Raw genomic sequence first — 67,824 nt, forward strand, 5'->3', positions numbered from 1 at the left:
TAAACCACCATCTTGACCAGAAGTCTCAAATCATGCTTTTTTTTCATTTTTAAAAATTTATTTACTAATTTTTCAAGTACAGTTTTCTGTCTATTACTCCCATCCCATCCCACCCGCCTCGCTCCCTGCCTCCCTCCCATTTCCACCCTTCTTAGATGTTGTCCATGTATCCTTTGTATTTGTTCCTCTAAATTCCTCCCCTATTTCCCCTGAAATTCCCTCCCCTCTCCCCTCTGGTCACTGTCAGCCTGTTCTCTATTTCAGTGTCTTTGGTTATATTTTGCTTGCTTGTTTGTTTTGTTGTTTAGCTTCCTGTTAAAGGTGAGATCATATGGTATTTGTTCTTCACCACCTGGCTTATTTCACTCAGCATAATGCTTTCCAGTCCCATACATGCTGTTGCAAAAGGTAGGAGCTCCTTCTTTCTTTCTGCTGCATAGAATTCCATTGTGTATATGTACCATAGTTTTTTGATCCATTCATTTACTGATGAGCACCTAGGTTGCTTCCAACTCTTGGCTATTGTAAATTGTGCTGCTATGAACATTGGGGTGCTTGGTTCTTTGGGACTGGTGTTTTAGGGTTCTTAGAATACAATCCTAGCAGTGGAATTGCTGGGTCAAAAGACAGGTCCAATTTTAGTTTTCTGAGAAAATTCCATACTGTTTTCCATAATGGTTGTACCAGTAGGTTCTACCACAATTTGAATACGATTATAATTAAAATCCTAGAACCAGAACAGAATAATTATTTAGCTACAGAGAAGACAAATTATATATGACATTAAAATTTACCCTGTGACCAGCAGGTACAATAACTAATAATTTGATTTATACCAAATTGATTGCTCAGCAGAAAACTATTTCACTTAACGTAATTAAAACTTATAGTCAAAACTAATCTATTTCAATGTGAGCAACTGAAAAATTATAAATGTAGTAAAACCTCAAAACTACTGAGGTGACATTTTTAAGAGAAGATAAGAGCAAGTCTCAGGTCTTCTGAATAGAACTGACTTGCATTAGTTTAGTCCCTATGACATTAAATGTTTTGTAGTAGAAAATAGGTATACAGATAAATATGTAACAATAATAACTTAATACATGTTTGGTTTACATAAATCTTATTTAAAAATTTGTGATAAAAATTGGTGCTTTAATAAATGTTAAAATATAACATAAACAAATAAATTTTCACAAGAGTCTTAGAAACAAATGGGTTTCAGTCTTGGTATTTCAATATTGTTAGATTTGGTGATTTCAATTTACACAGCTCAAAATTTATTTTGTGATATACATAATTTTTTTGCCTCTCCAAACTATGTTTTGTACACAACACATGCCGATCTTGAAAACGCATGTTGTTGGTACTCTAGAAACTTGAAATTTATATTCTTTATTAACTTCTTTGACAAGTATATATTGATTTTTCTACCATGTGTCCTGTCTTGAGGTAGATTCTGGGTAAATTAAACAGGGTAAATTCCCTCAAGGAATTTGGAGTACAAAGGAGAGACACACAAGTTAACTAAACATTAACGTAGAATATTTTAAGAGTATTCACATTTAATATGGAGATATACATGTGGAAAGAGAATTTGTGGATGTATAGCCCAGCTTTTTGGTTTAGGGTGACAACTCTGAGTTCTGTCCCACAAGATTTCTAAGGTGATCTCCAGTAGCCTGGAGCATTAGTTGCCCACAACAATAGCCTGCTCATTAAACCACTCCCTTCCCTGTATTATTCCTTACTCCCTTGCATGAATTCCTGGGATTACCTCTCAAATAAACTACTTGTTTGCAAATTATTACCCAAGACTTTTCTCTTGAGAACTCAAGCTAAAACACATAACAAACACATCCATCAGGCAATTATGATTGACTGATCATAATCAGTTGATCAGTTATGATCTGGGCATGTGACTGGAATATTACCATTTAAATCTCTTCCTTAGACTTGACACTAGGAGAAGCTTTCCCTTTGTCAATTTTCAGTTGTTGAAGCCAAGACCCCACCACGTTCCTTTCACATGGAGATGTATGTGCAGTAGAACAAATGCTTGAGAAAGAACTTGTCCTGGCAGTTCCTATAGTTCCTTGTTAAATTCTCCAAACTACTAGGCTACCAATAAATTCCATTCCTTGTCTAAGATTTTTGTTTGTTTGTTTATATTACATGTGATCAAAAAGTTATGTCCACTGTGTTTAGTAAGAGTGGTGCAAGCAGCCTGGCTGGTGTAGCTCAGTGGATTGAGTGTGGGCCTGCAAACCAAAGGGTCACAGTTCTATTTCCAGTCAGGGCACATGTGTGGGTTGCAGAGCAGTTTCCAGCAGGGGATGCATAAGAGGCAACCATAAATCAATATTTCTCTTCTTCTCTCCTTACTTTCCCTTCCAAAGATAAACAAATAAAATCTTTAAAATAAAAAGTGGTGAAAGCAAACACCCTTGTCTTGTTCCTGATCTTAAGGGAAATACTTTTAGTTTTTGCCCACTGAATATGATGCTGGCTGTAGGTGTCTCATATATGGCCTTTATTATGTTGAGGTATATTCTCTCTATTCCCACTTTGCTGACCTTTTTTTTTATCATAAATGGGTGCTGTATTTTTTCAAATGCTTTTTCTGCATTTATTGATATGATCATACAATTTTTTGTCTTTCATTTTGTTTATGTGATGTATCATATTTGTGGATTTGTGAATATTGCATCATCCTGGCATCTCTGGAATTAATCCCATGGTCACAATGTATGATCTTTTTAATCTATTGTTGGATCCATTTTGCTACCATTTGGGGGGGGATTTTAGCGTCTATGATCATCAGAGATATTCGCCTGTAATTTTCATTCTTTGTTGTGTCTATACCTAGTTTTGGAATTAGGATAATACTAGCCTAGTAAAAAAATCTTAGGAAATCTTCTGTCTTCTTGTATTTTTTAGAATAGTTTGAGAAAGAGAGATATTAGTTCTTCTTTGAAGGTTTACTAAAATTTACCTGTAAAGCCACATGGTTCTAGTCTTTTTTGTGTGTCAGTAGCTTTTGCTTATTGCTTTAATTTCACTAGTTGTTAATCAGTCTATAGTAAACCCTATAAGCTCCACTGAAAAACTACTTGACCAAATAAGTGAATTAGGCAAAGTAGCAGGATACAAAGTCAACATTCAGAAATAGACGGTATATTGTACATCAACAATGAACTATCAGAAAGAGAAACTAAGAAAACAGTCCCATTTACTACAGGAACAAAAAATAATAAAAAAATAAAGTACGTAGGAATAAATTTAACCAAGGAAGTAAAACACCTATACTCAGAAAACTATGGAACAGTGAAGAAAGAAATTGAGAAAGATACAAATAAATGAAAGCACGTACCCTGTTCATGGATTGGAAGAATTAACATCATCTAAATGTCCATACTAGCCAAAGAAATCTATAGATTAAATGCAATTCCTATTAAAATACCAATGGCATATTTCACAGACCTAGAAAAGATACTTCAAAAATTTATATGGAGCCAAAAAAGATGTGAAATAACCACAGCAATCTTTAGAAAGAAGAATGAAGTTGGAAGGATCATAATACTTAATATCAAACTATACTACAAGGCCACTGTAATCAAAACATCTTGATACCGAGATAAGATCAGACAAATAGATCAATGGAACAGAGTAAAGAGCCCAAAAATAAACTCATGTCTCTATGGCCAATTAATATTTGACAAAGGGAGCATGTCTGACAAAGGTACAATGTAGTAAAAATAGTCTTTTTAACAAATGGTGTTGGGAGAACTCGACTGGTACATGCCAAAAAATGAAACTGGACCAATAACTTACACCATACACCACAATAAACTTAAATGAATAAAAGACAAATATAAGTCATGACACTATAAGAGTCTTAGAGGAAAACATAGGCAGTGAAATTTAGATATCCCAAGCAATATTTTCGCCAATGTATCTTCTAGGGCAAGGGAAATAAAAGGAAATATGAACAAATGGGACTACATTAAATAAGCTGCTGCATGACTAAAGAACTGTATATTGTGAAGGTAATAATTGTATGGGAGAACATATTTGCCAATGATATGACAGACAAGGGTTCAATCTCCAAAATATATTAAAAACTCATATGACCCAACACCAGGAAGACAATACAATTAAAAAATAGTCAAAGGATCTGAATAGGTACTTTTCCAAGGAGGTCATATGGATGGCCCACAGACATATGAGAAGATGCTCAGCATCACTAGCCATAAGAGAGATGCAAATCAAAACCACAATGAGATGTTACCTCACACCTGTCAGAATGGCTATCATTAATAAATCAGCAGACAACACAGGCTGGAAAGGATGTGGAGAAAAGGGAACCCTAGTGCACTGTTGGTTGGAATGAAAAATGGTACAGCCACTACAGAAAACAGTATGAAATTCACTCAAAAAATTAAAAATGAAACTTCCTTTTGAACCAGTGATTTCATTGCTAGGAATATACCCTAAGAATTCTGAAACTCCAATTCAAAAATCTTATGCACCCCTTTGTTCATAGCAGCACTATTTATATTGCCAAATGTTGGAAACAGTCTAAGTGCCCATCAGTAGATAAAAGGATTAAAAAATGGTGATATACTATGGTGTATATCAATGGTGATATACATAGTGGAATACTATGCAGCACAAAGAAAAAAAGAAGGAATTCTACCTTTTCAACAGCATAGATGGGACTGGAGACTATTATGCTAATTGAAATGAGCCAGTTGGTGAAAGACAAATACCATATAGTCTCATTTATAAGAGAAATCTAATGAACAAAAATAAACTAATGAGAAAGTGGAACCAGAGTCATGGAAGCATGGAACAAACTGATAGAGCTGTAAGAGGGGAGGAGGTAGAAGAGGTATGATGAAAACAAGGGGAAGGGATTAGTCGAAGAACATGTATGAATGACCCACGGACATGGACAATGGTATGGGAATGAACTGTGTGAGCTGAGGTGGGAGCTGGTTGGAGGGAGGCAGAAGGTGAAAAATTGGGAAAACTGTATAATCTAATAAACAAGAATAAAAAATAATGCACTTTCTTGTAAAAGAAGCAATGTCTACTGCATACAGAGAAGGGAAAGAACTAATTAAGTAGGAGAGGCTCAGTAAACTGAATTAAATTTCAGGCTGGTAACAGTGGTATATAAAAATGACTTGCGTGTTACAGAGGTAAAGATGACTTTAGATGAAATACACACGAACCTATGTAGATTATGTATTTTATCATGTGTGTGAATATAGTGAGAAATCTAAAATCATTTTATTCTTAAATATATTTTTTCTCTTCCACTATTCTATTTGATGAGATGACTAGCTGCATTTCTAATTTGGCTGTGTTATTTGATTTAACATAATCATAAAACAAGATGCTTGGGCTTTTTTAATGAATTAGAACTATTTCTTTTTTAAACATTTTTATTGCTGTTCAAGTACAGTTGTCCCCATTTTCCCCCCATCCCAGGCATACCCACTTCCTACCCATGATCCTATCCCACTTTGGCTTTGGCCATGGGTCCTTCATAGTTGTTCCTGAAAATCCTTCCCCCCTTTTCCCTCATTATCACTTCCTTCCTCTCCTCTGGTTACTCTGTTTGTTCTTAATTTCAATGTCTTTCATTGTATTTTGCTTGCCTGTTCATTTTGTTGACTAGGTTCCTGTTAATGGTGAGATCGTATGGTATTTATCTTTCACTGCCTGGCCTATTTCACTGAGTATAATGCTCTCCAGTTCCATTCATGCTGTCACGAAGAGTAGGAGCTCCTTCCTTCTTTCTACTGTGTAGTATTCCATCATGTCAATGTACCATAGTTTTTTGATGCATTCACTTACTGATGGGCACTTAGGCTGCTTCCAGTGCTTGGTATTGTGCATTGTGCTGCTATGAACACTAGGGCCCATAGGTTCTTTTGAATTGGTGTATCAGGATTCTTGGTGTATAGTCCCAGCAGAGGAATTGTTCAGTAAAAAGGCAGTTCCATTTTTAGTTTTCTGAGAAAATTCCATAGTGTTTTCCACAGTGATTGTACCAGTTCATTTTTTCCACGTCCTCTCCAACACTTGTTGTTTGTTAATTTGTTTATGATGGCCATGCTTCATAAACAAATTAACTGGTGTGAAGTGATATCTCATTGTGGTTTTAATTTTCATCTCTCCAATGGCTAGCAAGACTGAGCATCCTTTCATACGTCTCTAGGTCCTCTGTATGTCCTCCTTGCAGAAGTGTCTTTCCAAGTCCTTTGCCCATTTTAAAATAAGGTTGTTTATCTTTCTGGAGTGGAGTTGTGTAAGTTCTTTATATATTTTGTAGATCAAACCCTTGTCTGAGGTATCATTGGCAAATATGTTTTCCTGTATGGTTGGTTCTGTTTTCATTTTTATTTATTTTTTAAAGATTTTATTTATTTTTAGAGGGTAAGGGAAGGAGAGAGGGAGAGAAATATCAATGTATGGTTGCCTCTCATGCATCCCATGCTGGGAACTGGCCTGCAACCCAGGCATGTGCCCTGACTGGCAATCAAACCTCGATCCATTGGTTCCCAGGCCTGCACTCAATCCACTGAGCTACACCAGCCAGGGCTGTTTTCATTTTAATGCTGTTTTCTGTAGCTGTGCAGAAGCTTTTTATTTTGATGAGATTCTGTTTGTTTCTCTTTCCTTTATTCTTAAATATATGTATTTTCTAATATTGTCTTTAGGGAAGATTCTACTTAAAATAATGCCTCAGTTTATAAGCAAAAGCATCAGCCTATTAAATACTTTTAATTTAACTTAAAGAGATTAGGTTTCTAATGTAGAGACTTCATCCATATGTCTCTAAGGTGAAAAGATCAAAAGTTTTCTATGAATGACACTTTACAAAGCATTAAATTGTGGAAAAGACTCTTTGTAAGATGCAGTGAATGGCAGAATCAGATCATTGATGTGTACCGTTGGTGGCATTCTAAGCTTGATGGGTTTGTACCACCAGAGGAAGCAAGAGTTGCATTTAAATGTACCCATTAGTCTAGTACATATACTATTATTATGATAATGCCACATCAGCCACGATGTGTAATTCCAAGCACCAAGTAAATGTGGCAGTTGACAAAGTAGTTTGTTTAAATTAAAAAATATTATTTTGACAGTTAAAGACAGGTGCTCATGTAGTAGCACATGTCTACTAAGTTCAAATAGCTTTGGAAATTTACAACAGGTATATTATTAAAAATATATATATATTGTTCTCTATTACCTTTAAAGCATGTCAAATATTTAACAGTAAAATCAAAGGAAAATATTAGCTTTAATTTTTTTAAAGTTGATTTACAGTGTTAAAAATCTTAATAGGACTTATTGAAAATATTAGTTGTATTTTTCAGAGCTTTCAAAGTTAAATCTTCAACAATTTTGTACTATTGGTTAATTTTAAAGAAAATATTAATATTTGTATGATATTGTTTTAAGCAAAAAAACAGAATTTATAAATTTTTTTTAAATATTTTATTTATTTATCTTTAGAGGGGAAGGGAAAGAGAAAGGCAGAGAAACATCAATGTATGGTTGCTTCTTGTGCATCCCCTGCTGGGAACTGGCCCCTGCCGGGAACTGGCCTGCAACCCAGGCATGTGCCCTGACTGGGAATCGAACCGCGATCATCTGGTTCTCAGGCCCGTGCTCAATCCACTGAGCTACACCAGCCAGGGCTAGAATTTATAAATTTTTTGATTTGTGAAGAGAAAAATCTTTTTTATAAAGTTATGAAATACAGTGATATTAATTTTAAATAAGAAGAAATACAAATATACTTTAATGCTTTTTATAATAATTCACTTTTAATAATCCTAGTTTTTATTTTAAAAATGCATGGTTTCGGCACTGCTTTGTTTGAATACTTGAAAGATATACTCTAGGTTTTCTTTATATATTTTCATTTCTAATCACTTCAAGTGATATAACTTCTAATGTGATAGTTTCAAATTATAGCCCTGAATGATAAAATGTTACTAAAATGATTTTATGAAAACTTATATTTGGCATACTTTGTTCTGGGCAATATTATCTAGAGAATCAAGTACAGATAGACTATGTTTGTTGGAAATGAGAAAATATTAACAAATTGATTTTTCTCCATAATTTTAGCAGTAGTATTGCTCTGGCTGGTGTGGCTCGGTAGATTGAGCACTGGCCTGCAAATCAAAGGGTCTCTGGTTCTATTCCTGGTCAGGGCACATGCCTGGGTTGCGGGCCAGGTCCCCAGTAGGGGGTGTGCAAGAGGACATTAAATTTTGTCTCCCTCTCTTTCTCCCTCCTTTCTCCTCTCTAAAAATAAGTAAATAAAGTATTTTTAAAAATTAGCAGTAGGGTTAGTCACTTTTATTTTATGATATGTTTTGGGAGAGTGGAGAAATGTACTATCATTTTTTAACCAGTCATATGCATTTGGTATGACAGTACCCGGGCAAGATACTGAGACAAGGATTAAGAGAACATCAGTTTGAGAGAAACTCATTATTTGTGTGAGAAGGACTCTATTTCAGTTAACAAAGATAGCTGAGTAGTTCTGGATGGGGATAAGTAATAGAAAAACAACACAGAATTAATCCACCGTACTTTAAGTTTTGACAGAGTTTTTTTAGCTGTCACTGCATGTACCTTTTACACAAATAAACATCAACTGCTCACACCAAGGACTATGGAAAATTTAGTTTGGGACTAAGCATACATTTCCCTCCTTTAAATCTCTTAAGTATAAGCTTTCTCAGCAAAGTTTTGTCTTATTCTAAATGCAATCCATATCTACTTTATTTTTTTCTCAAATGTCTACTGCATGTCAGTAATCTAATTTCTGCAGTCCATTGACATCTGCTGCTAGTTGGTAACAAAGCTCCATCTCAGAAATGTCAAACTAAATGAATAAGGTAAAATCACAGAAAATAAGTTTATCCTGTGAGCTGTCTGGGTTCTCAGGTCCTGACTGTTCTTCTGATTCATCAGTCTGGATGAACTCAGGGAGGCACACCTGCATTTCTCTAGCCTGTGTCCCTGAGCTGCAGTGCACCAGAAGAATATTTCTGGGAAACATATTACTGTCAATATGCCCATCCTCCCAGACAAAGCTAGTCATACTAGAAGTGTAAACTGTGGGATACACTGACTCTCTAAATCTTTAACTTGTAAAAAAATTTAATTTGAAGAAAACATGTAAAGAAAAAGCTTGTTATGTTATTTATAACTATATTATGACAGTTGCAGTTTATATAATAGCAATAATGACTGAGGAATGGGAATGTGTGCTGAACAATAACTTGCTCACCTAAAATTAGGAGAACTGTATTAAGTTAGAAATAACTCATTTTATTTTTATTTTTAATGCTGAGGGTATGTCTTTCGTATATGAATTAAAATTATTAGCATCCAACTTCATGTCCCTGATAATTGTGTAGAAAAATAGGACAAATTCATAATGATGCTTGTTCTGAACACTCTCCGGTCTGTCACAGGGGCTGTCCAAGTTTCTTATGATTAGTATTTCATGGTGCATCTTTAGTTTACATTCCTACTTTTAATCTATACTTGTCTCTATATTTAAATTGAATTTTGAATTTCTTTAAAATATCATTCAGTTGGTTCTGTCATTTAGTCTATTTCTGCCTAATCGAAGTGTTTTTAAATATCATATTTAATATATTATAATTATTGATACTGGTGCATTTATTTATTTTTTAAAATTTAACCTAATCCATGATTTATTTATCAAACTACCAATGGTAAGGATTCCATGATTGAAAGCATTTTCAGTATAGTAATATTAGTAGTAATAACAATATTAATGATTCAAACATAGAACATAATGATTAGTTTTCAGATGCTATTTTCTCCCATCATGAAGTAGATAAATATAAGGCAAACATAGTGAAAATTTTTCAGATCGGGTCATGGGAAATCCTCCAAATAGGCAGATGAACTTCTTGTCACCCAAAAGGATAGGGGGGAAAATGATGCTATTATCATACCCATTTTACAGGGGAAAACTGAGGCAAAAAAGAAGTACTGTAATTTGTTTAATGTCATATATCTGGCTAATGACAGATACGGGATTTGAGTTTAGACAGCCTGCACTCAGAATTTAGACTCAAATTCTGCAGTATACTATAAACCATCCTCCTATTTGTTTTCTTCTTGTTGCATATGTGCTTTGATTTTTCTTTTTCTTCTCTTCTGTTGATTAACTAATTTTTTAGATTTACATAGTATTTTCTGGTAAAGAGGCAGACATATTTTACAAGATGTAATACCAACTTCCCAAACCCCAACTAGGGGAGGGTTTGGCTCTTCACCTGATTTCATAGTAGATATCGCAGAGAATGACAATGACTTGTCCCATAGGGTGATGTGAAAAGATAAATTGGACTAGTTGCGTGTTGTCTCAGGATAATCTGAGTGAGGCAATATGGAAAGGATTTTCCCCTGAGCAGTAGATGCTGAAGCCAAAAGGTCATGAGGCAGAGAGATAGCCCAAGGAAAGTGTGTTGTGCCATCCTCATGCCAATATTATATATGTTTTGAAACTTGGAACATCAACAGTCATTTGCAGGAGAGGAAAGACTATATGAGAAGGTACTAGGGAAAGAAGAATTCATTGGTAGTTGAAACACCTTCTCTTTTTAGTGATTCTGAATTCCCATTACAGTCTTTTTATATGTCAGTAATAAATCTAGTTTTCTTAAAGTAACAAAAATCTGTGTAGACACTGATATATGTAATGTCACTACAATTATTTGTTTCTTTGTAATAACACTAAAAATTAAGAGAAAGGAAAATCTTGTTTCTTATATTTTTTAATTAGTATAGAAAAATGTTAGCAAGACAAAATAAATGTAAGTACATAATTTGTTATACCTAGCTAATATATAACCATGGGAATACTTGTTTAAATGTTAATCATAAATATTAAAATGTTTAATGTATTTTAAAAAGTGAAAATTATGGTGATTTTTTCTGACACAAATGCTTTGCAATAATTACAGCTGTATAATTTTTTTTAATGTTCTTCATTATTTTAAAATATAACTGGCATGTGTTTAAATGGATGACTGATTATGTAGCTGTGAATCAAAATAATTTGTTTTCTTTGAGTCACTTGGATATGAAATACAATTAAATAGTTTTCTTCATCGTCTAATTGCCTTGAATAAATTTGGTCATTGAAGCTCAGTTTTTTTATCGCTAATCACATTAATTCATTTGCTTTTCAGATTATTTCAATTCTTTTTGTTCATATGCTTAAATACCTTAAAAAACAGTAACATTAATAATAACTCTACTTTCCCAAGAAAGTCACTAAAGTATTTATTTTTTGATCTTTTATTTAAACTCATTAATTAGAAACTAGTATAGTTTTATTTATACATTCCATAAAATAGAGTTGTGTGAGAAACCAGAGATGAGGTGTTTTCTCTTGTTATTTCTTAACTTCCATTATGAGTAAATTCTCCAGACTCTATTTCACTAATTGTGATTTACACTCTGAAATGACAGTTGCTCATCCATGCCTTTCCCACCTCTGTTTACAGAATGTAAAGGGAAACAGTATGAGATTACCATGAACGCGTGCTTCTCCCTCTCCTGTCAGAGCTGTGGTGACTGTGAAGGCGGCGCCATCAATTGCAGGTAGAGAGAACAAATCAAAACAAAAATCTAGATACATACTTATGCATCTAGATGTATCTAAATGAATGTATGTTTATAATTTCAATAAACAAATTGAATGTTTTTTTACTGTTAACAATTTACCACGCTACAATTATTTGAAGCTTTGACTTTAGACATTTATATCAATGAAATGATTAAATTTCTTGTTTAAAAGGTATGTTTGCAGATATGGTTTTTCTGGACTTCTGTGTGAAATAGAAACTGAGTGTTCTACTAACCCATGCAAAAATAAAGGAACTTATGTGAACTTGACACACAGGTTAGAGACTATATTTTCCTGAATCGATTATTTTATACCTGTAATTTAATACACGTTTAAAGGATTTTATTTATTTATTTTAAATAAATAAATAGGGGGCACATTAGAGGGGAAGAAAGGGAGAAAGAAAGGAAGAGAAACAGCAATGTGTGGTTGTCTCTCACATGCCCCCTACTGGAGATCTGGCCCCTAACCCAGGCATGTGCCCTGACTGGGAATCGAACCAGTGACTCTTTGAGTGGCAGGCTGGCACTCAATCCACTAAGCCACACCAGCCAGGGCACGATAAAAGTTTTAATAACAAAGTGAACATATATGCACCTATTATTCAACTTATAAGCAGAATATTACCAATGTCCTTGCGCTTGTCACCAAGTACTCCTCCATTCTCCCATCCAATTATACTGAATATCCTTATTTTATGCTTACCACCTTTACCCTTAGTATACAGTATTAATTCCATATATACTCAAACAAAACACTCTTTAGTTTTCATATTAATATAACTAATATTGTATATAGTCTTCTGTACATTGTATATTGAATTTATTTTGCTGAACTTGATATTTCTGCATTATCTAATTATGCAGTTTTATCCTTTGTTTAACTATTATAGGATACCCCATTTAAATATATGCCAGCATTTATTTATTATTATTCTGTTCATGGATTTGGGGGTTATCTACCTCTCCTTTCTTAGAAATAATAATACTATTCAAGCTTTCAAATATTTGTCCAAATACATAAGCACCAGTGATACTCTAGGCTTTATACCTTAATGTAGATTAGTTGAGCCACTACATGGACATTTTTACATATACTATATCATGTTTTTTAATTTCATTTCACTTCTTGAAAATGGAACATTCACACTCAGAAAAAAATTGAGTGCAAAAATCTATTTGCATTGTCAAATTATTCCTTTTGAGTTTATCACCTATGTATAAAATTATATAGCCTTGTGGTTTTTCTCTGTATGTTCATGATAACTTATGAAGTTGATTTTTTCAGACATTTTAAGATACTTATTTTTTCTATCCAGAAATGCCTTTTTATGTCACCTGTCCCTTAATGTTTTCCTGCTGTTGATTTGTAAGAATCTTTTTTATATTCTAATTATGAATTCTTTTGTTAGTTGTTATGTGCTGAAAATACCTTCTACTGGTTGTGGCTTATCATTTCACCTTCTTCGTGATGAGTTTTGAGTACTAAACTTAATTTTAATATAATTGAATGAACCAGTTTGTATGTTTACTTTCATATCCTGTTTTAAAAATGCTTACCTTAGAGTGTTTACATTCGCATTAGTCAGAGGTATTGGTCAGTAGTTTTATTGGTATATCATTGCCAGCTTCTGGTATCAGGGTTATTTAGACTTCATAAAATATGCTGGGATGTATATTGCCTCTGTAATTTTTTAGAAGAGTTTGAGGAGGACAGGTACTAAATTTTCTTTGGTAGAATTCACTGGTAAAGCCATTTGGTCCTGAACTTTTAATTTGGGGGAGGTTTTTGATAGTTATTTTAATTTTCTCATGATTGATTGGTCCATTCAGATTTTCCAATTCTTTATGATTCAGTCTAGGAAGGTTATATATTTCTAGGAACTTATATATTTCCTCTAGGCTATTTAATTTGGTGGCATATAGTTTTTTCATAGTATTCTAGTATGATCCTTTATAGTTTTGTAGTAAATTACCTTTCATTTCTGATTTTGTTTGAGTGTTTTCTCTTTTTTTTAGTTAGTGTAGTCAGGGGGTTGGCAGCGTTACTATTTTTTCAAAGATCCAGCTATTTGTTGTATTAATTTTTTTGTATAGTGCTTTTGTTCTCTATTTTATTCAATTCTGTTCTAATTGTTTTCTTTCTTCTGCTGACTTTAGGCTGCTTTCTCCCCCCTTTTCTAGTTCTCTAAGGTATAATGTTAGGTTGTTTATTAAAATTTGTCATGTTTCTTGAGATAGGCCTGTATGAACTTCTTTCATATTACTGCTTTTGCTGTATCCCCAAATTTTTGTCATATCATCATTGTCATTTGTCTCTATACTATCTCCTGATCTCACCTTTTACTTCTCCTTTGACATGGTTATTTTTATAGCTAGTATGGAATATAAAATGGAGCTTCCTCAATAAATTAAAAATGGAGTCACCATATGACCCCACAACCTCTTTTCTGGGTATCTACATGAAAAATTTGATAACATCTATTCATGAAGACATATACACCTCTAAGATCATCATAGCATTATTCGCAATAGCTGAGACATGGGAATAACGAAAGTGTCCTTTGATAGATGGCTGGGTAAAGAAGATGGGGTACATATGCATACAATGTAATACTACTGAGCCACAAGAAAAAATGAAAACCTGCCATTTGCAACAACGTGGATGGACCTTGAGAATACGCTAAGCAAAATAAATCAGACCAAAAAAGAACTAGACGATTCACACATATGTGGGATATAAAATTGGAAGCAACAAATAAATGAACAAGAAAGGCAAACAAACACAAACGCATACACACAATATGGGATGGTTACCAGAGGGAAAGGGAGTGAGAGGGCAGTAAAGGGTAAAGGGAGTCAAATATGTGGTAATAGAAGATGATTTGACTTTGGGTAGTGGACACATAATGCCAGATACAGATCCTGTGTTATAGAAATGTACACTTGAAACCTATATAATCTTAATATCCAATGTCACCCCAATAAATACCATCATGCCTCGGTACTTGTTGGCTTCAGAACTCATCAAGCCCTGTACTTGTCAAATTTTGACTAGAAAACAATTTCAGCACTCGGTGCTTGCTCAGGACTTGCAGTGCTTGCTGGAACCTCTATGAGTCATGACACCTCTCCACAAGAGAAAATTCTTCATTACTCATTTGCTCGCTCAGTACTCACCACTTTCAGCACTTGTCACTAGTTCTGGGATGAATTAACGATGAGTATCAAGGTACCACTGTATAATAAAAAAATATATTTACCTTAGAGGAAAAGGTGTTTTTTCTATTTCCTTCCAAAATATTTATAATTCTTCCACTCTTATTTAAATCTTAGAATATCCTATGTGTGGTATTAGGGAGGAATATAAGTACTTTCTTTTCATATAAATAACCAATTGTGCTTGCTACATGTATTGAGTAAATCAGCCTGATCTGCAATGCTTTCTTTGTTGCAGATTAAGTTCTATACATATTTATTTCTCATCCTCTATTCTGTTTCTTAGTTCAGTTAGCCATCTACATGCCTGTACCATATATTTTAATTACTTACCTTTGAAATATCTCAATACTGGTAGGGCAAGACATCCTATATTTTTAATCTTCTTTAGGAAGCTTTATTTTATTTGACATTTTTTCTGTTACAATCAATTATGTTCTGCATAAATCTATACATCTCTCAAACAAAGACCAAGTAAAATTTTAATTGGAATTCCTTTGTATTGTAGATTAATTTGAGAAGAATTGATATTTCTTTATATTGGCAGTTTGGCCTTTAAAATATCTTTTAAGAAAGAGGGGCAGACTTCCGCCAAGATGGAGGCATAGGTGGAAACACTGTGCCTTCTCCCACAACCAAGTTTGAATACAACAAAGGTTTGGAGAACAAAGACACAGCCAAAGAATAGAAAATTGAATTATATGGAAGTCCTACAACTACTAACCTTTCAACCTGGACGGTAAGAGGGGCGGAGCCAGCAGCGGAGCAGGGTCGCAGGACAGATCCCCCGACCTAGGCGTGCAGGCAGCCCAGAACCAGTCAGGGTGTGGGGCAGACTGACCAAGGTCGCATATTCGCGCACAGTGAGATGGGCCACGCAGGCCCCAGAGGGCAACCCCAGTGGTGGAGGGCTGACGGCAATGGCACACTCAAGTGCAGTGGGACGAAACGCATGGGCCCAGGTGACGGTGGAAGCTGCCGCACCAGCCACTTGTGGGGGCCTCGGGGAGGCAGCAGACAGGACGCCATTGCTCCTCTTTGACCCCGCCCCCACATACAGCATCACAACCCAGCAACTGAGTTGCCCTGCTCTGGTGAACACCTAGGGCTCCGATCCTGCTACATAACAGGCACAAAGAGCCCTAAGATGGCGCAAAAAGAACTCAAAGTCCCAGAGCCGATAACTCTAAGCAACCAAGAGATTACCAGCCTCTCAGATGCATAGTTCAAGACACTGTTTATCAGGATGCTCACAGAACTGGTTGATTATAGTCACAAATTAGAGGAACATATGAAGGCTAAACTAATTGAAATGAAGGGAGATGCACAGGAAACCAATAGTGATGGAAAGGAAACTGGGACTCAAATCAATGGAATGGACCAAAAGGAAGAACGAAACATCCCACCAGAAAGGAATGGAGAAATGAGAATTCAAAAAAATGAGGAGAGGCTTAGGAACCTCCAGGACATCTTTAAATGTTCCAACATCTGGATTATAGGGGTACCAGAAGGGGGAAAGAAGCAGCCATGAGTGGAAAACTTATTTGAACAAATAATAAAGGAGAACTCCCCCAGTCTGGCAAAGGAAATAGACTTCCAGGAAATCCAGGAAGCTCAGAGAGTCCCAAAGAAGTTGGACCCAAGAAGGAACACACCAAGGCACATCATAATTACATTAGCCAAGATGAAAATGAAGGAAAGAATCCTAGAAGCAGCAAGAGATAAGGGGACAGTCACCTACAAAGGAGTGCCCATCAGACTGTCAGCAGATTTCTCAAAAGAGACCTTACAGGCAAGAAGGGGCTGGAAAGAAGTATTCCAAGTCATGAAATCCAAAGACCTACAGCCAAGATTGCTTTATCCAGCAAAACTTTCATTTAGAATGGAAGGACAGATAAAGTGCTTCTCAGATAAGGTCAAGTTCAAGGAGTTCATCATCACCAAGCCCTTATTATATGAAATGCTAAAGGGACTTATATAAGAAAAAGAAGATGAAAAATATGAACAGTGAAAGGACAGCAAACACACAGTTATTAACAACCACACCTAAAACAAAAGCAAACCAAGAGGACAGCTAGATCAGGAGTGGAACCATAGAAATGAAGAAAGCATGGAGGGTTAGCAACAGGGGAGTGGGAGGAGGAGAAGGGGGGAGAAGGCACAGAAAATAGCATAGACAGTAGGTAGAAAATAGATAGGGGGGGCAAGAATAGTAGGGGGAATATAGAATCTAAAGAACTTGAGACACATGGTTATAAACTAAGGGGGGGACTGGTGGGGGGGAGTGTGCGGGTGGAGGGGAATGGGGGGGAATAGAACAACTGTAAAGGTATAATCAACAAAATATATTAAAAAAAGAAAGAGGGGGAAATGGTAGACATCTGTGATAGTATCAACCACAAAAAAACAAACAGTTGGAAAATTCACCTGTGCATTCACTGATGGGATGAAAAAGACTCCTTTGCCCTTTCACAGTTGCTCTGCAAGTACTAAGTGCTATGTTTGTGTTAATAGAGATCCCAAATCTAGAACTGCTGTTAATATTTGCATCTCAGCCTGCTTCAGTTCCTGTTATTTCTATCCTTTTCTATCCTTCTGTTATTTCTATCCTTTTCTATGGTGTTTGCACTGTCCAGTCTGGTGAAGTAAATGGGGTTATGCTTTGAATCACTACTCTGCAACTCTCAAGCCTTTTAAGGGGACACTGATCAGTACAGGTCTCACAAGAAAGTAGAATTGCTTTTAGTTTAAAATCTGAGTGGGTATCAAGAGGTGTTTCAAAGTCTTTCAGTTGGTTTTCCTTTTTAGTATCTCTTATTCCAACGTGGAAGTTATATTACTAAGTCTATTGACTAGACTAAATATTCAGGGACTGTTGGGGAAAGTAAAGCAAAGCAAAACAATACAAAACTTAGATTTGTGACCAATCTACTGTATTACAACTTCTAAAAGGTCTATGCTTCTTTCTTTCATCAACAAAGTCATACCAGTATATGGTCTCAGATCTTTCTGAGGAGGCTTCAGTAAGACACATGTAACATGTGATGATACTTCAAAGGTGTTTCCTATCCTTCATTTGAGGGACTATGTGTCATAGCTTATGTCTGAAGTTGTTTAAGGGCCTAGGAGTCTCTACAAAGGCAAGTTCAATAATGCTTCTGTCCTGTAGATCTTTACATTTAATTTTATAAATATGTAAAGTAACACCACAACAGATTGTCCATCAATTTTTTTTAGTAACGCATCACTGATTAGTCACTGACAAAGGTGTCTGTGATTCAATCCATCAATCACCAATCTGTCTCTCTGATTTATGTGCTTATTTGCTCATTTTTTATGTGATAGGCAAGCATATTTAACAAGCTTGGTATGTTCTTGGACCCCATTATTTTAACTCATATCAGAGAACCCAACTCATATCAGAGAACCCAACTTCAGTGCAGCATCCTACAGTGTTATCTCCAGCCTGCAAAGAACAATCACCATAGAGCTTATACAGAAACTAGTGCCTCCTCATCAGTCCTGTTCTTTTTTTTTTAAAAGATTTTATTTATTTATGTTTAGAGGGGAAGGAGAGAGGGAGAGAAACATCAATGTATGGTTGCCTTTTGTGCATCCCCTGCTGGTAGTTGGCCTGCAAGGAACTGGCCTGCAACCCAGGCATGTGCCCTGACTGGGAATCGAACCGCGATCCTCTGGTTCGCAGGCCCGCGCTCAATCCAGCCTGAGCTACACCAGCCAGGGCTCAGCCCTGTTCTTATGTTGGTGAAATGAGCACACTCCTGTGTGAATGGAGCTTTTTCCTAGGCAATTGCAATTTCCTCCACTATTTTCTGATGATAAAAATTAAGAGGAACCTGAACAATTTCCATATAATATGATTCATTCAAATAGTTCCATAACCATGAGTCTAGGAACTATTCCCTCTAATATTTACCAAGTAAACTCTGGCACCTCCACCTCACTACTCTAAGCTGAAATTAAGTCCTGTCTTTGGTCAGCTGTCACATCTAACACCACACCCAGATGCTCATATTAGCGTACTAAATCTTCCCTCCCCATCCAGGACAGTAGGTTAGCTCCTTTAAGTCTTATGTTTATTCTCTTTTTGTCTGCCCAACTCTGCGACAATATGAATTAGTGGGGTTATACAACTCCTTTAGTGTATAGGCTATCTGTTCCTACTTAAGTTTTCCATCTGTCATTAGCAAAGGTGGAATATAATTATTTTTATGGGCTAGAACCAGTGAGAAATGTTCAGGACTGGCCAGGGAAAACTGGCAAGTTTGTAAGTCAGTTCTCTCCATGGTATTTAAAAGAAGGTTTGCATGCAGAGCAGTACTGATTACCTAAGACACAGGAGAAATTTTTCCTGTGCTAGGAAAGGAGACTAAAGTAAATATACATATTTAAGTTCCTTACTCATGTCTTTCTCCAGTCTACAGGGGACAAGAACTCTTTTAAAATTACTATACAGACTCTATTGGTTTGCTGTTATTGCTTAGCAGAAGACCTGAAAACTCAGTAGTTAAAAGTAGAAATCATTTATTACTATTTTCACATTAGTGGATTACTGCCGTTTGGCTAATTAATACAGGTTGAGTTCATCTTGGTTTCTCTGGCACATGGCTAAGGAGAGAGGAGTGTTTACAGGTCTGTTATGCCAACTGAAATGGCTCTGTTTCAATTGTCTCTCATCCTTACTGGGTCACCATGTTCTCCTCACGAAGTGGCAGAGGTTCAAGAGAATAAGCAGAAGCACGTGAACCTTCTTGATCACTAGGCTCTGTAACAGCACGTTTCCTCCTTTACTTATAGATCACTGTCCAAAAACAGAATCATGACCTGCAAGGAGAATGGGGCAAATAGGTACTCTTCTTGACATGAAACTCTGGCCAGGAAAAACAGTGGTAAAGATTTAAGATAAAAAAATGCTATCTACAGAAGAGAAGATAGTAGATAGTAAGTAGATAGTAAGCCAACAGATAATGTGCAGACCGAAGTATGGGCATTAAGTGCCCAGTATTTTCAGTATGCCCTGCATGGGACCTAAGAGATCCCAGCCGAGTCAGAGAGTAGCATGAAATAAATAGTAGAACCAAAATGACCTTAGAAACCCAAATGAAAACGTTTTGTATGAATTTATTATATGGCTTCCGAAGACTACTTCCCCAATTTTTATTATGAGATTTCAAAGAGCTACAGGAGGAAGCCAGGACACATGCCCTTTGGCTTAAAAGGGAGTGCATGTGGTGTGTTCCTGACTCATAAATACAAGATCAGTTCACTTACGGAGGGCTGGACTGATTCTAGGATTGCCATTGACTCTTCAGTCTAGCTGGTGACAGCAAAGGACTTCTCAAACTGAGAAAACCCTAAAAAGCTAATGGAAAATAACCAACTATTACTGGCGATTAGCCTGACAACCCAACATGCAGATTGCTGAAGAGTTTTTGTGAATATTACGTTTCAAGCCCAAGTCATGTTTGAGAAAAACTTCTGCCAATACCATGCACTGACTGAACCATGATTGAAATAGAAACTCTTTCTGACATGAAACAGATGCTGGAGGTCTCTGGATATGACTTTTGACCATCTGATTAGTGCTGCACTGCACAGTGCTGGTACCTTTGATCAGAAGCCCTCCCCAGAGATCATAAAGGTAAGGAAGGCATAGAGGTGGCCCCTGCTTAAGGATGATGGTGCAATAAAAAGAAGAAATTTGCAAAGCAAGGCAATCTGCCTCTAGATAAAAAATAAATGGCAGCCACTTTGGAAGGCAGTTTGCCAGTTTTGTAGAAAACTTACAATATGATCGAATAATGGCAGTGCTTAGTATTTACTCAAGTGAGTGGAAACTTATGTCCATCCATTCAAAAACCTATACAGAGAAGTTTATATCAGCTTTATTCATAATTGTCAATGCTTAGAAATAAACCAAATTCCCATCAGTAAGTAAATAAGTTGTGGTACATCCAGATAATGAAATATTACTCAGGACTAAAAAGAAATGAGCTATCAAGTCATGAAAAGAAGTGGAGTGATTTAAAAAACCTATTACTAAATGAGAGAAGCCAATCTAAAAAGGCTTACTTTATAACATTATGGAGAAGGCAAAACATCAGAGATGATAAAGAGATTAGTGGTTACCAGCAATTAGGAGAAAGGAGGAATATCTGGGTAGATCTCAGAGGATGTTAGGGCAGTGAAACCATTCTGTGTGCTATTATAATGGTGGACATGTGTTATACATTTGTCAAAACCCCTAGAATGTACAACCCCAAGAGTAAACTCTAATGTAACCTACAGACTTTGGGTGATGATATATTAGTATAGGTTCAGCAATTGAAATGCATACACACACATATGCACACATATATATACACACACACTTAAATTTAATTATAGACTTTGGCACTGTAAATGCATATATAGAGATAATCTAATAATAGAGCATTTCTGTATTGCCTGTTTACACAGAAACTTTTTTACAGTCCTATGCAAACCATTAAAAATAGAATATATGCTGTGTTACAACATGTAAATAGAAAAAAAAGGTATGCATTCATTTTATATTCACCATTCTTATATAATTCTTACTAATTTTGCGTGATTTATTTTTATGGTTCATTTATTATTATATGGTGTTCTATTACCATTTATACCCCCATACCCTCTTCCACCTCCACCCACCCTCTCTCCCTGACTCAGTCACCACATTGTTATTTGTGTCTATAGTGAGATTTATTTTAAATTTGTATTACATGAGTTGGAATAAAAAATTCAATGGTCAATTTATTTGGAAGGATTAGCCATTAGTTTTTGTCATTGTCATCACAGCACTGGGTTATTTTTAATAATTTTCTTCCAGACATGACTAAATGTGCTTACCCAATCAACAATACAAATTCTTTTAAAAATAAAAATAAATAAAATAGCATACTGCTGTGGTGGGGGGTGTTGATAGTGGGGGGAGTTTTGCAAGTCTGGGGGGGAAGGATTATGTGGAAACTGCACTTTCAGCTTACTTTTTCTGTGAACCTTAAACTAATCTAAAAAAAATGAAGTCTGTTTTAAAAATGCCTTCAACACAGCAGCCTTTGTGTTTTCAATTTGTGCTTGAGTAGGACCCAACAAACTCCCCCTGGACTGTGTTTGAGACAATAAGCAGTTAGTGGTAACTGAATAGATGCTCACAAAAATATGTGCACGAAACATTGCTGAAACCAGTTTGAGGTTAAGAGGATATAAGGAACCATAGGCAAAGACTATGATGAACAAGCCATTCAATAAGACAGAAATTTAATTGGTCAGTGAACAAACAGGAAACCAGAAATAAACTGAGATACGTGTCTTTCCAAGGGCCAGGGGAATTGTATCCACTGCTCATGAGATGCAGAATTACTCTGGGGAGAATGTTGTTAAGTTCTTGTGTATATACATGAAAATCTTAAATACGGACACAGAAATATGTATAAGGTTGTACATGTGTTATGTTTACAATGGCAAACATTTAATAACAATATTTGTTAATATCATTGATTAACAAAAACATGATATAATAAGCAGAAAACTATATATTTTTTCTTATGAATAAGCTGTAGGAATATATACTGCTTAAATGTTTCCTGAAATATGATGAATGGAAAAAGGAAATATCAGAATAGTATATGTAACATGTTATTTAGAAAAAATATTTTGTAAGCAACTGCCAAAGTATTGTTCATTGTGACTGTATCATTTCATATTCCCATCAGGAGTGAATGACGGTTCCCATTGTTCCTCATCCTCACGAGCATTAGGCATCATCACTGTTTTAGAAATTTGGAATTCCAAGAGATATATAGTAGTAGCTCATTGTTTTAATTTGCATTTCCTTGCTAACATATGGTGTGAAGCACCTTTTCATATGCTTATTTTAGATCAGTATATTTTCTTTGTTTAGGTGTCTGTCTGTTAATGCCTATTGTTAATTGAGCTCTTTGTTTTCTTGTTGATTTTTAAGAGTCCTTTGTATATTATGCATAGTAGGCTTTATTAGAATGTCTTTTGCAAACATTCTCCTTTCGCCTGTGGTTTATCATATCATTCTCTTGACATTTGCTGTCACAGAACAGATATTTTTTTTAATTTTGATGAAGTCCAGCTTATCCATTATTTTTCTCATGTGTCATGCCCTCCATGTTATATTTAAAATGATAAGCCCAAAGTCATTTAGGTGTTCTCTTTTGTTATCTTCAAGGAATTTTATCATTGTTCAATTTTATAATTGTTCATTTTCCATTAGGTATGTGACCCACTCTGAGTTAATTTATATAAAGGAGTGTAGAGTCTGTGTCTAATTTTTTTTTGATGTAGACGTTAGAGGTTCCAGAACCATTTTGAAGAGACCATCTTTTCTGTATTAAATTGCCTTTGCCCCTTTGTCAAGCTCAGTTGACAGTGTTACCCAACAAGGGTCCGAGGGGGGGGCAATAGTTGGCCCACCCAGGGATGCCAAAAACTGCTTCAGAAAGCAGAGCCCCCTCCCAAGGACAGTATACTAATATCTATTGGGCTCTTCTGTCCGCTGCCAATTGGAAAGACATCTCTCAATGCCAGAGATTTGGGAAAAGGAAACAAAATGTTTATTTAATGCTATTCAGGCCTAATGCCTTCCTTAAAATATTTAAGTCTTTAAGGATATACACCTACACACACACACACACACACACGCACACGCACACACACGCGCGCACACACACACACACACACACACAGCTCTCCCTTCTCCCACTGTCCCAACTCCAGGTACCATAAATCAGGAAAAGAGCACACATCCGTTTTTCAGGTCGCTGGCACTGTGGGCTGTTGTCACCTGTCTAGGCAGGATCTCCAACTAATCCAAAGTCATGCGGCACCTTCCACTGGCAAGAGTTCTTTGTACCAAGTCAAAGTCTCTCCTGCTTTCCAGGCCACTCGGCCAAAGGGAGCACCCCGAAGCCACATTCCACCGAAAGTGTGTCTTTCTTCTTCACCTGGCTGCAGGGATCTCCATTCTGGCAAAGCTGCGTGGTCTTCCCTTTCACCTGGCCAAGAGGGGGTCTGCACTCTGCTGAAACCGCTTGGCCCTCCCTCCTAATGGCTACAGGGGTCTACATCTTTCCAAAACAGCGTGGCTCTCCCCCTCACCTGGCCAAGAGGGGGTCCTCACTCTGCTAAAGCCACACGCCTCTCCTGCAGGCCCTCTCTGAGCATCCGCCCCCAGTTACATCCTGGGTAGCAGCCACTCACTTCTCCCTGGCCCAAAACTTGGCCACAGCTATTTAACATATCTATGAAACCAGTTAAAGGTTATAGATATGTTAAATGACCCTTCCAGAGGTTATCTGCAAAACTGTTGCTATGCAAAACAGCTCTCAATGGCCCTGCTACATTTGTCCCTTCCCCCAACTGACACCTGGGGGCGGGGGGGGGAGGAGGGAGAGGACATCTTAATAATATTTTCTCCAATATTCTTATACACTTTGAGTTCTGGACACCATTCCAAATCTTTTTTTGGGCCTCCCCCCTTGGTTGCACCCTGTATTAACAGTGTTTGTGTGTGTATGTATTTCTGAGCTCTCTACTTTTTCCATTAATCTATTTAACTAATGTTTTAATAATAATATCAGGCAATGTTGTTACCGAACAAAGGGTCCGAGGGGGGGGCAATACTTGGCCCACCGAGGGATGCCAAAAACTGCTACAGAAAACAGGGGCCCCTCCCAAGGACGATACTCTAATATCTATAGGGTTCTTCTGTCCGCCGCCAATTGGAAACACATCTCTCAATGCCAGAGATTTGTGAAAAGGAAACAAAATGTTTATTTAATGCTATTCAGGCCTAATGCCTTCCTTAAAATATTAAAGTCTTTAAGGGTATACACCTATACACACACACACAGCGCTCCCTTCTCCCACTGTCCCAACTCCGGGTACCGTAAATCAGGAAAAGAGCACACGTCCGTTTTTCAGGTCGCTGACACGTGAGCTGTGTCGCCTGCCTGTCCAGGCAGGATCTCCAATTAATCCAAAGTCATGTGGCACCTTTCACCGGCAAGAGTTCTTTGTAACAAGTCCTAGTCAAAGTCTCTCCTGCTTTCCAGGCTACTCAGCCAAAGGGAGCACGCCAAAGCCGTGTGGGCCTCTTCTACCAAAGCCGCGTCTTTCTTCTTCACCCGGCCGCAGGGATCTCCATTCTGGCAAAGCTGCGTGGTCTTCCCTTCCACCTGGCCAAGAGGGGGTCTGCACTCTGCTGAAACCTCGTGTCTCTCCCTCCTAATGGCTACAGGGGTCTACATCTTTCTAAATAGCGTGGTCTCCCCCTCATCTGGCCAAGAGGGGGTCCTCACTCTGCTAAAGCCACATGGCTCTCAAGCAGGCCCTCTCTCAGAGAAGCAGCTCCCAATTCTCAATTCTAGCCTGCGTAGCAGCCACTCCTCCCTGGCCCAAAACTTGGCCACAGCTCTTTTACATATCTATGAAACCAGTTAAAGGTTATAGATATGTTAAATGACCATTCCAGAGGTTAGCTACAAAACTGTTGCTATGCAAAACAGCTCTCAATGGCCCTGCTCCATTCGTCCCTTCCCCCAACTGACACCTGGGGGGGGGGGTGAGGACATCTTGATATTTCCTCCAATATTCCTGTACACTTTGAGTTCTGGACACCATTCCAAATCTTTTCTGGGCCCCCCCCTTGGCTGCACCCTGTATCAATGTCAGTCTTCCAACTTTTTTCTTATTAATATTATTTTTCATTCATTGTTGGATTCTAGGTCTTATTTCTCTAAACATAAACTTTAGAATCATTTTGTCAATATTCACAACATAAGTTGCTGGGATTTTGATCAGGACTTCATTGAGTCTAGAGATGAAGCTGGGTAGAACTAATATCTTTACAATATAAAGTCTTTCTATCCATGAACATAAAATATCTCTCTAGTTTTTCTTTGACTTTGTACACCAAAGTTTTGTAGTTTCTTCATCTGAGTTGTATGCAGATATTATTAGATTTATAATTAATTATTTAATTTGGGGGATAATAGTAATATTTAATGAAATATTAAAACATATTTGAAGAATGCATACTATTCTGAGATCTCCTTTTTATAAATACAAATGAAGAATAATTGCATTTATATGAAAATATAAAAAGGGGGTTCAAATATATTTGGTATGTACATTTCTCTTAAAAATTATTTAGCAACTTAGAAAAATATTAATATGTATGAAACATGGATGATGGGTGCATGATTGTTGATTATTTTATCTCAGAAAATACTTTGTTTAAATTGCTCTGGTAAAAGCCATTTTAAGTGAATTACAATGTTTCGAAAACAAAAAATCTATAAACAACTGAAAAATGAATAATCACATTTTTATATCCCATTTTGCAATAATGTGGCTTTTGATTAAACAATTTTCTTTGGTTTATTTTAGCATATTGATATTCACTTACCCACTAGAAATCTATGAAATAATTTAACAATTCAACACCAATTATATATTTAGTAGTATCTAAACTACAGAAAAATAAAATATTAAAAACAATAACTATTACCTAAAAAACTTCATGATTACCTCCATTTTTTATATCTGCTTTATTCACTTTTAGTTTTTGAAGATCAGCAACAATTAGTAATTAGCCATAAGGGCACAGTTTCACCATGAATTTCTTGATGTATGACAGCATCTGGATGATGCCCTCAATTCCTTTTCACAGCTATTACAAAGCTAGACACTGGAATTGACATTTATGACACTTGATAACATATATTACCCCAAAGAACTAATACTTTTTAAACCATAGTCATCAGTTCACTTGTGTTACTGACAATAATTTTATCAATAATATTATTATCAATAATAATATTGATCTACTAAACATTTATACCTAAATAGAAAAGTCACCAGAAAATTACAATAACAGTGTCCGGTCTAGTCAAAGAATATAGAAGAAAAATTTTTCAAATACTTGTCTGATATTATTATAACCAACATCAACAAGAATATTGTAACCAATCAGTTTTTGATGTTTATGAATTTAACATTTCATTACCATTACAAAGTTAAAAATAGTTAATGTGCATTTAAGTAAAAGATAAAATTTTGTACATTTTTTCTACAAATTGTTTGCTTAGAAACCAGTTATTAATTTCAATGACTTCTATTCTGCTGCATACTTTTCCATAACACCATTGTTTCAGATTTTCCCTTGTTTCAATCCATATTCATATGCAGTAAAAATTATAATAATGATATACAGAGATTATTTTAAAGATAATAATTCTCTGGAGCAAATATTTTGGGTAAAAAAAAATTTACTTTTTTCTTTTTGCATGGGGTACACAGAATATAGTATACCTTAAAGTACAGCATCTTAAAGATATTAAATAAATTCAAACAAACAAAATAAACTATGCATATCTTAGCATACGTAATACTCTGTTAGATGAATATTAAATTTTATATTTTATGTGCAATTTTAAAGACTATAATTTTATTATATACAGTATACTTAAATATGTCTTATTTGTTTAGAAATTAAGAATTAAAAACAAATTTAATCATACTTTATAACTAATTAAAAACTAAAATAATGTATCTAAAGCATTTATTTTAATAAAATTTTAATATAAGAAACTTTACCTATGTTGCAAATATTAGACTGTTCATGTTCTGATGAAAAAATTATTAATTTAAAGAACCTTGGCTCAGAAATGCACTTATGGAATCACAAGAGAAAAATTTAAATTGCTTTAAATGTACTATAAATTCTATGAAATTTTTAATTGCTAAAACAGACTAAGAAGTTCTAATCATAAGCTTTCATCAGCCACAGTTTATAGTTTATTTTTTCCTTTGACTGTTCATTTTTATAAAGTGATCTCTTAAAAGAAATATGTATTAAATCTTAATATTACAAATACATTTTTAAATCACAACTCATTAAAAGATCTAACTATGTCTTAGATGTTTTAGTATGGTTTAATCAACATCGTGGTTATATGTTAAAATAACTTAGATTTTTAAAATCTTAAAAACAATTTCTCTTCTTTTTACTTCCTTTCTCATGTGAGTCAAGATGAAAAGTAGATAAAAGAATAATGGAAAGAATCAGGTAAAGCAGGGGCTCATTTTAGAGTGTAAGCCCCTGCGATTGTCTTACATTTTTTCATCTCCTTTCATTAAGGCACTATTACTTTATGTAAATTATAATTACCCTTCATTATCTGTATTTTATTTTAGTGTACTGAATTTTTCTCAGAAGTCACCTGTTAAAGTGCATTTTATTGACTGAAAAAGTATCTTGAAAACCTGTTAGAAAATTTAGATCACTATCAAATTTTCTAAAATTTAAGCAAAAATCTTTAATACCTTAATAACTTATTTAAGTAGAGTTTCACTGAAACTCAAAAAAGGCCTTGCATTTAAATTAAAATTTTCTACTTTATTAAATATATATTAAAAATTTTACATTGATAATTACTTCTTTGAAACAGGATACATGTATGCACATACACATACATGTTATCTTAATATCTGAATACCCGTCTCCACTTAAAGAAGCCAGGGATCCTAGTAAAGTACTTTTATATTTCAAACATTTTAAAATATGCATATTTGTGTTTTAAAATGGTTAAATAAGGCTTTATCAATAGGAAGAAATATTTCAGAAACCTATAATATGCAATACAATGATTATTCTTAACTGGGTCACCTAAGACTAGTAAAAAGTCAAAGTTCACTTTTATTTTTTCTCTTAGCCTAGGTAGATGTGGTTGGCTAAAGTAGTGATGGGACACTCAACAGGCAGTAAGAGAAGGAAAAATACACCAAAGCTGAAGAAGAGGTTGTTTGCTTTAGCCAGAGGCCAGGAGGAAGAAAAATTGGCTGAGGATACTTTCAGATGCACCTTAATGAAGTTAATACTTTTCGATTAGCAATAATCATGCCTCAGATAAACCTCATTGGCTATGATACTCCCACGGCACAAAGCTGTGAAGTTAACACTTTTTAAGGGTTTGAAGGGCCTGGTGCAGAGAAAACAAGTTGGGAACGTGCAACTCTATGGTTACCTCAGCTACTTGAGAGAGGGAGTAAGGGGCTGGGGGCAGGGGAGAGAGACAGACAGACAGAAAGAGAGAGAGAGAGAGACAGAGAGAGACAGAGAGAGAGTTGAGAGAAAGAGTGGTGGTACTGTCCAAAAAAAAAGTCCAGCCATTGTTAATATAATAAGAGATCATTTTGAGCAACAGCAATGTAACATGGCAGCCAAGGAGAGTGCACTGAAATATACATGTATGAACAATGATGACTTCACTGTACTAGTCAGTGGGGGCGGTCAACACCACTAGGTGAGCACATGTACTATGTGGTTGTGGCATTCAAAGTAACTAAGTGAAACAACTCTGTGTCAAATTTTGTGTTAAGCTTGAGCATTCTTCACAAAAACAATTCCGATGATTCAGAACACTGTAGTTACGGGCAACTGGTTGTTGGCTGCTTTATCATAACCATGTGCCCAATCAGGCATCATATCTCCTGCAGAATGTTTTGGAGAAAGATCAAATCATCCAGGTGACTTAGCCCCACTACAGCTCAGGTTTGGTGCCATGTGACTTCTGGTTTTTCCCCAAACTAAAAATCACCTTTGAAAGGGAAGAGATTTCAGCCCATCATTGAGATTCATCAGTGAGATTATAGTCCATTTCCTAGCCATGTGTTGAGCTTCTGAGAAATATAATTCTCTTTTATACCAGTGTGATCTTTCTCATTCAGTTTTAATGCCTTCTGCTCAACTGATACAAAGATTCCACTCTTTCTTTATGATTAGCCAGTAAAATATTTTTTGTCACCTTCCCTAGCAGTTAGCTGTGTTTTCATAGGACTTCACAACTTTCTCTAATGGAATATGTATACTTTAGTAATTGATAGATTATGACCCTGACTTCTCTATGAGATTTTCTATAGCAAACCTGAACCTTATTTATGCTTGGATCTGGGTAACAGACTAAAGTCTGGCACACAATGAATGTGGTGAATGAATAAAAGAGGAGCGTGGGCATGTTAGATTTCTATCAGTTATGTTTTCATTGTAATTATAATTATGTTGAAACTAAAGTTAATTAGGTAGAATTCTTTTGTAAAGGTGGAATTAAAATCTGTCTCAAATGCATAACAAGGAAAGTTCTTTTTATTTAGCCTTTTACAAGAGGGAAAAAAACACAATTATGGAGATTTTGTTTTGCTAAGTGCCCTTTTCTCTCAAAATAATTTTATCTGTGGGAATCAGTGTCATGTTTTCATTAATTTTTAAGCATATAAAAAGTTAAGTTAGAGAGGATTAAATTATGTTTTTCTTCTTTTTAATATATTTATTGGTTTTAGCATCAATTATTGGTTGTTGCTTTTACTGATGTTATTTTATACATACATAAACTAAAACTAATTACAATTTTATCTCAGGAGAACTGGTCTTCTATCTTCTGGCAATAGACTGACTAGATGTTGAAACAAAGATATAGTATAATAACCATAAGTAAACTTAAAATAATATCAGGGCAATTCTACCACATATAGTTATATATATTATATATTATATAACATATTATATGTATTGTGCTATATACATATATATACAGCTGCCACAGCTTAGATTATAAATGAAAAAATTTAAAGACCAATTGAGACAAAGTCTGAATCAATAAAAAAAGAAATTCACATAGGAGCAAAGAAGCTCTTTTAAATAAAAGTCTTGGAGGACAAATCTGAATGCAGCAATTCAGAGTCCTCAGAGGCTGACGAATAAGGTAAATTGGGTATAGCCACGCAATGAAAGGGAGTTCAGATAAAGTTTCTGGAAACCATTTTCTTTTCTTTTTTAATTTTTTTATCTTTAGAGGGGAAGAGAAGGAGAGAGAAGGAGAGAAATATCAATGTATTTTTGCCTCTCGTGAGTCCCCTGATTGGAACTGGCCTGCAACCCAGGCATGTGCCCTGACTGGGAATCGAACTGCGACCGTATGGTTCGCAGGCCTGCACTCAATCCACTGAGCTACACGAGCCAGGGCTTGGAAACCATTTTCAATTACAAAGTTTTTGAAGGTCACTCACTCTATTAAGTGTGTGCTACTTTGAACCTGATATTTAATTATTGAATTGCATCCAATCTCTTCAAAATCTGCCAATAAACAGGAGGGCTTTAATATCATGAAAACATAATTCAATCTATAGACAGAATAATCTTTACTTTTTAACAAAAATACAGATGAAAATTTGTATTTATATAACAATAAAATTAGTACAGTTACAGAAGTAGTCTCAATAATATTTATCAAAATGCCATTAATTATTTACCCAAACACATTCATTTCTTAAATTTTTCACATAAAGAATATTTAAGGGGAAAAACCCTCCTAGAAAAGTTGTTGGCAGAATTTATGGAGATGATGTGGCTGACAGTTGACCTTTAGTCTGAGTCCACAGGATCTGAGACTTCTTACCCACTCCGCTGTCCATTCCAACCACTGTTCCCCATTAGGAAACAGTTCAAGGATTAAGAATTGGCTGTGAGACAGTAAGCTGTTCTTAAGACAACAGCTGTTATTCAGACTATAATGCTGTACATGTGACTGAACCATGTTAAGGCCTCTATATGAACTTTTAAGGTTCTGGTGGGCAGGTGTGGAGATGGAGATTCGCTCATCTTGTGGCTCCCCAAGATGTAAATTCCTTTGCTTCTTAAATCTGCACTAACCAATCTGGATTGGTCTGCCTCTTTCTTTAGGCTTTTCTTGCCCTCCATGCATGTGGACCAGTTTTGAACTCCATTTGGGGAACTCTTGAGGTTGCTAATCAAAATGAGTAAATTGTATTTTCTTCAAAAAAAAGGAAATGGAAATATTATTATTTATTTAAGTCAAATGTGTAAAGTTTAATATGGACATTATAATTATGTATATAATGAAATGCTTTTTGCTGTTATATGTTATTTCTCACTTTCCTATGTCTTTCTAGATTTTTTTGTGATTGTGAACCTGGGTACCATGAATTTCTCTGTGAACTGAATATGGATGAATGTGAAATCTCACTTTGTCTGGATGGAGAAAATTGTGTCAACAGAACTGGAGCATATAACTGCCTCTGTGCTCCTAATTATACAGGTAAACCTCTATATGCCCTGCCTGTGAGAACTTACTGTTGTCTGTAAATAAATGATAACTTCATACTACCTCCTAAAACCTCAAATAACCTATCGCAATCAAGTAGGCTAGAAAAATCAAGGAAATTCTTGTTCTCTTGTGAAAGAAATTAATACAACCAAATATGTTTTGTAGTCTATAATTTGCTAAAGACTAAGAAATATATGGATTATATTTGAAGGTGTTTTACATTTTTATACTTTTTGAAATTTTTTGAAGTATGCTTGTGTGGTTATAATATATGAAATAAACACAGGTATTTATTTAAGAATAATCTAAGAAATAATACTATCATATCAATTACACGAATGTTATTTTTAAAAAGTATAAGTTTACCTCCTTTAAATATACTTATATACTAAAAATCATTCAGGCAGCCTCTATGAATTTGAAGTTCTAGCAAAAAAACATGATTTGGAGTTGGCTGTCCAAACATCAATTATTCCACAACATGAATTCTACCCAAATATAGAGGCAAAAGTCACTGAGGAATTTAAAAATTGATAAAAGCATTAGCCCTCCAAACTTCTGCTAAGAAATTGCACTTATCAAATATAAAAATACAAAAATTTGGTGTTTTAATATACTAATATTAATTGGTATATCCAGCAAGAATGTATTAAAATCTTAAATCTCAAATTATTAATCTTTGATACCACACCACTGAGATCTTTTGGGTTCTTTTTCTAAGGAAAATTAGTTAAGTACATTTAATATTAGATTTCTCACAGGAGTAAAAAACACCAATTAATTAGAAATGAGATTGGAAAGCAAAACTGATAAATAACTAAAAATACTGTTAGTGGATAAGTGATCAAAAGGCAAGAGTAATTTCAGTGACCTGAACAAGGAATGTGCAGGTTTTTTTCCTGTTGAATCCTGATGTCTTCAGAGAAAATTACCTTGGTAACAATCTGTTCATACTCAAAAATCAGCTTAAATTTAAAAACGAAATAATTAAAAACCATACCTACAGATTTTCTTACATAAATAAAAAACATTACCTGTTTCCTGTAAAACAGTGTTCTTTATATTCATATTGCCCATCATCTTTCAAATTATGGAGATTTCTTTTTGGGACTTCAGAAACCTAACTAGCGATGCCATTTCCCATGATGCTGTTTTGCTATGGCTACTGTTGCTCACCGTCTTAAAGTAAGACATGACACACTACACTCAGTGGAACTGAGAAACACATTTTGTAAAATTATTTGATATAACATTGTTCTGGTATTGTAAATGCATCTTAAAGTCTGAAGGATCAACACATTTTTTCCATGGCCTCTCTATTTTCCTTGCAGGCTATGGTGCTTAGCATTGTTTTACAATTTATTATTGAACCACCAGTTAGACACCCCAGTGGAGAAGTTGAGTACACAGCTGGCTGTATGAGATAGTCTGCAATGAAAACATAAACTTGGGAGTCTTTAGATATACAACTGTAATCCTGGGTAGAATAAAAAAGGAGTGAATGTAGATAGAAGAGAGAAGGACCAAGGGTGGACCGAGCCTGGTGATACCGCAATATTTAGGATCCCAGGAGAGGAAGACAAAGGAGCACAAGAAATTGAAAAGAGTAGTCAGTGATACAGAAGGGAAAACGAAATAAGGGTTAATAACCATTGAAGCTAGCAATGCAAATGTCATTGGTGACATTGTCAGGGAAGCAGTTTTGATGAATGGGTGGGTACAAAGTCTATCTGAAGGGAATTTAAAAGAGAATGTAAAAAATAAATCATTGAGATTGATTATACACAACTTATTAAAGTAAGTTTTTTTTAATGGTGGAAACAAGCAATGGGCAGTATCCTGAGAAAATAATGAGATTAAAAGTAAATTTTTGTTCATTTACATGCTTATTAAATGGCTCTCACTCCTGTGTGGGGAATGGACTGGAGAGTTTGAATAATAGAAGCAGAGGAACAAATCAGGAAACTTTGGAACAATGCTCTCATAAACAGACATTCAGGGAGCACATACTGTGTAATTGATTAATGGGAAGGCCACTTAAGGATTAAAGTGTTCTTGAACTTCTTCTCAATCTCTAAATATGAATTTGTCTGGCATATTTTCCAAAGAAAATTTAAATTTTGAACTTAGAAAATTCTGCTTGATTCTTGGCGAACTCTGTTACTGGCTTCTCATATTGAAAGGAAAAAGTTTTCTTCTTAACTACAAAAGGATTTATTGGAAAGTTACAAAAGCCCAGTTTATATGCTATGTGAAGAGAGACTTTTGCATTTGGTTTGGTGGTCTAGTAAGGACCCTCAAGTAAACTTGCTATGTAGTAATTGGAGGAACCAGAGTATCTCTCTAGATGTAGGTAGTCAATTCTAAATTTCATTAGCCACCATTTCAGGCCAGATGTATCAGAGACTGGCTGCAACTTGCTAACTTCTTCCTTGGAGGGTTGGAGAACTGATTTATCATAGTTTTACTAGAAAGCTATGGCCACTAAAAAATGTACTGTTGGTGGGAGTGCAGACTGGTGCAGCCACTGTGGAAAACAGTGTGGAATTTCCTCAGAAAACTAAAAATGGAACTGCTTTTTGACCCAACAATTCTACTGCTGGGATTATACCCTATGAATCCTGAATCACCAATTCGAAGGAACTTATACATCCCAATGTTCATAGCAGCACAATTTACAATAGCCAAGTACTGGAAGCAGCCTAAGTGCCCATCAGCAAATGAGTGAATCCAAAAACTATGATACATTTACACAGTGGAATTCTATGCAGCAGAGAGAGAGAAAGAAGAAGCTTATATTCTTTGCAAAAGCATGGATGAAACTGTAGAGCATTATGCTGAGTGAAATAAGCCAGGCAGTGAGGGACAAATACCATATGATCTTACCTTTAACTGGAACATAATCAACCAAAGGAAAAAACAAACAAAATATAACCAGAGTCATTGAAGTTAAGAACAATTTAACAATAGCCAGAGGGAGGAGACAGTGGAGAGAAGGGTTTTCAGGAACTACTGTAAAGGACACGGACAAAACCAAGGGGGAGAGTGGAAGCAAGGGAGGGAGGTGGGTTTGAAGGGGCTGGAGAGGTGTGGGGTGGGCTGGGGAGAAAATACAGAAAACTGTAATTGAGCAACAATAAAATAATTTTAAAATGTAATTAATTTATATTTATTTTCCTTAATATAGATATATCTGAGAGAGACCATAACTTTATATATTATATTGCAGATGGTATTAATTGCCATGAATAAAAATTATGTAGAGAAATGATTATAGGAGGCAGATAAGGTTAGGAGTTGGGGAAGTAAATTTAATGGAGAAGTCAGGGAAGGCCACGGAAAAAGTCTTTTGGTTTAAGATCGAGGTTCCAGTTACATATTGGTACACACATACCAAAGTGTGCAGATAAACGGTAATGAGAAACACAGAGATATCAAGAACCAAAATTATACTTAATCACCTTGTGCAAATGAGAATGATTGCCTAATAACAGATATTTATATTTTTGTATAAAAGGACCATTAAGAGTTAAAGCAGCAAGAAGCTTTGATGTTTTAGGGTCTATTAGAATCTTCATAATGTGTACATAAAGTTGTATAGGAAATAAACATAAAACATAATCACATCACAAATCAAGTAGGAGAAATACCCAACAATTTTAGCTGTAGTTGGCAGTTTATCAATTTTCTATATTAGGAAACAAACAGGTATTTTACAAAGACTAATCTGGTTTTACAAATTTTGAAGATGCACAGGTTTTGCAACAAGCTTTCCTTTCCACACCTATGTGTAACGTTGTCCCTGTGCTTAGCAGTGATTCCATTTCCCTTTACTTCTCAATTGTGGTGTTGTAACAACATCTGTCTATAAAGTGTACTATACTGGCAATAACACCAGAAAAGTTGTGTTATTTGTCTGAAAAGAGCAGGGTGAGGAGTTGGGGAATAACATTCTAAAGCAAAAATAAAAAACAACCCTTCTCCAAAGAAAGCAAGTTCTTTCAATACTCTTAAATATTTCTTCTGGCGGCCCTGGCTGGTGTAGCTCAGTGGATTGAGCACAGGCCTGCGAACCACACAATTGCAGTTCGATTCCCAGTCAGGGCACATGCCTGGGTTGCAGGCTGGTTCCCTGCAGGCCAACTCCCAGCAGGGGATGCACGAAAGGCAACCATACATTGATGTTTCTTTCCTTCTCTCCTTCCCCTCTAAAGATACATAAGTGGATTTTTAAAAAAAGAACATACAAAGTATGAAGATTTAAAAAATATATACATTTCTTCTGGCAAATACCTCCATATTTCTAAATAACATACTTCTATTTCTTACAGGTATTTTTTAAATTCTGAACAATATCTAAATAACTTTTCCTATAGAAAATAAGGATTTAATTCTGTTCTCACAATCTGAATTCACCATCGCATACACACTTTTCCTCACTACTTGCTTCTAAAGCAATTGTATCAAAACTTTTTCTTATTCAAACTATTATTATAGCCACATACATTTTTCTTTCTTATTTTCTTATTCTTGCTCATTTTGACAAAGATTTACTTATGTCAATGCTTTTGTATTGTTGAAGGACATTTACCTTGTATTTTTAGTTCTTTTTTTTTTCTTTTTTCTTTTTATTTATTTTATTTATTTATTTAACTTTTGTTCAAGTACAGTTTTCTTTCTTGTATTCCTAGCCCTGCACCCCCCCAGTGCTCCCCACCCCCCTCCCATCTCTACCCCCCACCTTAGTTATTGTCCATGTGTCCTTCATACTTATTCATGTGAGTCCATCCCCTTTTACTCTGTGCTTCTCTCCCCTCTACCCTCTGGACCCTGTCAGCACGTTCTGTATTTCAGTGTCTTTGGTTACATTTTGCTTGCTTGTTTGTTTTGTTGTTTACATTCCTGTTAAAGGTGATATCATATGGTATTTGTCTTTCACTGCCTGGCTTATTTCGCTCAGCATAATGCTTTCCAGCTCCATCCATGATGTTGCAAAGGGTAGGAGCTCCTTCTTCCTTTCTGCAGCATAGAATTCCATTGTGTAAATGTACCATAGTTTTTTGATCCAGTCATCGACCGATGGGCATTTAGGTTGCTTCCAACTCTTGGCTATTGTAAATTGTGCTGCTATGAACATCGGGGTGCATAGGTTCTTTTGGATTGGTGTTTCAGGGTTCTTAGGATATACTCCTAGCAGTGGAATTGCTGGGTCAAAAGGCACGTCCATTTTTAGTTTTCTTAGAAAATTCCATACTGCTTTCCATAGTGGTTGTACCAGTCTGCAATCCCACCAACAGTGAACTAGGGTCCCCTTTTCCCCACAACCTCTCCAGCACTTGTTGTTTGTTTCTTTGTTTATGATAGCCATTCTGACTGGTGTTAAGTGGTATCTCATTGTGGTTTTAATTTGCATCTCTCTGATAGCTAGCGATATCGAGCATCTTTTCATGTGTCTCTGGATCCTCTGTATGTCCTCCTTGGAGAAATGTCTGTTCAAGTCCTCTGCCCATTTTTTAATCGGGTTGCTCATCTTCTTTGAGTGGATAAAAGCTCTTATCTAATATTTTGTAGTATATTCTGTAAATTTCATTGATAAAACATTTTCTATAATATTTATAGGGTGTTTTGTATGTTTTATTCCTTGCATCTTCTTAATGTCCATATTCCATTTCACTATATATGTGGTTTCTTTCTTCATATATCTCTGTATTTAGAAGTATTTCTGTAATTTCAAATAACTTTGGATTTAGTTAATATTTAAGAAATGACTGCTAAAGTGCTACTTGAAAACTCTGAGTGACTGAGAACACTTGACTGGTGATTTTGTTACTTTGTGTAAATGAGCATGAACACCAGCTTTTTCACTGGAGAAATGTCATCATTGGTGGCCTTTTTCTTTTCAGGAAAGGGGCAGGGATAGACATTTGGTAAGATTTTGGTAAACCAGAATCCACGGTCTAGTTAGATAGTTTTGATTTTTAGAAACACCTAAAAATATCTTAGAACAATATATAAAATTAAACTTATTTTTCCTCCTGTGCTTTATATTATTGCTTCAAGCCTCTTAATTCAAAGATGTATATGCTTTATGAAACAAAGTAATTGTGTGTCACTGAACTTTGGGGGAATAAGGAGGTAATTTAGTCTGTAGCACAGGGCATAGCAGTGTAAAACATGGACCCTGACGAAGGAGAGGTTGGCATAATTTAGCTGAAGAGAGAGCAGGGAATGTGCAAATTCCTCAATAATTCTTGGTGATTAATGCTACTTTCAGACAACCCCTTTTTTTCTCTATTCTTGGTCCCTCCTCAAATCCTTGGTTCCGTCTTTCCTAACCTAAATTCCAAGACTTATAATTATAATCATTCTCTATTTTCCATTATCCTGCACTGCTCTCTTTCTGTAATTCTTACCTTAAAACTCGTAATCCTAATGTTAATTCCAATCTCTCATATATTTTTCACTCACGTAGGTTGCATAGGATGAGAGAAAACACAAGCGTGCATGCACACACACAAACACACAAACACACTTATTCATTCAGATATGCTAGGTGTTCTTGCCTTGACTTGACCACAAACCTCAAGGAAGCTGATGTTGTCTGAAGGTACTACTATTCTCTAATAAGTTTTATTTCCCAATATCCTAAACTATTATTTCTAGCTCATCATTTCTTCTTCTTTTAAAGATTTTATTTATTTATTTTTGGAGGGAGAAAAAGGAGGGGAAAAAAGAGGGAGAGAAACATCAATGTGTGGTTTCCTGCTGGGAACTGGCCTGCAACCCAGTCATGTGTCCCCACTGGGAATCAAACCAGCAACCCTTTGCTTCACAGGCTGGCACTCCATCCACTGAGCCATGACAGCCAGGGCTTGTCCTTCTTTTTTATATTCCCATCAGTATTCCTTGTGCTGAAATTTCAATTTATATCTTTCTTATATTCCTGAAAAAATAAAAGTGATAAGAGGATAGCTACTTTTATCTTCCCACTAACAACTAATAATCCATATAGATCTGTACTCATACACTGTGTTTTTGCTTGTTTGTGTCCCTGTCCATGGTTAACCATTAAATGGTGAGCTGATTCTATATCCTTTACTATGTATTATTAAAGGATATTCATCCACAGTTTTTTTTTGCAACATAAAGTTTTGTCTCAATATTATATTACTATTACTAGCCTTTAAGTATTAATATCCACTTGGGTCATATGGCATCTTATATAGAATTTATCCCAACCCTGTTCCACCAATGGTAGTTTCCACCTCAGTGAATGGCATTATTTTTCACACAGTTTCTCAGGCCAAATTCATGGAATTATTCTTGCCTTTTCACACATGACCATGAAGTTCATCAGCAAATCCCACTGGCTTCATCTTTAAAATACATTTTAGCTCACCCACTTCTGCATTTCTATCATGCTAGTCTAAGCCACCATCATCTCTTGTCCAAACTATAACATTTTAACTTGTCTTCTATTCTGTCACATAAAAATATATTCTTTATCCAGCACCAAAAGTGATCATTTAAAAATATTAAACAGCAATAAAAAATTTTAAAAAATGTATTAAACAGATCCCTTTGCCCTCAGTCACAAAATCCTCCATGATTTGTCATGATGCTGTGCATGTAACGCATCCTCTTACTATGGCATGTTGAATCCTCCGTCATTTGGTTTCTGGTCCTTCTCTGATCTCCTTTCCTACTGCATTGTCCCCGGTGCCCCGTTTGAACCCCTGCTGTCCCATTTGGGTATGATTCTCTTCCCTCAGATATGAGCATTTTCCTTTTTATTTCATCAGGTCTCAAATGTGAATTCATCTCACAGACCTATTCACTTTACATAAAAATAACACTGTGTTCTTCTTTCCGCCTATTTTTTTTTTGGTCCTTCAATAACAGTTATGGCTATGTTTATTATATCATCAAATTATTTATTTATTTTTATCTGTTCCTACTAGAATTGAATATCTTCTTCCAGGGAAGGATTTTTTCTCTTTTGTTTGATTTTCTATCTCAGCGTGTAGAAGGAGCTTAGGACATTTAAGGCATTTGCATATATGTGTGTGTGTTTATTCAAAGAGGAAACATTTACTTTTCAGGCAATTTGATTTTGTAATAGTATTTGGTTATAATTATTTAATTTTTTACATATTTATATGCAGAACTTTTTGATGATTATAGATTTTTATTAAGCATTTTATTCTTTTCATTTTCTCTTCATAATGACATTAAAAACATTTTTAAGTGTCTGTACCAATAGGAAATAAAATTCTCATTTTTGTAATACTGATTAATTGATAATGTGGCAAATCACTCAAAAGGTTATACTGTGTCTGTGTGCTAAAAATCATAACTCTGTGAATCTGGCTCATTGTGAATTAAAGGCATATATATGCAAACACATAACACCAATTCGAAATTCAGGAGCAATATAATTTGATATGATGTTACCAAGTGAAATAGTTCTATGCAATAAATTAAAAGTGACCTAAAATATAAAATTAGACCTTTTATATTACTCATTAACCCATACTAAATCTTTTTAAATGAACACCAGTAGCAAATTAAGCATAGTGACCTTATCATTGGAGATTCTTTATATAATGTATAACAATTGTGAAGCAGTTAGTATTTTATATCTTGCAAAATAAGATGCTAAAAATAACCATTGAGATGATGTGCTGCCTATTAAAAGCCCATCACTTATCAGATATTTATAGGTCATTATCCACTCATATTTAGTTTTCTAGGGCATTGATATTTATATGACATAAATGTGTCCTTTTGATACCTTACAGAGTAATTGGACCTACAGAAATGCTATAATTATAATTGAAATACATTTTTATCCTAAGATTAGGACATATCTTAGTATACAATCAAATACCAGAATGATATTCAATACCAGTGAGCAAAAAAAAATGATAGTTATAGTACAATTCAAATTGAAGGGCACTGAAGTGGTTTTGACTCCTCTTCATTCACTCTTCTTTCATGTGGGGTCCTAACCAAGTGTCAGCACCCCAAAGACAAGCATGGATTAAATTATCAGGGTTATTTATGAAGGTCCAACACTTTCCAAAGTACAGAGTTTTCTGGAGAAACCAGTTTGAAGAAGATGCATATAACCTGTTTTCCATGAAAGAACATGACAACACTAACAATTTCCCCATTAGAAACAGAGATTTAGGTACACAAGTTTTGGATGTGAAAGGCAGAATCAAACTAAAACTTACTCAGCTGACTTCTTGTAAGATTTGGAGTCAACAATTGGTGAAGATCAGAAAGTACGCGGAATGGGGCAAGCCTACAGGTGTATTTCTGAAGGCAAATACCTCTCTTACTCAGGTCACATCCTCTTCACCAGCCTCTGATTTCAGCTGCATTTGAGTGAGTAGTGCTGAGTGTTCTCAGATCACCCCATGACAGTTCCCCCAGTCAAATGCTTTCTGAGTCGTTTTGCTCTACATCCAGTCTTGCTCTACACCATGGAGCCAGTTTAGCCCACATGCACGTGCAGATCAAAATACAGGAAGAAATGTCCTGAAACCCGCCTTCAAGCAATAGAAGATGGAAGGCAGTTTATAAATAGTCCAATCATTTCCCTTCAAGTAGACAATCCTGCTTATATATTATTTACTTCTATCAATGGGATTGCCTGCAACAGTAATATCATTTAGGTCTTCTACCAATTTTTAATCATACTCTGGTTTCATGCTCCACACTCCCTCTTTCTTACATTCTGAATCTCCTCCTGGATAAATTGGATCATCATAACTACTTGTGATTTTAGCAGAATGCCAAGTAGAACAGTAGACTTGTGAGATCATAGCAGGAATCAAATGAAGCAGCCCAAAGCCCAGGCATGGAACATATTTCTTATGTTTGGAAGCATGAAAATTCTTGCCATCAGTATGTGAGACATTGCTGTTTGATGAATAAATTTTCCCTTAATTGTCTAAAAAGGGAGGAAAAGAGAATTCAATGTAAATATTTATATTAGTTGTGCCCCTTATGGTAAGTGAATCTGGACTTACTTCCCCTATGGAAACTCAAGAACCAGTCATGAGCCCACAGCCATCAAAAATGAAATGTGCTGCCTATAAGGGAGATAATACCTTTATATCCAAAATTTAAGAATTTCCCTACTTGATAAATGACTCTGGATGACATCTGAAGAAAGAAATGAAATGGTTTTCATTTTTAAAATAGTGCCTTCCCGGATTGTGTATTTATGTGAAATGTGCTGTGGTCCTGTGCAATACAGCCAAATGTTATGAAATGCCGGAGGTCTTTTAAAATGAAAATACTGAAGCACTTCTAGAACAGTTAATTCTAGCTTTTAATCATAGACATAAATAGAAATTTAACACATTAGAAAGCAAAGCTCTTTGGAGATATTTGTGGTCTGAAATCTGGACCTCAATGACTCCAAGGCACAGAGAAGAAAAATGGGTCTCCTGTGTTTTGAAAGAAATTTTTTTCTGGTGCTTTAATGGATACTCGATCTCACTGTTCTATCCTGTTCTATTTTAGTTGCTGTTTTTCCTCTCTGAGACATTCTTTTACCTTGTTTTCTTGTGTCAAGTATTTTTTTTGTAAATCTTTCTTCATAAGAGTTATCAGCATTATCACACTAAAACACATATATAACTATGTGAAGCAATTTTACCAAGTCACATTTTAGCAAGTGTAACTGCAGTCTTCAAGCTCTAATAATTCTTTCAGCTCTTTCACTGAGCTCCTACAAAGTACCTACTTGTCTAGGTGCTTCAAAAAGTGCAGGAAACAGGTTAGACTCCCTGACTTCCTGCTGTTTATGTTCTGGTGAGACCCTGAGAGAACCCAAGATTTCTTACCTTTACTCACATGGTCGAATCTTGACAATGTTGGAACTATGAATTTCAGTTGAGACTTAAAAACAGGCAAGAATTAAAGAAAGATGAGATATTATCTTCTCATCTCTATACACAGGCGAGCCAAGTTCTTCTCCCCAGAGGCATAGGACCCATAACACATGGTCTTGGCCTTGTTCACCTCTACCAGCTTCCGCACAGGTTATGCTCAGAGACTTTGTGCTAGATCCATAATCTAAATAAGGCCATCCCCTTGGCCAGTTCCCCTTTACCTTCAGAAGATTTGGGTTTTGACTTTCTACACCATTGCTTTCTAGCATTTAATTATTATACACCTTGCTAAATGTAACCCACAAACTGAATCTAGTTCTGTTTCAGTGAGTTATAGAATTTACATACATAAGGTATATAATAAAATTAAAATAAGTCATAGTACTCTTCAATTTCGCTTCTTATGAAACTTTAAAAGACCTGGAAACACTGGGAATATATTTTTATTTTGAAAGCAATAGGTTGGCTCTGAGGAGTGACTGCTTGCTTAAGATGGGGTATGTACTCTCCATTTTACCTGAGACGTCAGGTATTATTCATGCTATTTACCTGACAACTACAGACCTTTGTTTGCCACCACCAAATTTTCAGAAAACCATAAAAACAAGGTTCCTCATTCTCAGCACCTCCACTCCCCTTCATTTGCTGTCTCAGTCCAGAATTCTCTCTGCGCCCACATGAAAATGTTTCCATTCACCTTTCAGTCTGCTACTCGTTTATTGGCTAATAAATTATCACGTGTCTTTTGTACTCTTTATCATCACTTGACTTGCTTATCCTTTAGCAGCATGATGGAAAGACCCTTTCTGTCTTTAAATGGTTGAAATTTTAATTTTCTAAGGAAAATTTCTGTTTAGAGAACTGTTAACACTTGTAAGAGCTCAAGGAAGTTCCTCAAGGAAGTATAAAACAAAGCAAAGGTGTACCTGAAACATGTTCAGAGCTCTGGCGATGTCGATCTGCATTTTGGCATTGTGTTTGTGTTTGCTTTCAAAACAAATCTTGGCTCTGAGACAGTGGATGTAGTTACACCTTTATTTATCAACTCACACAGTTCTTTTATACTTTTGCTTTCTCTGTGGAAGGAGAGTAGGGTAAAATTTTTTTCTCTATAATGTATTTTATTTTGTCTAAGCAGTTATACAAATGTAGTATTTGAAAGATTGCTTTATCTTTAAAAATGGCCTTCTATTTATATGTAATAAAAAGGTAGCAAATATGCAGTTTATATTTAGTCTAACTTTATGTGTTTTTTCTGTAGTTAGTAATATACATGTATGTTTCAAATAAGTAATAATGGATTATCACAGTGAAAATAAGAAAAATGCAATTTTACATGAGATGTTTTTGTGTATGCATTAATATATTTCAAGAGTTCAAAATAATGCTTGACACATTAAAAGGGCTTAATAAGTTTTAAGAAAGGAATGGTAATATCAGAAAATAGTAATAACTTAAAAAAAACATAAAAAATACTAAACTAAGATAAAAATGATACTACCTATACATTTTATTTTATTTTTAATTTTTATTGTTATTCAAGTACAGTTGTCTCTAATTTTCCCCCATAACTCTTCCCCACCCATTTTAAAAGAGCCAATTATTCACACTGGAAAATATGCCATTTTATCTTTACAAATAATATAAGTATTAGAACAGCATATGGTATCAGAGCTTTTTCTAAAATGTTCACCAGATTTTAATTACCACAGGGTTCTTTTAAATCAATGAAATCAAAATTAGTGATGCATTCAGTGAAGCTTGTCTAACAATGTCAGGCGTCTAAGAAAAGCACGTTGTGTGACAAATGTTAATCAGAGATAAAAAAACTATGAAATATACACAAATAATGATAAACCACTTAGTCTCAATGCATGTTATCAATAGTAGAATCTAATTTTATATGATTTGCTAGCAAAAAAATAGGAATTTTCTGGAAACTCGAAGGAAGTTTGAATTTACACATAAGATCTTTATGGAGTCATTTATCCTTCAATAGACACAGTTCATGTCATCAGGGCAAAGACAAGCAGAGATGAAAACTGCTCCTGTTAGTACATGAATATTTGACTGCTTACTATAATAATGAAAGTAACCCCTAAGGAAGAGCTTCTGCCTTTAAAAAAAACAAAAAACTATGGATGCAAAACATTTATAGAGAATGTAATAGAGAGCAGTGTTAAGGGAAGGGAAAAAGACCTTTAGATTTCATTGATAATTGAATATTGATGTTCATTCTGAGAGCTGGACAGAATTTTGGTATACAGGTCATGAGCCAATGTGAATGCTATTAATGTTAATTCAGTACCATAGAGTGAATGAAAATGTATGAAAATTTGCATAAAAGCTCTTTGACTTGAAAAGAAGGGGAGCATAATAGGCAGACATATTTGAAGTTAATATATAATGTTGTAGCATACACTCTGGTTTATAAATTTATTTATGGTGTGTCATGTGATTTTTAAAAAGTAGCTCTTTTACTACTGCCAACAAATGTGTGGGAGACATACTTAAACTCAACGTTTCCTAATAAAAAATAATCTGTTTTGATAAGCAAAAATTTTAGCAATGACTCCCCATAAACCTTTCCTTAGCATAATCTCTTTCCTTTTTAATATGACTGAAACGTTAATATGATAGCATTTCCATGCTTATGCTTATTTATATGGAGTAAAAGAGATGATCTCAATGGACCTAATTTAGTTATATGAGCAATGTAAGAGCAGACGTTTTTCTCTATCTGGTGAGCAGAATGAGAAGTCCAAGAGATTCAAAGTGTGGAAAGGATTTGAACTGTTCTTGCTGTCGTTGAGGATTGAAGGGACTACATTAGAAGGCATGGATTTTATCTTTTAAAGAGTGGCTGAGACTGATACCCAGTAGGAGAATGGGGATATCAGACCTACAGAGAAAGGAACTAGATAGATTCTACCAACAACCTGAATGAATGTAGAAATCAGTTTCTCTCCAGAGTCTCCAGTTGGGTGAATACTTGATTTTAGTCTCTTGAGACCCTGTAGTTCATCCTTCCCATGTCTTACAGAACTGTAAGCTAATAAATGAGTGCCATTTTAAGCTGCTAAATCTGTGGCAATTTCATATGCAGCAATAACAAACTAATGTGTCTATTGAAGGATAAATGACTCCATAAAGGTCTTATGTCTAAAAATGTGACAAATGTAGGACTAAAGTTGAAGACATTTCTGGCTTCAAATGTCTAACTACTTTTGTCCTCAACTGTACCCACAGCATAAAACAAATCTATTAGGGGCAAGAAAGAGGCAACAAAGACAATGCAGGTGGAGCAGAATTATATATTCTTTCCTTGAGTTATAAACAACATGTTTTCAAAAATTGTTCAGTTTGCATTTAGGAAACCCAAGTTCTAATCCTGTCATATAATCATTAGCTTTATTCTTTCACTATACCCGATTTTCATCTTCATTAAAAAACAATTCTTTTCAGCTCCAAGTTCTATTAATTCTCTTATTTGTTAACTTGTCTTCAAACAACACAGCTTTGACATATAGGAACTATATTGAATTATTTTTAGTTATTCCAAGAGTTCCCATCAGACTGTCAACTGATTTCTCAAAAGAGACCTTACAGGCAAGAAGGGGCTGGAAAGAAGTATTCCAAGTCATGAAAGGCAAGGACCTACATCCAAGATTGCTCTATCCAGCAAAGCTTTCATTTAGAATGGAAGGGCAGATGAAGTGCTTCGCAGATAAGGTCAAGTTTGAGGGGTTCATCATCACTAAGCCCTTAGTATATGAAATGTTAAAGGGACTTATCTAGAAAAAGAAGATAAAAAATATGAACAGTGAAATGACAGGAAACTCACAGTTATTAACAACCACACCTAAATCAAAAGCAAACTAAGAGGACAGCTAGATCAGGAGCAGAACCATAGAAGTAGAAATCACATGGAGGGTTAGCAACAGGGGAGTGGGAGGAGGAGAAGGGGGAAGAAGTTACAGAGAATAAGTAGCATAGATGGTAGGTACAAAATAGACAGGGGGGAGGGCAAGAATAGTACGGGAAATATAGAATCTAAAGAACTTGTGACACATGGACATAAGCAAAAGAGGGGGAGTAGGTGTGCAGGGTGGAGGGGAATGAAAGGGGGGAATATGACAACTGTAACGGCATAATCAATAAAATATATTTAAAAAAAGAGTATCTAGCATATAGCTGACTATGAACACATATCTCATCATTATGGGTCTGTAGTAGTTTTTCTAAAACTGCCCTACTGGTTCTTCATTAGTAACTATGAAGTGGCAGACAGATCTCTTGAATTTTAACATTTATCCCCACATCAGTCACTGTAATCTTTGAAGCTAACTTTTCTCCAAGAAACTCATTTTTAAAAAAAGTCACGTGCTCTTTGGGTAAAATCCATGTTATTATCCATAAACTCCATAGTTAGTTACTAAAGCCAAATGTTGTGTGAACACATAGGGAGCTTTTTATTTAGGATGTAATTGAATTATAATAATTGTATTTACAAGTATATTGCATGCCTTCGTTAACAGTTGACTACTACTGCCTGTATAATAAGGAAGATTATGGTAGAAAGTGCTCTTTAAATGAAAGAGTTACTTGTTTTACATCTTGAAGTTTTTGACATGGCTTTTCCTTCTTATTGATTCATCTTCCTGGTGCACAGGCTCCTCATAGTGCTTCTGCTTCATCATTTCTTTCCAATGTTTTCAACAGCAAGTAGCATAATACTTGGTAAATATGTGCTATTTGTTCACTCCATTTCCTCTGACTGTGGTAACCCTGATAAAGCCCAGTTTTATTTATTTTAGTAGGAGTATGTAGTATAACCATTTGTGTGTTTTTAAGGATTTTGGAGGTTTAAAAATAATAGTGTTTTTTAAATTGTGAATATAAAAACATAAGAGTAAAGTCGAACATTCAGAGAGATGGCTGGTATTGTATTGGCTGGATGAATGATAATACATTACTCTTTTACGAGTTTTTTTAATGTACTGTTACCCAAGCTTATTATGGAAATTACATGCAACTTCTGAATATGTTCTACCTGATATGGAGGACCATTGCATTTTAATGATAAATTAAATAATTATAACAGTGTAAAGAGAGTATTTAAAAAGGCTATCATTAGGTTCATCACTACTATTTGCAAATCTGCCAGCAATGAAAGGGTATTCAAACTTCATAACTCAAGACATTTAATGATTACCTACTGGACTGATAAGAGAAATTTCTCACATGATAAATAACATGGCATAAATCGCCTAGGTACAGTCTGTGAGCTTTCATCTTCCTTTGGAACATTAAATATCGGTTATTGCCATAGGAAGAATTTTACACTAGATGGACTTACACTCTGATCCACAGTGACAATCTCTAAATTTATCATTCTCTCCTTCGCTTGTTCTGTGTACTATTACCCAGGTCATGCTATTTACACCAGCTGTATTCTCTTGTTCAGAGCAACTAAGACATTTATCCTCCAGCTCATACACCTGATCTCCTGTACTCCCTCCCTGCATTCTCATCGGAAAAAGGCTATTTGTCATAATTTTGTCTCCTGTGTCTGTTGATTGTTTGAAAACATCAACCCATCATTATAAATCTCCCTCTTCAATCTCCTAGCAGTAAACTGAAAAGACTTCCCCAGAAGTGCTTCTTGCTTTCACAGGCTTTAGTGTAAAAGCAATTTTAACTCCTCATATGCATTTTAAAAACCTCTGGGTCATTGCTATTTACCTGCTGCACAATTCAAGAGAAACTGCTAACATGTGTACAAACACTAGGTCTTTGAATAATCAAAGTATAACTTTAGTCACTAAAATTATTTTAAAATCATGATATGTGCCTTCTTAAGTTTATGAAGCAATTAAAAAGAAATTTGGGAAAGTTATCTAGGAAATCACCAAATTGTCAAATGAAAATGATCAGAATCAAAATTATTTTTGTATACTTTAAGAAGAAATTAACAGGCCAGGCATTTGTACCAGGTACTGGGACAGCAGAAATGAAGTTTTAGTGAACTCAGAGCGTGGCAAATATGTAATTAGCCTCAATGCGGTAACTGTACAGACATATAGACTGACAAAGGAAGGAGCCATACATCTTAATGTATCAGAAAATTGCCAGAAGGTATCATGGCATATGAGGGCAAAGTCTAGTAAAAACACACTTTCACAATTGCAGTAGAAAGGAAAAGGGAAACTAAGGTACTTTAGGTGAGGCATTTCCAGTTAGGGAGAAGGTACCTGATTAGAGTTCTCTTCTGCAAGTGGTTTACAATGATGCTAGTGAGGTGGGGAAGATGTAAAGGTTATTATACTAAGATAAGATTTTTTTATAAAGAAAAGGAAAAGTCATCGAAATTTATAGGGAAAAACTTATAAAATATTTGTACCTTAGAAAACAAGTTCTAAAATAAACTAGAAAAAATGTGGTAGAGGTTAGTGTCAATACCAAAAAGATTGTTGAAATAAGGTCTTTTAAAAACACAGCTGAGACATAGTGAGGCTCTGAGCTAAGGCAGTTGTCAAGGAAATAGAGAAGAGATGGATATTGAAGATATTATTGTAGAAAAGTTGGGTATGGAATGAAAGAATTAATTAATAATTCAGACTTTTCAAATTTGAGTTCCTGAATAGAATAGAAAAGTAAAGATGAAGACATGAAAAGTAAATCCATAATAACTATTTAAAGTATTTTCTTATCATTATAGTGGTTTAAGTACAGTAATTATATCTGTGAATATGTTTGTATCTAAATCAATGTTTTTCCTTGAGCTGAAAATGTTTTTCCAGTTTTATTGAGACATAATTGACAAATAGTATTATATAAGCAATGACTTACAGATATTGTAAAATGATTTTACCAAAATAAACTTACTTCTATCCCCGTCTCCATCTGGACCCCACCACGCCGGGTCGTGTGGGTGGCGTGGCTGCAGTCTCAGCCTCTGGGGCCATGTGGGGACGCAGCCCTTCAGTGCCATTATTTCAAGCTCAGCTCTTCATACAGACCTCCCTGGCAGTGCCCCAGCCTGCCAGAGACTATGCCTCTCAAACATCTCCTTTGCCAAAGGCAGGTACCACCACTGGGGGTATCGTGGCTGTCATCAGTGCAGTGATGGATGTCCAGTTTGATGAGGGACTACCACCCATCCTAAAGGCCCTGGACGTGCAAGGCAGGGAGACTAGGCTGGTTTTGGAGGTGGCCCTGCATTGGGGTGACTTACTTACAAGTAAGTAACCACCACAGTGAATGGTACAGAAGGCTTGTAACAGGTCAGAAAGTCCTAGATTCTGGTGCTCCGATCTAAATTCCCACTGGTCCTGAGACATTGTACAGAGTTATGAATGTGACTGGAGAGTGTATTATGAGAGGAGCCCCATCAAAACAAAACAGTTTGTTCCTATTCATGCCTGAATTCATGAATTCAGGGAGATGGGTGTTGAGCAAGAAATTTTGGTTCCTGGTATCAAGGCTGTGGATCTCCTGTCTCCCTATGCCAACGGTGGCAAAGTTGGGCTCTTTGGTGGTGCAGGCATTGGCAAGACTGTACTTACTAATCATGGAGTTAGTCAATAACGTTGCCAAAGCCATGATGTTTTTTTTTGTGTGTGTGTGTGTTTGCTGGTGTTGGTGAGAGAACCCATGAGGACAGTGACTTATATCATGAACTGACTGAGTCTGGTGTTATCAACTTAAAAGATGCTTCATCCAAGGTGGCACTGGTGTACAGTCAAATGAATGAACCTCCTGATGCTTCTGCAGTAGCTCTGACTGGACTGACTATGTCTGAATACTTCAGAGATCATGAAGGCCAAGATGTACTGCTGTTTATTAATAACATCTTCCATTTCACTCAGGCTGGCTCAGAGGTATCTGCTTTTTGGGGAAGTATTCTTTCTGCTATCTGCTATCAGCCTATCTTGGCCACTGATAAGGGAAAGATATGCAGGAAAGAATCACCACCACCAAGAAGGAATCTATCAGGCCATCTGTACAGGCCATCTATGTGCCTGCTAATGACTTGACTGACCCTATGCCTGCCACTATCTTTGCCCATTTGGATGCTACTACTGTGTTGTCCTGTGCTGTTGCTGAACTGGGCATCAATCTAATTGTGGATCCTCTAGACTCCACCTATTGCATCATGATTCCCACACTTTTGGTAGTGAGCGTTATGATGTTGTCTGTGGGGTGCAAAAGATCCTACAGGACTACAAATCCCTTCAGGACATCATTGTCATCCTGGATATGGATGAACTTTCTAAGGAAGACAAGTTTACTGTGTCCCATGCACAGAAAATACAGCATTTCTTACATTCCAGTTTTCTTAGGGCATCACAGGCCATCTGGGGAAGCTGATACCCCTGAAGGAGACCATCAGAGATTTTGACAGGCAGAGATTCCAGCAGATTTTGACAGGCGAATATGACCATTCTCCAGAACGGGCCTCCTATATGGTGGGACCTACTGAAGAATCTGTGGCAAAAACTGATAAGATGGCTGAAGAGCATTGGTGAGGGGATCCTAGCATTTTTTCTCCAAGCCATTCCCTTCCATAGTCCATAATTTCAGTTTTCTCTGTAAGCCACATGAGAGACATGATTGAAGGCATTGTGTTTTGTCTGAAGAGTATTTCAGGTTTCCAAAATAATGTAAATCCCTCAAAAAATTTAGTTAATATTCATCGTCTTGTATAGTTTCAAAAAATACATTTATTCTTGAGATAAGAACTTTTATGTTTGACTTCCTTAACAACTTTCAATTATACTACACAACAGTGTTAACTATAGTCATTGACAGTCATTGTGTTGTACATTACATTACATCTCTAGTACTTATTAATTTTATAATTTGAAAGTGTGTTACATTTTGACCACTTTCAATTCTTCCACCCTCCACTCCTTCTCTGGTACCCACAAATCTAACCTCTTTTTCTGAGTTTCAGTTATGTTCTTGTTTAAAGATTTTACATATAAGCGAGATCATACAGTATTTGTCTTTGTTTGTCTGACTTTTTTTCACTTAGCTAAATTTGCTACTAAACTGTAACCCCAGCCTGGCTGCTTCTGCATCCTGTTCTGTGATTAACACATCCCCATTTTCCCTACACCTGCTGAGAAATGAACAGTGCTTAATCCTAAGTACAACCTGAACTCTAAACAATTTTTACCAGTCTCTAATCTTTCTGTAGAATGCACATCTTTTAGCTGTTTTTTTTTCACATCATGATGCTTTAATTAAAGGCTTGTGATAATGTCTATTTTTTCTTTCCACAAAGCTCATGATTGGTAGGACAAGTTTTGATTTTCATTACCAGTCAGAATAAAGAAATGAGGATTCTATAATGCTCTCTTGGAAGCAGGTAGCCATTGAAAGTCTTTGAGTCAGGGAATAGCAATACAGGAACTGCCCCTGTAAGATGATTGATTTAAAACTTCTGTGAAGTATAAATTAAGTGGAAGAAAAACAGTTTTTTAGATGCTTTTGAATATCAAGTAAATAGGGACCTGATTTTGGTGTGAGGCAGTGGAAACAGAATGCATGGGATTGTTACCTAATGAAGCAGACATATGAAAGTTTTACAAATTGAATGTACCTCTCCAGTTTTGTGCCTTGGACAATTTATATAAAAAAGAAATTTTAAAAGGGTGGCAAAAGCTTTGTTTGGCATTCTGTTTTGAGTGAAGAGAGTGGGATGTTACTAAGAAAGTAGTAATAGAAGTGAATTTTATTTTAAAATTGAAAGAAATAAAATTATGTGGAGACTTCAAGTAATTCATCCAAAATGAGGTTATGGGGCTTAGAAAGAATAAAGAATGACAGGTGACTATTGTCAAATTACCTGTATAAAAAGCAGGAGGGGTTAAGATACTTCCGCAGTGGGGAGGAAGGATGAGAAAAAAGGAACAAGGGAGGAAAGGACTAAGAGTAGGCAGAAAGGAGAGAGAGATAAATTTCTCTGTTGAAAGAAACAAATAAAATTAACTATGTTTAAGTAAATCTAAGGCCCCGTCAGTTATAGACTCATCGTTATTTTGTGCATCGTAAAAGGGAAGAAAGAGTTCCAAGGCCAATATGTGCATCTTAGAATCAAATAAAAACAGTATGCTTATCATACAAAAGGGGAATAAGCCAAGGGTTAAGAATGGATTATAATTATAAAGAAATTACTAGGTGTTTTTTAGAGAACAATTCACAATGTGAAGTTCTAAAAAGTGTGCACCTGCGTAGGGCTGGTTGGTAGATGGCCGTAATGGCTGTAATGGCAGTCATTGGAAAAGCATGTGAGGTGCAAGAGGCAAAAATTTTGATGTGAAATTCACCCCAAATAATGGCTAGAACCATGCAAGAAAGTTTGGAGAAGATGGCATACCCGAATGAGTAAATTTCCAAAGGGAAATAATGTTGCATTAGAATAAATGTCTGAAAGTAGGACACAAACTCTGCTAGCCCCTTTCTGCTGTTGATTTGGGTCTGTCCAAATGAAAGAAAGAGCAGCTTTCTACGGCGAGTTCTTTTGAACGTTTTTGTGTCATCAGGGGGAAGACAAGCACACTCAAAAGGTTTCCGTTGGTATTAGCAGCTGGAAGAAAGGTCAGCCTAAGGAAAAGTTTAAATTTGCAAAAAACATAGTTCACATGGGTAGGGAACAGATTTACTTGCTCTGAAATGGCTTAACATCTAGTAATACCACAAAAGATTATTCTGGGAATTCACTCTTCTAATTGGTGTTATTTGAAAGTATTTTGAGAAATGTTTCGCTCTTGTGTATTAAGCATTGAACTTATAGGTCTGTTCAACAGCAACAACAATGTGAAACCTCTAAAATGCATTGATTTATTCTTATTCATTTTTCATATTGCTGGATTACTAAGATACTATTTTGAGAAAAAATATAGAAACAATCATAATATGCACAAAATTACCATATGCTAGTCTACGATGTTCTCATGATATGTGGAGACCAAGGGGCACTAGTATAATTGGCAATGACCTTGTTAAGAAAACTTCAGTTTAGAAGAGAAAAGAAAATAATGGCATGCCAGATCAAGCTCTTGCATTTATTTTCCCTGACACTTCTCTGTCCCAGACCAGGGAAATATGACACGGCCTTTAGGTAAATAAATTCTCCTTACAAATTTGTTGATCTTTATGAAGGTTAGCTCAGTGTTAATTGTAAAACAAACACTGTTGGCATTAATGACTATGTGTTAGTCTCTACTGGTAGAAAGTAATAGATGAAAATTTTAATGATGCTTGATGCCAAACATTGTTAAACACTGACTTCTTGAAAACTGCCTCATAAATTCCTAGGGTTTACAGAGAATTATTATTATATTGTTGGCAATATCTACCATTTCCTTAATTTCCAGAAGATTAATAATGGTTTACAGAATAATTGAGTTTAAGAGGTTAACGTTGATCTTTTCTTTTAATGTGTTTAACAATGAGGTGTTGCCATATGTTTAAGAGCTAACTCTCCTCAAGAAAAATCAAACTCATAATTCATATTGTTTGGGGGTCTAATGTGTACGTATGACTACCATGGCTGATTTCAAGTTACCAGCAATGTGATGTCAACTGGCTTACAAAACTAAAACTTTTGCAGTTGGCTCTTATGAGTGGATGTCAGTGGGACTTGACATATCATTTCACATTGATGTATCAAAGCAACATTGTTTAAGGGAAAGAATTCTGGATTTTGTAGTAAAAGATAGAGAAACTGGTCTTATCTTTACCTTCCACTACAAGTCTTTCAAGATCTGATGAGCAGGAATTACCTTATTTTCTTCTGCGTTCCAGTATGTACAATACTTCCCAGTAGTTGTGAATATCCACAAGAAGGATGGTGGGAAGATAGATAGTAGCTGCTGTTACAGTTACATTTATTACAAAAAAGGTGCAGATTTTCAAGTTAAGTAATATGACTTGAATATTAATAGAGTAATAGAGATTACTCTTTAAAATTTACTTTATTTTAACATATTCATTTTAATTATAATATTTGCATGTTCCAGAAGGTAAAATTAAATAAATTGTTCATAGAATTTATAAACACAAACACATGGCAAAATGCTTGCTGTTCTGCCCCTCATGGAGTTGTTCAATGGATCAATTTCTTCTTTTTTCATGTGCCTACATCACGTACTATCAAGCATGGAAGAGGATCTTATTCTTTATATGTGTAAGGCACAGCTACATAAAATATATCACTGGCATTAAAATTTTGTGGTGAGGGGTGATTAGGAAAAACCTGTCAAAAGAGTCTTTACAGAAAATGTTTTTTTTTAAGTTGAAAAGTACTGGTTTATATCAGTGCTGTCTAATAGAATTTTCTGTGATGATGGCTGTGTTCTGGTGTATGCTGTAGATTATGTTAGCCATTAGCTACATTTGGCTATTGAGCAGTTGAAATGTGACTAGTATGACTTTAGAACTGAATTTTAAATTGCATTTGCTTTTAATTAAATTTAAATAGCTATCTATTGTATTGCTACAGTTTTGGACAGTGCATCTCTATCTAGTGAAAAAACCTGATTCAAAGACAAATAATGCCAATCATGAAAAACAAATTATTTAAGATATTATTTAACAGTTTCTACCAACTAATTTTTTTTCTTACGCTACAATATTTTATATCAGTTGTTGTATGATTCTATAATATATGGACTGGCTTTTATTTTTCAAAAGACAATAGGATCCTATTTAATCCACAACAAATGAATCAGAAATTTGAGGGCTATTCTTTAGGTGGGAAATCTCTTGCCATTTTCCCACTGGTAATGGAAAATATTCTGAATATGAAGGAGTCTATAATGACCTCCTCTAATCAAGTTGTTCTTGTGTTCCACCCCACTGATTCAAATGCAGAGAGAGAGAAATTCTCAAAGTCCATATTTTACTCCTTATTTCCATAACATCTTCACTTAAATTACAAAACATGCAGAAATCAAAGGCTTCAAGTTACATGTATATGTTTCAGTTTGTAATAGTTCATCTGATTGTACATGGTCTAAGATCATGCCCAATAATATTAGTATTTTCTTACCCAATTCTAGTAATAGTATCCTATAACAAACAATGTTACCATTTTTCAACACCATGCTGATTAATCTTACAGCATCACTATGTAAAACAGATACTAAGACTTAATTACAGATGAAGTGTAGCAAAATTAAGGTCATATATATTAGTAAGTAGCAGAAATAATATTCTGAATCAGGTTCACTTGGTACAGTATTTGTGTTCAAAACAATAACTATATAATGGTACTCTTCATGTAAATAAAATTAACAGTGATTAACAGGTTCCCCCAGCATCATGGATGAAATAAGACTGCCAAGACATGATCTTCTTGGGGCAAATAGGCTGGCTAATATCTCAGAGGAAAAGAGCCTCAAGTGCCTCTTTCCCTGGGCCTTTATTGGGTATAGGTTGCATAGGAATACAGAGTGTATAGGTAAAGCTCATCAATCAGTGTCAGGCAGTAATGGTCAAGGAAGGGAGATATGGTTAATAGATAACATTCAAAGAACTATAAGGGTTTATTCTGAGTCAGTGTCTGCTGGACAGTGTGATGCCAAAGGGTCATAAAACTTTGGGAAACAAATTTATTGTGTGCTTGGACCCTAAACATTTAATATGTATTATTAACTTGAGGGCATTCTTAGCAAAGCAAGTTTCCCAGGATTTAATGCATTCTTTTTCAGGCCCGATCGGCCCCAGGAACCACCTGTATTAGTATAAGATTGTGTCCCCCCTCAGCTAGCATTCTTTCAGGCTTGAGTCAGGCCAGGGGAACAAAGTAGCCAAGACAGCAGGAGACTTTCTGTAGTGGAATGAAAACTCAGGCTATAACAAAGCCAAGGGGTGAAGGTCCATCACCCATTTTCTATAGTCCCCTAAGTCTTTCCCTGATGGTTCCCTTGTGACTGTGCCTGTCTTAGGTTGTTCCTCCCTTGAGGAATCTTACCCATCATTGGCTAATCACTCGTCTTCCCAGGCCAAGCAGGGGAATATGAGAGAGGAGAGATATTTTGTCTTCTTGATGGCTTATTTCTGTAAGGCTTTTCTACTAAGCCTTGGCCGTAGGAGGCAACTGCTTTTGAAACCAGGCAGGGCAGTTCCAACTATTTAGAATGATCTTAATATGTGAGATCAGAAAAGAATTAGCCACATACTCTAAACTCCTAACTATTGTAAATCAAATCCTCTAAGAAAAAATAATTTTGAATAAGTTACTTATTACTGGTAATTTTTAAATACCAGTATATGTACACTGTAAATGTTTTTATTTAATCTTTATGGTATTTTTTCCATTACCATTTAGTCCCATTATACTCCCCACATCCCAGCAATCACCATGCTATTGTCCATGTGCAGGAGTCCTTTTTCCTTTTTGTTTAGTCCCTCAGACTGCTAACCTCCCCTACCACTGGCTGTGAACTGCTGTCCATCTATGAGTTTGTCTCTGTTTTGCTCATTAGTTCAATGTTTTATTTACATTTAACATATTAATTAAATCATGTGATATTGTCTTTCTTTAACTGGCTTATTTCATTTAGCATAGTATTCTCCAGGTACATCCATACTGTTATAAAGGGTAAAATTTTCTTCTTTTATATAGCCAAGTAGAATTTCATTGTGTAAATATTCCATAGTTGTTTTACCCATACATGTATTCATGGACACTTGGGCTGCTTCCATACCTTGGTGATTTTAAGTATGTTGCTATGAACAAAGGGGTGCTTATGTTCTTTTGAATTAGTGTTTTGGGTTCCTTTGGATATACTCCCACAAGTAGGATCACTGGGTCAAAAAGCAGATCCATTTTTAATTTTTTGAGGTATCTCCATAGTGCTTTCCACAGTGACTACATCCCCACCAATAGTGCAAGTGGGTTCTCCTATTGTCCACATCCTTGCCAGTACTTGGTGTTTGTTGATTTGTTGATGATGGGCGTTCTGACAGGTGTGAAATGGTATCTCATTGTGCTTTTAATTTTCATTTCTCTGACGAGTAGTGACATTGAGCATCTTTTCATATGTCAACTGGCCTTCTGTATGTCCACTTTGGAGAAGTATATAGTCAGGTCCTTTGCCCATTTTTTTAATGTTTTTTTTTTGGTGCTGAGTTTTGTAAGTACTTTATAATTTTTTTATTAACTCCTTATCAGCAGTATTGACAAATACTTTCTCCCACTCTGAGTTGTCTTTTTATTTTATTGATGACTTCCTTTGCTGTGTGAAAACTTTTTATTTGATATAATTCTATTTGTTTATTTTTTCTTTTGTGTCCCTTGCCTTGGGAGATATGTCCAATAAAAGATTTCTACAAGCAATGTCTGAGATTTTGCTTGTAGAAAAATCTCTTCCTATGTTTTCTTCTAGGATTTTTATGGTTTTTGGTCTAACATTTAAGTGATTGATTCATTTTTATTTTATTTTTGTGTGTGGTATAAGAAAGTGGTCTAGTTTTATTTTTCTGCCCATATCTGTCCAATTTCCCCACACCATTTACTAAATAAACTATTTTTACTATAAATGAACATTCTCATATATAGTATAGTGTATTAAAGGCACAGGGCCTAAAAATCTAAAAGGCCAAGTGAGGTAATTTTTTAAATATTTTTGCCATACTAAAATTAAAAATATATACATTATATAATCAATTGGGTCTGTAAAAAAGTATGAAGGATTGGCAATTGCCTAATGACTAATGAAATTTATGTATCCAGTCTAACTTCTCAAAAGGAAATAATGGGTTTTTATTGTATTCATAGTGAACTACTCAAGAAAAATTAATTCAACATAGTTGCATTGGATCAATACAGCTGAAATAAGGGAAGATCTAGAAAGCACAGCAAAATATTTTTAATTACAAGGTGTTATCATCAAGAATAATGGCAAAACATTTGTTATGAACAGAACACATTATTGGTAAGATATTGGAAGGTGATAAAATTATGCCTAGTAACTTAAATTATATATATATATACATATATATAAAACTTAGAGAAATAACTAGGTATATAAAGTACATATATACACATATGTGTATATTGTTTTCTGTAAGTTATTTTTCATAATTGACGTTCTTCAAGTACAGATTACAATATAGTCAATACCATGGAGCTGTAGCTCCTCCTAGTTGCTTCTATTTTACATATAAAATGCAAAGAAATGTAATACAGATAGAGAGTCAATACCAACCAATTCAAGCATTAAAGAAAAATATCATAAGTATAAGAAAACAAAACAAGTGAATTCTCTTATCATATATACATATATATGTGTGTATATATACACACATATATATCTATATAATATCTAGGGAAAGATGAGGCATGGCAATTCTTATATGCATTTATTTAATGAATTCAAGACATGTAAATTGTAATTCAATGTACATTTCAAAAAATATCTTGGTGTGTGTGCATGTATGTGTAGAGAGAAAAACCCACTACATAATAGTCCACATTGTTATATATCATTTACTCTTACTAAACATTCAAATTTATTTTCCAAAGTAAAATAGTATCTAATGATAGAAATTTTACTGTATCTACAATCCTAGAAACTACACACACAGATCTGTCCAGAAGGTATTCAGCCATACAATATGAAAAATAGAACTATTTATTGAAGAAGATACCAGATACAAGCAACATTGTACATAGGACAATGACACCTCTGTCCCCTTCAAAGTAGGTATGCTGGGACCTCACACAGTTCTCCTAACTGCAGCATTATATTCCTTTTGCTCTAGTAGCAGAAGGTGCAGAGCAAATTTTGCCGTGACACATTTCATGCCAAGATCCTGTGTCAAAAGCTTGGACACAGTAGTTTTTGGAATCCCCATATCAGTATCTAGTTCTCACACTGAAAGTTACCAACCTTTATTGATTGCAGCCTATACACGTTCAACATTCTCAGGTGTTCTGCTTGTTGCAGTCCTTCCAGAAGATGGATCACTTTCAACAGATTCTTGATCATCTTTGAAGCATTTGTGCCACACTTTAATTTGTGCTGCACTCATTGCATCATCTGCAAAAGCCTTCTGAATCATCTGAACAGTTTCCACAGAGGAATGTTCAAGCTTAACACAAGACTTCATGCAGATCCATTTACCTACACACTCAGTCATTTTGAATGTGATGGCCACACAGTGCACATGCTCACTCAAAAACCTCTACCACCCCCACTGACTAGTACCGTGAAGTCATCATTGTTCACACATGTGCATTCCAGTCCACTCTCCTTGGCTGCCAAGATTATATCGATGTTGCATAGACTGTTCTTGTATTAACAATGGCTGCATCATTTCAGAGGTACCCACCTCACACGCATGTATAAAATGGTTTAGCCCCAATTAACTATCACCAGACTCCTTATGTAAATGAATATATAGACAACTAACCACAACCTAAAAAGCTACTTACATAGGCACCTGGACTTAGGTCTTCACAAGAGAAATTAATGTAAATAGCTTGGTACACCAAGCATTGCAATCATTAAATTAGGCCAAAACTTACCTTGTTTTCTTGTTCTTATAAGTCAGTTCTCAATCTTTGTTTCCATCCATCTGAGGTGTACTTTGAGGACAAATTGAGTGAGGAATGGGAACCTAGTCTTACGTCATCAGCTTCCCCAGAATTTCTTTCTGACTAGAACTGTATCAGAAGAGTTAAAATCATCACGGCTTTGTGTTTTATCCTCCTCTTCAATAACTGATATAAGGCAATGATTTGTGAGTCACATAACATGTGGCATCAAAAAGTTAAAATCCAGAGAGCCATTTCCCTGAGAAGATCAGATTTATGGTCCCAAAGCACATGCTAGCTAAGTACCTTTCTTTCCTGCAAAATTAAACAGGCAGATGTATCAGAAACATAGAGAAAACCACTGCCATGTTAAAAAAGAAAGGGAGAGAGAGAGAGAAATTTGAATTTGAATGGCATGGCAAAAAAACCTGTTAGGTTAAGCCTAATGCAGTTATTGATATAAGCAAATATATTACTAAACAAAAAATTGATATTGAGGAATACAATTATTTCTTGTTTCAAAAAAGTAATAATATAAGATAGCATAATATTTTTTCAAAAATGAAATAAAGTTTTTGATCAAAACTTTAGTATTGTATCTAGGGAGAAAGTAAAAGAATAATATTTAATAAAAGCTCCACATTTGATTTCTATATTTCTTAAATTAGAATTTAACTTATATCAAAATGAGTTGGTTTAATGTGAATAAAATTTAAGATGATTCCCACTGTGTGACAGACTTGACAATTAAGTATTTGAATTACTAGAGCATTGATCTGTTGATTCATTTGTTTGTTTGTTAATTTGTATTTGGTGCAAAGATAGACGATTGAGTCTTTGCCTTTCAAGGAATATATAGAAGTGTGAGCAAAAGTAGATGTATAGCTGTGAGTAAGCAAAACACAGAGCTGATTCTTATAATATTCTTATTTAATATTGTATTTAATAATCAACTTTTTATTATTAACCATCCCTGTAGGTTAGTGAGAAACCTGAATAGCAAATGTGAAAGAAAATGAGAGGGGAAGAGGGGAAGAGGAGTATAGGGGGAGAAAAGGAAGGGACAGGAGATGAGAAAGGCAGTAAAAAAATTAAAGGAAAGCTGTCAGATGCAGGAACAGATATAATAAATCTTTCGCAAGCATTAAAGGCTTTAAATTGCCCTCTTAAAAACCAAAGTCTGCTGGAGCAGATTCAAAACAAAATCCCAAGCAATGCTACATTTACAAAACACGTATAAAACTAAATGGCACAGGAACACTAAAAATAAAAGACTGAGCAACAATACATCAATAAATTTAAACTCAAGCAAGCGCAAGGAGCAATTTTGTTATTGGAAATCAGTGTGGTTCTTTGAAAACAAATTGGTTCTATATAAATGACATGAAAATATTCATTGTACTTTTAATTGAGAGTTTGGCCCATCAGAATATTTTTTCTTACTAAAAAGCCATACATTTGCCTGATATAAGTAGGGAAGTTACAGAAAAACTCAAAAACAGCAAAGATCACAAAATACCTTTTAACAGAAGGAAACAGTAACAAACAGTTGTACAATGCTAAGGCATTATTTGGAGATCATGTGAAAACTAGTTTTATAATTGGTTTAATGCAGTGCCTAATAGTTGGTCGCATGAAGTTTTAATTAGAAATAATGTGTTTTTAAATTTGTCCCATGTTATTAATTTATTTTCCACAGCATAATTTTAATATGTCTAAAATTTTATCCTAAGGACATAGTATAATTAATCTCAATGATAGACATTTATATATTTTCTAATTTGTCACTTTTATCCAAACTACTGCAATAACCATCACTCTAGGTATATTTTAAAACATTCCTGAACATTTCCTTGGGACACATTTCTATTGTGGAAAATACATTGAGCATGTTTGATCTTTAATCACATCTGAGGAAATTGTTTACAACTCTTGGCTAAATTGCTTGCTAAATTATGTTGCTTCCTACGTTTTGCTAAGGTTGTGCAAATTCCAAACAAATCAGAATGTACGAGGGTGCTCATTTGACTCCATATTTACCATTATTGGTTATTGCTCCTTAAAAAAATACTCATTATTTGTTTGGTGAAAATATATGCCTCACTGTTTGAATATGCATGTCACTACTTACTAATGAGGTAAACACTAGGGAAGTTAAATATTCATGTGTTGGACATTATAATTTATCCTAGAAAAAATATTTTCCTGTAGAAATTATTAATAACCCAAAAGGTATATATATGCATGTATACATAAATATCTTTATTGATGATTTATATTAGTAAATATGATACAAAAAGACCATTATTGTCAAAATAGTTAATAGATGTGTATATTCATGTAATATTTTCCCACAATTAAAATAGTATGACCAAAGTGTATGTAGAATTGGACCCCCCAAAATTACCACATGTTTAAATTGTTTAGAAAGTGATTTTTTCGGTGTGAAAGTGCTAATGTATCCAAGGATGGATACATGTGGACAAAATTAAAATGTAAAAAAGGAATATACCAAATATGTAAGATCATGGGATTGGAGTGATTATTTTTGTTACTTAAATTTATATAATTTTAAAAACAATTAATATGCTTTTGCAATAAAAAGGAAGGAAGAGGAGGAATTTGGTGATGAGCCCAGACACAATGGAGTTGCCTGTTCTGTGTCAATGTTATTGCCTCCATCATCACCATCATTCAAATCTTACTAATTAACAACTGGACTGATAAAACAGTCACTTTACTACTACATCCCTTGTCTCTAGCTTTGACATGGAGTTTTCAATAGTTATTCTCATGTTTATACAAGAAAGTTAAAATATCTCTACTATATTATTCACAATTATGTAAGTGTTTAGAGTGAAGACTCTTGTGTTTGACTCCCTATGTTTGAATTCCAGCTCTACCAGTTAACAACAGCCTGATTTTCAGGAGGTTACAATCAGCCTGTGACTACATTTGGTTTTCTGAAAATTGAGCATACAGATGGCGACCAAGCTGGGTGGCAGGCCGTGACCACAGTGCTTGCCTAGTACATAAGATTCACTGAGTGTCAATAATAATATTATGGTTATCACCTTGGAACTCACAGTGCTGTAAAATCCTGCCTCATGTTACCATTGTCTTGTCAACCGGTATGCTGACTAATGGTTGTATTACCCTATACTATGCTGAGGACTAGTCTTTGCCACATGCCAGCTCCCCAAACAACTGCCTGGACTGCCCTTTCCCATCCCTGTTACTCACACATTCCACTTTTCTACTATTGTGATCCTGATCTACCTCAAAAAACAACCAGAAAAGCACTTTTCCAAGGGTGTGATAGAGCCATGTTTCCTGGCTCCTGAGCACAGAATTTTAAATTTTTATGAAGTTTTGAGCTGCTTGATGTAATTTGGTACATTGAAATAAAAAATTCAGATGATTTGAACAGGAGGAATTATATAATGTTATAAATAAGCCCTTCTCCCCTTATTTTTTTCTCTTGAAAGTCAGTTAAACATTTACCACCATACCACTATCATCTTTACCCTTTAAACCCTTTTGATTCCCACATAACACACATTGGGACTACTATGTTAAATGAGAAGATGCCCCTTTGAAACTTACTTTCAGGACTATTTGATATAGGACAAAGTCACTCAGCAGAACAACTGTGCCACTTTTTCCTGTGGATAGCATTAATTTGACAGTTTGGTGAAAGGGTAATAAAATGAACACATGAAATTAATTTCTAAGTCATAAATTTCAATAAAGAAAGAAAGTGCCATGGTTATCACTTAACAGTTCATTTTAACTGGATTTTAAAATTGAATCTTTTAGAGGCTTATTATAGTTTTCAATATGGGACTTCAGAACAGGACTATGTTTACCCAACTACAAATTGATATATAGTCCATAAGTTATTGCTTTTAACTTTGTGCAAGTGAAATAATTATGTTGTTGATTTAAGGATTAAAACATGCACTTCAGATAAAATTCATTTAATGTTGGGATATTAAATTTGAAAGCACTGAGTTCTCAGGATATTTTTAAGAATTGATTTTTATGATAAAATTGACTTGAGTGTTTCTATGATGAAATTGGCTCATGTGCTCTTTCTACTTAAGTAAATTGTGGAATTAGGGATGTATAGTAGAAAATAGAAATTGTGTTGTAAGCTTTTCTAGTTCCAATCAGACCATTTATTTTCTACTTTATCTTGGTTCACAGATTAAGCTGAGAGAGTAGTCAGTTTGCTTAGTCTTTAGAAAACGAGTGTCTCTTTTTTGTTTATTATTTTATCCTTGATTGCAATATATATTCAACACAATTTTGTACTAGTTTCAAGTTTACAACACAGGGGATAGCCATTCACATAGATTACAAAGTGCTCCACACAATAAATAATTCAAGTGCTCAGCTAGCACCATAGATAATTATTACAACATCATGGACTATGTCCCCTATGTTGTAATTTGCATCTCTGGGACTATTGTGTAACTACCAATTAGTACTTCTTTTTTTAAAATTTATTTAATTATTTTTCAAGTACAGTTTTCTGTCTATTACTCCCATCCCAACCCACCCGATTAGTACTTCTTAATTCCATCACCTATTTCATCCTATCTGCCAACATCTACCTCTCCCTTACGGTCTCTGCTAATTTGTTCTCTGTATCTATGTCTGTTTCAATTTTGTTTGCATTTATTTTTGTTCTTTAGATTCAAAATATAAGTGATATCATATAGTGTGTATCTTTATCTGTCTGACTTACTTCATTTAGGATATCTTTTAAGTCCATGCATGCTGTCACAAATGGTAAAATATCATTCTTTTTTATAACCAAGTAATGTTCCACTGTATATGTGTGTGTGTGTGTGTACTACCATTTTCATTCACTCATCTATTGATGGGCCATTATATTACTTCCATATCTTGTCTATTGCAAATAATGCTGCAATGAACATGGGAGTTCATATATTCTCTTAACAGTGTTTTGGGTTTCTTTAGAAGTGGAATCTCTAGTCATAAGACAGTTATGTTTTTATTTTTTTTAAGAACTTCCACATTTTTTCACTGTGGTTGCAATAATCTGCATTCCCACCAATAGTCACATGTCTGTCAACACTTGTCTGTTGACATTGACGATAACTTTTCTGACAGTTGTGAGGTGGTATCTCATGCTTTTAATTTTCATTTTCTGATAATTAGTGTTTTTAAGCATGTTTTCATATGTCTATGGCCATCTGTATGTCTGTCCTCTTTGAAGAAATGTCTGCACAAGTTAGTCCTGTGTCCACTTTTTAATTTTTTTGTATTGAGTTGTATGACCTCTTTATAAATTTTGGATATTAACCCCTTATCCGATATATCAATGACATGTTCCTGCATTCAGTGGGTTGTCTTTCCTTTTGTTGATAGTTTCCCTTGTGCAAAAACTTTTCAGTTTGAAATAGTCCCATTTTTTGTTCTGTTTTCTTTCCCTTGCCTGAGAAGATAAGTCAGGAAAAATATTGCTAAGAATAATCTCAAAGATTTTACTGCCTATGTTGTCTTCCAGGAGTTTAAGGATTTTGACTTTTACATTTAATTCTTTTATCCATTTTGAATTTATTCTTTTATATAGTGTAAGAAGGTGATCTACCCTTCATTTTTTGTACATATCTGTCCAATTTTCTCAACTCCACTTACCAAATAGTCTGTCTTTACCCCATTGTATTTTCTTGCTTTGCTTTGTCAAATATTTTCTTTTATTTTTTAAATTTAATTATTGTGGACTTCCGCCAAGATGGAGGCATAGGTTGAAACACTGTGCCTTCTCCCACAACCAAGTTTGAATACAACAAAGGTTTGGAGAACAAAGACATAGCCAAAGAACAGAAAATTGAATTATACAGAAGTTCGACAAAAACTAACCATTCAACCAGGACGGTAAGAGGGGCGGAGCCAGCAGTGGAGCAGGGTTGGGCAGGAAAGATTCCCCGACCTAGGTGCTCAAGTGGCCCAGACCCAGTCAGGGTGTGGGGCAGACTGACCACGGTCGCACATTCGTGCACAATGAGATGGACCAAACAGGCCCCAGGGGGCGAGGGCTGACAGTGGTGGCACACTCGCGTGCAGTGGGACTAAAGGCACAGGCCCCGGTGACAGTGGCAGCTGCCACACATGTGGGGGCCGCGGCGGGAGGTGGCAGACTGGACGCTATTGCTCCTCTTTGACCCCGCCTCCACATACAGCATCACAACCCAGCAACTGAGTTGCCCTGCTCTGGTGAACACCTAGGGCTCCAATCCTGCTACAGAACAGGCACGAACAGCCCAAAAGATGACACAAGAAGAACTCAAAGTCCCAGAGCCGATAACTAAGTGACCAAGAGATTGCCAGCCTCTCAGATGCACAGTTCAAAACACTGGTCATCAGGATGCTCACAGAACTGGTTGATTATAGTCACAAATTAGAGGAACATGTGAAGGCTAAACTAATTGAAATGAAGGGAGATGCACAGGAAACCAATAGTAACGGAAAGGAAACTGGGACTCGAATCAATGGAATGGACCAGGAGGAAGAACGAAACATCCAACCAGAAAGGAATGAAGAAATGAGAATTCAAAAAAATGAGAAGAGGCTTAGGAACCTCCAGGTTTAAACGTTTAGACATCTTTAAACGTTCCAAGATCCGGATTATAGGGGTACCAGAAGGGGGAAAGAAACAGTCACGAGTGGAAAACTTATTTGAACAAATAATAAAGGAGAACTTCCCTATTCTAGCAAAGGAAATGGACTTCCAGGAAGTCCAGGAAGCTCAGAGAGTCCCAAAGAAGTTGGACCCAAGAAGGAACACACCAAGGCACATCATAATTACATTAGCCAAGACTAAAATGAAGGAGAGAATCCTAGAAGCAGCAAGAGATAAGGGGACAGTCATCTACAAAGGAGTACCCATCAGACTGTCAGCGGATTTCTCAAAAGAGACCTTACAAGCAAGAAGGGGCTGGAAAGAAGTATTCCAAGTCATGAAATCCAAAGACCTACAGCCAAGATTGCTCTATCCAGCAAAGCTTTCATTTAGAATGGAAGGACAGATAAAGTGCTTCTCAGATAAGGTCAAGTTCAAGGAGTTCATCATCACCAAGCCCTTATTATATGAAATGCTAAAGGGACTTATATAAGAAAAAGAAGATGAAAAATATGAACAGTGAAAGGACAGCAAACTCACAGTTATTAACAACCACACCTAAAACAAAAGCAA

The 67,824-nt window shown here is 35.4% G+C and overlaps 1 non-coding gene and 1 pseudogene across 1 annotated transcript; one reads left to right on the top strand and one right to left on the bottom strand.

The window, feature by feature from the left end:
- Positions 1 to 28,821: 28,821 nt before the first annotated feature.
- LOC118978750 (U4 spliceosomal RNA) lies at positions 28,822 to 28,955 on the bottom strand. The gene has a single exon (XR_005064780.1). It is a non-coding gene; the product is annotated as a U4 spliceosomal RNA (small nuclear RNA).
- Positions 28,956 to 49,945: 20,990 nt separating this feature from the next.
- On the top strand, positions 49,946 to 51,612 carry LOC118978732 (ATP synthase subunit beta, mitochondrial-like; annotated as a pseudogene).
- The last annotated feature ends 16,212 nt before the right edge of the window (positions 51,613 to 67,824 follow it).

This window comes from Sturnira hondurensis, unplaced genomic scaffold (assembly GCF_014824575.4).
Source record: "Sturnira hondurensis isolate 20B ecotype Veracruz unplaced genomic scaffold, ASM1482457v3 Scaffold0022136, whole genome shotgun sequence".
In the NCBI taxonomy this organism is placed as follows: Eukaryota; Metazoa; Chordata; class Mammalia; order Chiroptera; family Phyllostomidae; genus Sturnira; species Sturnira hondurensis.